Here is a 72,089-nt window from a genome sequence, read left to right on the forward strand (position 1 = left end):
CATCCTCTGGTCCTGGAGGCTGAATGTTAGCTGGTACATGACAGTAGCATTTCATCCTCTGGCCCTGAGAGCTGAATGTTAGCTGGTAGAGGACAGTAGCATTTCCTCCTCTGGTCCTGAGAGCTGAATGTTAGCTGGTACATGACAGTAGCATTTCATCCTCTGGTCCTGAGAGCTGAATGTTAGCTGGTACAGGACAGTAGCATTTCATTCTCTGGTCCTGGAGGCTGAATGTTAGCTGGAAGAGGACAGTAGAATTTCCTCCTCTGGTCCTGAGAGCTGAATGTTAGCTGGTACATGACAGTAGCATTTCATCCTCTGGCCCTGAGAGCTGAATATTAGCTGGTAGAGGACAGTAGCATTTCATCCTCTGGTCCTGAAGGCTGAATGTTAGCTGGTACATGACAGTAGCATTTCATCCTCTGGTCCTGAGAGCTGAATGTTAGCTGGTAGAGGACAGTAGCATTTCATCCTCTGGTCCTGGAGGCTGAATGTTAGCTGGTACATGACAGTAGCATTTCATCCTCTGGTCCTGAGAGCTGAATGTTAGCTGGTACATGACAGTAGCATTTCATCCTCTGGCCCTGAGAGCTGAATGTTAGCTGGTAGAGGACAGTAGCATTTCCTCCTCTGGTCCTGAGAGCTGAATGTTAGCTGGTACATGACAGTAGCATTTCATCCTCTGGTCCTGAGAGCTGAATGTTAGCTGGTAGAGGACAGTAGCATTTCATCCTGTGGCCCTGAGAACTGAATGTTAGCTGGTACAGGACAGTAGAATTTCATCCTCTGACCCTGAGAGCTGAATGTTAGCTGGTACAGGACAGTAGCATTTCATCCTCTGGTCCTGAGAGCTGAATGTTAGCAGGTAGAGGACAGCAGTATTTCATCCTCTGGCCCTGAGAGCTGAATGTTAGCTGGTAGAGGACAGTAGCATTTCCTCCTCTGGTCCTGAGAGCTGAATGTTAGCTGGTACAGGACAGTAGCATTTCATCCTCTGGTCATGAGAGCTGAATGTTAGCTGGTACAGGACAGTAGCATTTCATTCTCTGGTCCTGGAGGCTGAATGTTAGCAGGTAGAGGACAGCAGTATTTCATCCTCTGGCCCTGAGAGCTGAATGTTAGCTGGTAGAGGACAGTAGCATTTCCTCCTCTGGTCCTGAGAGCTGAATGTTAGCTGGTACAGGACAGTAGCATTTCATCATCTGGTCCTGAGAGCTGAATGTTAGCTGGTACAGGACAGTAGCATTTCATTCTCTGGTCCTGGAGGCTGAATGTTAGCTGGTAGAGGACAGTAGCATTTCCTCCTCTGGTCCTGAGAGCTGAATGTTAGCTCGTACATGACAGTAGCATTTCATCCTCTGGCCCTGAGAGCTGAATATTAGCTGGTAGAGGACAGTAGCATTTCATCCTCTGGTCCTGGAGGCTGAATGTTAGCTGGTACATGACAGTAGCATTTCATCCTCTGGTCCTGAGAGCTGAATGTTAGCTGGTACATGACAGTAGCATTTCATCCTCTGGCCCTGAGAGCTGAATGTTAGCTGGTAGAAGACAGTAGCATTTCCTCCTCTGGTCCTGAGAGCTGAATGTTAGCTGGTACATGACAGTAGCATTTCATCCTCTGGTCCTGAGAGCTGAATGTTAGCTGGTACATGACAGTAGCATTTCATCCTCTGGCCCTGAGAGCTGAATGTTAGCTGGTAGAGGACAGTAGCATTTCATCCTGTGGCCCTGAGAACTGAATGTTAGCTGGTACAGGACAGTAGAATTTCATCCTCTGGCCCTGAGAGCTGAATGTTAGCTGGTACAGGACAGTAGCATTTCATCCTCTGGTCCTGAGAGCTGAATGTTAGCAGGTAGAGGACAGCAGTATTTCATCCTCTGGCCCTGAGAGCTGAATGTTAGCTGGTAGAGGACAGTAGCATTTCCTCCTCTGGTCCTGAGAGCTGAATGTTAGCTGGTACAGGACAGTAGCATTTCATCCTCTGGTCCTGAGAGCTGAATGTTAGCTGGTACAGGACAGTAGCATTTCATCCTCTGGCCCTGAGAGCTGAATGTTAGCTGGTAGAGGACAGTAGCATTTCCTCCTCTGGTCCTGAGAGCTGAATGTTAGCTGGTACATGACAGTAGCATTTCATCCTCTGGTCCTGAGAGCTGAATGTTAGCTGGTACAGGACAGTAGCATTTCATTCTCTGGTCCTGGAGGCTGAATGTTAGCTGGAAGAGGACAGTAGAATTTCCTCCTCTGGTCCTGAGAGCTGAATGTTAGCTGGTACATGACAGTAGCATTTCATCCTCTGGCCCTGAGAGCTGAATATTAGCTGGTAGAGGACAGTAGCATTTCATCCTCTGGTCCTGAAGGCTGAATGTTAGCTGGTACATGACAGTAGCATTTCATCCTCTGGTCCTGAGAGCTGAATGTTAGCTGGTACATGACAGTAGCATTTCATCCTCTGGTCCTGAGAGCTGAATGTTAGCTGGTACAGGGTAGTAGCATTTCATCCTCTGGCCCTGGGAGCTGAATGTTAGCTGGTACATGACAGTAGCATTTCATCCTCTGGCCCTGAGAGCTGAATGTTAGCTGGTACATGACAGTAGCATTTCATCCTCTGGTCCTGAGAGCTGAATGTTAGCTGGTACAGGACAGTAGCATTTCATCATCTGGTCCTGAGAGCTGAATGTTAGCTGGTACAGGACAGTAGCATTTCATTCTCTGGTCCTGGAGGCTGAATGTTAGCTGGTAGAGGACAGTAGCATTTCCTCCTCTGGTCCTGAGAGCTGAATGTTAGCTCGTACATGACAGTAGCATTTCATCCTCTGGCCCTGAGAGCTGAATATTAGCTGGTAGAGGACAGTAGCATTTCATCCTCTGGTCCTGGAGGCTGAATGTTAGCTGGTACATGACAGTAGCATTTCATCCTCTGGTCCTGAGAGCTGAATGTTAGCTGGTACATGACAGTAGCATTTCATCCTCTGGCCCTGAGAGCTGAATGTTAGCTGGTAGAGGACAGTAGCATTTCCTCCTCTGGTCCTGAGAGCTGAATGTTAGCTGGTACATGACAGTAGCATTTCATCCTCTGGTCCTGAGAGCTGAATGTTAGCTGGTAGAGGACAGTAGCATTTCATCCTGTGGTCCTGAGAACTGAATGTTAGCTGGTACAGGACAGTAGAATTTCATCCTCTGACCCTGAGAGCTGAATGTTAGCTGGTACAGGACAGTAGCATTTCATCCTCTGGTCCTGAGAGCTGAATGTTAGCAGGTAGAGGACAGCAGTATTTCATCCTCTGGCCCTGAGAGCTGAATGTTAGCTGGTAGAGGACAGTAGCATTTCCTCCTCTGGTCCTGAGAGCTGAATGTTAGCTGGTACAGGACAGTAGCATTTCATCCTCTGGCCCTGAGAGCTGAATGTTAGCTGGTACATTACAGTAGCATTTCATCCTCTGGCCCTGAGAGCTGAATGTTAGCTGGTACAGGACAGTAGCATTTCATCCTCTGGTCCTGAGAGCTGAATGTTAGCTGGTAGAGGACAGTAGCATTTCATCCTCTGGTCCTGAGAGCTGAATGTTAGCAGGTAGAGGACAGCAGTATTTCATCCTCTGGCCCTGAGAGCTGAATGTTAGCTGGTAGAGGACAGTAGCATTTCCTCCTCTGGTCCTGAGAGCTGAATGTTAGCTGGTACAGGACAGTAGCATTTCATCATCTGGTCCTGAGAGCTGAATGTTAGCTGGTACAGGACAGTAGCATTTCATTCTCTGGTCCTGGAGGCTGAATGTTAGCTGGTAGAGGACAGTAGCATTTCCTCCTCTGGTCCTGAGAGCTGAATGTTAGCTCGTACATGACAGTAGCATTTCATCCTCTGGCCCTGAGAGCTGAATATTAGCTGGTAGAGGACAGTAGCATTTCATCCTCTGGTCCTGGAGGCTGAATGTTAGCTGGTACATGACAGTAGCATTTCATCCTCTGGTCCTGAGAGCTGAATGTTAGCTGGTACATGACAGTAGCATTTCATCCTCTGGCCCTGAGAGCTGAATGTTAGCTGGTAGAGGACAGTAGCATTTCCTCCTCTGGTCCTGAGAGCTGAATGTTAGCTGGTACATGACAGTAGCATTTCATCCTCTGGTCCTGAGAGCTGAATGTTAGCTGGTACATGACAGTAGCATTTCATCCTCTGGCCCTGAGAGCTGAATGTTAGCTGGTAGAGGACAGTAGCATTTCATCCTGTGGCCCTGAGAACTGAATGTTAGCTGGTACAGGACAGTAGAATTTCATCCTCTGGCCCTGAGAGCTGAATGTTAGCTGGTACAGGACAGTAGCATTTCATCCTCTGGTCCTGAGAGCTGAATGTTAGCAGGTAGAGGACAGCAGTATTTCATCCTCTGGCCCTGAGAGCTGAATGTTAGCTGGTAGAGGACAGTAGCATTTCCTCCTCTGGTCCTGAGAGCTGAATGTTAGCTGGTACAGGACAGTAGCATTTCATCCTCTGGTCCTGAGAGCTGAATGTTAGCTGGTACAGGACAGTAGCATTTCATTCTCTGGTCCTGGAGGCTGAATGTTAGCAGGTAGAGGACAGCAGTATTTCATCCTCTGGCCCTGAGAGCTGAATGTTAGCTGGTAGAGGACAGTAGCATTTCCTCCTCTGGTCCTGAGAGCTGAATGTTAGCTGGTACAGGACAGTAGCATTTCATCATCTGGTCCTGAGAGCTGAATGTTAGCTGGTACAGGACAGTAGCATTTCATTCTCTGGTCCTGGAGGCTGAATGTTAGCTGGTAGAGGACAGTAGCATTTCCTCCTCTGGTCCTGAGAGCTGAATGTTAGCTCGTACATGACAGTAGCATTTCATCCTCTGGCCCTGAGAGCTGAATATTAGCTGGTAGAGGACAGTAGCATTTCATCCTCTGGTCCTGGAGGCTGAATGTTAGCTGGTACATGACAGTAGCATTTCATCCTCTGGTCCTGAGAGCTGAATGTTAGCTGGTACATGACAGTAACATTTCATCCTCTGGCCCTGAGAGCTGAATGTTAGCTGGTAGAGGACAGTAGCATTTCCTCCTCTGGTCCTGAGAGCTGAATGTTAGCTGGTACATGACAGTAGCATTTCATCCTCTGGTCCTGAGAGCTGAATGTTAGCTGGTACAGGACAGTAGCATTTCATTCTCTGGTCCTGGAGGCTGAATGTTAGCTGGAAGAGGACAGTAGAATTTCCTCCTCTGGTCCTGAGAGCTGAATGTTAGCTGGTACATGACAGTAGCATTTCATCCTCTGGCCCTGAGAGCTGAATATTAGCTGGTAGAGGACAGTAGCATTTCATCCTCTGGTCCTGAAGGCTGAATGTTAGCTGGTACATGACAGTAGCATTTCATCCTCTGGTCCTGAGAGCTGAATGTTAGCTGGTAGAGGACAGTAGCATTTCATCCTCTGGTCCTGGAGGCTGAATGTTAGCTGGTACATGACAGTAGCATTTCATCCTCTGGTCCTGAGAGCTGAATGTTAGCTGGTACATGACAGTAGCATTTCATCCTCTGGCCCTGAGAGCTGAATGTTAGCTGGTAGAGGACAGTAGCATTTCCTCCTCTGGTCCTGGAGAGCTGAATGTTAGCTGGTACATGACAGTAGCATTTCATCCTCTGGTCCTGAGAGCTGAATGTTAGCTGGTAGAGGACAGTAGCATTTCATCCTGTGGCCCTGAGAACTGAATGTTAGCTGGTACAGGACAGTAGAATTTCATCCTCTGACCCTGAGAGCTGAATGTTAGCTGGTACAGGACAGTAGCATTTCATCCTCTGGTCCTGGAGAGCTGAATGTTAGCAGGTAGAGGACAGCAGTATTTCATCCTCTGGCCCTGAGAGCTGAATGTTAGCTGGTAGAGGACAGTAGCATTTCCTCCTCTGGTCCTGAGAGCTGAATGTTAGCTGGTACAGGACAGTAGCATTTCATCCTCTGGTCATGAGAGCTGAATGTTAGCTGGTACAGGACAGTAGCATTTCATTCTCTGGTCCTGGAGGCTGAATGTTAGCAGGTAGAGGACAGCAGTATTTCATCCTCTGGCCCTGAGAGCTGAATGTTAGCTGGTAGAGGACAGTAGCATTTCCTCCTCTGGTCCTGAGAGCTGAATGTTAGCTGGTACAGGACAGTAGCATTTCATCATCTGGTCCTGAGAGCTGAATGTTAGCTGGTACAGGACAGTAGCATTTCATTCTCTGGTCCTGGAGGCTGAATGTTAGCTGGTAGAGGACAGTAGCATTTCCTCCTCTGGTCCTGAGAGCTGAATGTTAGCTCGTACATGACAGTAGCATTTCATCCTCTGGCCCTGAGAGCTGAATATTAGCTGGTAGAGGACAGTAGCATTTCATCCTCTGGTCCTGGAGGCTGAATGTTAGCTGGTACATGACAGTAGCATTTCATCCTCTGGTCCTGAGAGCTGAATGTTAGCTGGTACATGACAGTAGCATTTCATCCTCTGGCCCTGAGAGCTGAATGTTAGCTGGTAGAGGACAGTAGCATTTCCTCCTCTGGTCCTGAGAGCTGAATGTTAGCTGGTACATGACAGTAGCATTTCATCCTCTGGTCCTGAGAGCTGAATGTTAGCTGGTACATGACAGTAGCATTTCATCCTCTGGCCCTGAGAGCTGAATGTTAGCTGGTAGAGGACAGTAGCATTTCATCCTGTGGCCCTGAGAACTGAATGTTAGCTGGTACAGGACAGTAGAATTTCATCCTCTGGCCCTGAGAGCTGAATGTTAGCTGGTACAGGACAGTAGCATTTCATCCTCTGGTCCTGAGAGCTGAATGTTAGCTGGTACAGGACAGTAGCATTTCATTCTCTGGTCCTGGAGGCTGAATGTTAGCAGGTAGAGGACAGTAGCATTTCCTCCTCTGGTCCTGAGAGCTGAATGTTAGCTGGTACAGGACAGTAGCATTTCATCATCTGGTCCTGAGAGCTGAATGTTAGCTGGTACAGGACAGTAGCATTTCATTCTCTGGTCCTGGAGGCTGAATGTTAGCTGGTAGAGGACAGTAGCATTTCCTCCTCTGGTCCTGAGAGCTGAATGTTAGCTGGTACAGGACAGTAGCATTTCATCATCTGGTCCTGAGAGCTGAATGTTAGCTGGTACAGGACAGTAGCATTTCATTCTCTGGTCCTGGAGGCTGAATGTTAGCTGGTAGAGGACAGTAGCATTTCCTCCTCTGGTCCTGAGAGCTGAATGTTAGCTCGTACATGACAGTAGCATTTCATCCTCTGGCCCTGAGAGCTGAATATTAGCTGGTAGAGGACAGTAGCATTTCATCCTCTGGTCCTGGAGGCTGAATGTTAGCTGGTACATGACAGTAGCATTTCATCCTCTGGTCCTGAGAGCTGAATGTTAGCTGGTACATGACAGTAGCATTTCATCCTCTGGCCCTGAGAGCTGAATGTTAGCTGGTAGAGGACAGTAGCATTTCCTCCTCTGGTCCTGAGAGCTGAATGTTAGCTGGTACATGACAGTAGCATTTCATTCTCTGGTCCTGGAGGCTGAATGTTAGCTGGAAGAGGACAGTAGAATTTCCTCCTCTGGTCCTGAGAGCTGAATGTTAGCTGGTACATGACAGTAGCATTTCATCCTCTGGCCCTGAGAGCTGAATATTAGCTGGTAGAGGACAGTAGCATTTCATCCTCTGGTCCTGAAGGCTGAATGTTAGCTGGTACATGACAGTAGCATTTCATCCTCTGGTCCTGAGAGCTGAATGTTAGCTGGTACATGACAGTAGCATTTCATCCTCTGGTCCTGAGAGCTGAATGTTAGCTGGTACAGGGTAGTAGCATTTCATCCTCTGGCCCTGGGAGCTGAATGTTAGCTGGTACATGACAGTAGCATTTCATCCTCTGGCCCTGAGAGCTGAATGTTAGCTGGTACATGACAGTAGCATTTCATCCTCTGGTCCTGAGAGCTGAATGTTAGCTGGTACAGGACAGTAGCATTTCATCATCTGGTCCTGAGAGCTGAATGTTAGCTGGTACAGGACAGTAGCATTTCATTCTCTGGTCCTGGAGGCTGAATGTTAGCTGGTAGAGGACAGTAGCATTTCCTCCTCTGGTCCTGAGAGCTGAATGTTAGCTCGTACATGACAGTAGCATTTCATCCTCTGGCCCTGAGAGCTGAATATTAGCTGGTAGAGGACAGTAGCATTTCATCCTCTGGTCCTGGAGGCTGAATGTTAGCTGGTACATGACAGTAGCATTTCATCCTCTGGTCCTGAGAGCTGAATGTTAGCTGGTACATGACAGTAGCATTTCATCCTCTGGCCCTGAGAGCTGAATGTTAGCTGGTAGAGGACAGTAGCATTTCCTCCTCTGGTCCTGAGAGCTGAATGTTAGCTGGTACATGACAGTAGCATTTCATCCTCTGGTCCTGAGAGCTGAATGTTAGCTGGTACATGACAGTAGCATTTCATCCTCTGGCCCTGAGAGCTGAATGTTAGCTGGTAGAGGACAGTAGCATTTCATCCTGTGGCCCTGAGAACTGAATGTTAGCTGGTACAGGACAGTAGAATTTCATCCTCTGGCCCTGAGAGCTGAATGTTAGCTGGTACAGGACAGTAGCATTTCATCCTCTGGTCCTGAGAGCTGAATGTTAGCAGGTAGAGGACAGCAGTATTTCATCCTCTGGCCCTGAGAGCTGAATGTTAGCTGGTAGAGGACAGTAGCATTTCCTCCTCTGGTCCTGAGAGCTGAATGTTAGCTGGTACAGGACAGTAGCATTTCATTCTCTGGTCCTGGAGGCTGAATGTTAGCAGGTAGAGGACAGCAGTATTTCATCCTCTGGCCCTGAGAGCTGAATGTTAGCTGGTAGAGGACAGTAGCATTTCCTCCTCTGGTCCTGAGAGCTGAATGTTAGCTGGTACAGGACAGTAGCATTTCATCATCTGGTCCTGAGAGCTGAATGTTAGCTGGTACAGGACAGTAGCATTTCATTCTCTGGTCCTGGAGGCTGAATGTTAGCTGGTAGAGGACAGTAGCATTTCCTCCTCTGGTCCTGAGAGCTGAATGTTAGCTCGTACATGACAGTAGCATTTCATCCTCTGGCCCTGAGAGCTGAATGTTAGCTGGTAGAGGACAGTAGCATTTCCTCCTCTGGTCCTGAGAGCTGAATGTTAGCTGGTACATGACAGTAGCATTTCATCCTCTGGCCCTGAGAGCTGAATGTTAGCTGGTACAGGACAGTAGCATTTCATCCTCTGGCCCTGAGAGCTGAATGTTAGCTGGTAGAGGACAGTAGCATTTCATCCTGTGGCCCTGAGAACTGAATGTTAGCTGGTACAGGACAGTAGAATTTCATCCTCTGGCCCTGAGAGCTGAATGTTAGCTGGTACAGGACAGTAGCATTTCATCCTCTGGTCCTGAGAGCTGAATGTTAGCAGGTAGAGGACAGCAGTATTTCATCCTCTGGCCCTGAGAGCTGAATGTTAGCTGGTAGAGGACAGTAGCATTTCCTCCTCTGGTCCTGAGAGCTGAATGTTAGCTGGTACAGGACAGTAGCATTTCATCCTCTGGTCCTGAGAGCTGAATGTTAGCTGGTACAGGACAGTAGCATTTCATCCTCTGGTCCTGAGAGCTGAATGTTAGCTGGTACATGACAGTAGCATTTCATCCTCTGGCCCTGAGAGCTGAATGTTAGCTGGTAGAGGACAGTAGCATTTCCTCCTCTGGTCCTGAGAGCTGAATGTTAGCTGGTACATGACAGTAGCATTTCATCCTCTGGTCCTGAGAGCTGAATGTTAGCTGGTACAGGACAGTAGCATTTCATTCTCTGGTCCTGGAGGCTGAATGTTAGCTGGAAGAGGACAGTAGAATTTCCTCCTCTGGTCCTGAGAGCTGAATGTTAGCTGGTACATGACAGTAGCATTTCATCCTCTGGCCCTGAGAGCTGAATATTAGCTGGTAGAGGACAGTAGCATTTCATCCTCTGGTCCTGAAGGCTGAATGTTAGCTGGTACATGACAGTAGCATTTCATCCTCTGGTCCTGAGAGCTGAATGTTAGCTGGTACATGACAGTAGCATTTCATCCTCTGGTCCTGAGAGCTGAATGTTAGCTGGTACAGGGTAGTAGCATTTCATCCTCTGGCCCTGGGAGCTGAATGTTAGCTGGTACATGACAGTAGCATTTCATCCTCTGGCCCTGAGAGCTGAATGTTAGCTGGTACATGACAGTAGCATTTCATCCTCTGGTCCTGAGAGCTGAATGTTAGCTGGTACAGGACAGTAGCATTTCATCATCTGGTCCTGAGAGCTGAATGTTAGCTGGTACAGGACAGTAGCATTTCATTCTCTGGTCCTGGAGGCTGAATGTTAGCTGGTAGAGGACAGTAGCATTTCCTCCTCTGGTCCTGAGAGCTGAATGTTAGCTCGTACATGACAGTAGCATTTCATCCTCTGGCCCTGAGAGCTGAATATTAGCTGGTAGAGGACAGTAGCATTTCATCCTCTGGTCCTGGAGGCTGAATGTTAGCTGGTACATGACAGTAGCATTTCATCCTCTGGTCCTGAGAGCTGAATGTTAGCTGGTACATGACAGTAGCATTTCATCCTCTGGCCCTGAGAGCTGAATGTTAGCTGGTAGAGGACAGTAGCATTTCCTCCTCTGGTCCTGAGAGCTGAATGTTAGCTGGTACATGACAGTAGCATTTCATCCTCTGGTCCTGGAGGCTGAATGTTAGCTGGTACATGACAGTAGCATTTCATCCTCTGGTCCTGAGAGCTGAATGTTAGCTGGTACATGACAGTAGCATTTCATCCTCTGGCCCTGAGAGCTGAATGTTAGCTGGTAGTGGACAGTAGCATTTCCTCCTCTGGTCCTGAGAGCTGAATGTTAGCTGGTACATGACAGTAGCATTTCATCCTCTGGTCCTGAGAGCTGAATGTTAGCTGGTACATGACAGTAGCATTTCATCCTCTGGCCCTGAGAGCTGAATGTTAGCTGGTAGAGGACAGTAGCATTTCATCCTGTGGCCCTGAGAACTGAATGTTAGCTGGTACAGGACAGTAGAATTTCATCCTCTGGCCCTGAGAGCTGAATGTTAGCTGGTACAGGACAGTAGCATTTCATCCTCTGGTCCTGAGAGCTGAATGTTAGCAGGTAGAGGACAGCAGTATTTCATCCTCTGGCCCTGAGAGCTGAATGTTAGCTGGTAGAGGACAGTAGCATTTCCTCCTCTGGTCCTGAGAGCTGAATGTTAGCTGGTACAGGACAGTAGCATTTCATCCTCTGGTCCTGAGAGCTGAATGTTAGCTGGTACAGGACAGTAGCATTTCATTCTCTGGTCCTGGAGGCTGAATGTTAGCAGGTAGAGGACAGCAGTATTTCATCCTCTGGCCCCGAGAGCTGAATGTTAGCTGGTAGAGGACAGTAGCATTTCCTCCTCTGGTCCTGAGAGCTGAATGTTAGCTGGTACAGGACAGTAGCATTTCATCATCTGGTCCTGAGAGCTGAATGTTAGCTGGTACAGGACAGTAGCATTTCATTCTCTGGTCCTGGAGGCTGAATGTTAGCTGGTAGAGGACAGTAGCATTTCCTCCTCTGGTCCTGAGAGCTGAATGTTAGCTCGTACATGACAGTAGCATTTCATCCTCTGGCCCTGAGAGCTGAATATTAGCTGGTAGAGGACAGTAGCATTTCATCCTCTGGTCCTGGAGGCTGAATGTTAGCTGGTACATGACAGTAGCATTTCATCCTCTGGTCCTGAGAGCTGAATGTTAGCTGGTACATGACAGTAGCATTTCATCCTCTGGCCCTGAGAGCTGAATGTTAGCTGGTAGAGGACAGTAGCATTTCCTCCTCTGGTCCTGAGAGCTGAATGTTAGCTGGTACATGACAGTAGCATTTCATCCTCTGGTCCTGAGAGCTGAATGTTAGCTGGTACAGGACAGTAGCATTTCATTCTCTGGTCCTGGAGGCTGAATGTTAGCTGGAAGAGGACAGTAGAATTTCCTCCTCTGGTCCTGAGAGCTGAATGTTAGCTGGTACATGACAGTAGCATTTCATCCTCTGGCCCTGAGAGCTGAATATTAGCTGGTAGAGGACAGTAGCATTTCATCCTCTGGTCCTGAAGGCTGAATGTTAGCTGGTACATGACAGTAGCATTTCATCCTCTGGTCCTGAGAGCTGAATGTTAGCTGGTACATGACAGTAGCATTTCATCCTCTGGTCCTGAGAGCTGAATGTTAGCTGGTACAGGGTAGTAGCATTTCATCCTCTGGCCCTGGGAGCTGAATGTTAGCTGGTACATGACACTAGCATTTCATCCTCTGGCCCTGAGAGCTGAATGTTAGCTGGTACATGACAGTAGCATTTCATCCTCTGGTCCTGAGAGCTGAATGTTAGCTGGTACATGACAGTAGCATTTCATCCTCTGGCCCTGAGAGCTGAATGTTAGCTGGTACATGACAGTAGCATTTCATCCTCTGGCACTGAGAGCTGAATGTTAGCTGGTAGAAGACAGTAGCATTTCATCCTCTGGCCCTGAGAGCTGAATGTTAGCTGGTAGAGGACAGTAGCATTTCATCCTGTGGCCCTGAGAGCTGAATGTTAGCTGGTACAGGGCAGTAGCATTTCATCCTCTGGCCCTGAGAGCTGAATGTTAGCTGGTACAGGACAGTAGCATTTCATCCTCTGGTCCTGAGAGCTGAATGTTAGCAGGTAGAGGACAGCAGTATTTCATCCTCTGGCCCTGAGAGCTGAATGTTAGCTGGTAGAGGACAGTAGCATTTCCTCCTCTGGTCCTGAGAGCTGAATGTTAGCTGGTACAGGACAGTAGCATTTCATCCTCTGGTCCTGAGAGCTGAATGTTAGCTGGTACAGGACAGTAGCATTTCATTCTCTGGTCCTGGAGGCTGAATGTTAGCAGGTAGAGGACAGCAGTATTTCATCCTCTGGCCCTGAGAGCTGAATGTTAGCTGGTAGAGGACAGTAGCATTTCCTCCTCTGGTCCTGAGAGCTGAATGTTAGCTGGTACAGGACAGTAGCATTTCATCATCTGGTCCTGAGAGCTGAATGTTAGCTGGTACAGGACAGTAGCATTTCATTCTCTGGTCCTGGAGGCTGAATGTTAGCTGGTAGAGGACAGTAGCATTTCCTCCTCTGGTCCTGAGAGCTGAATGTTAGCTCGTACATGACAGTAGCATTTCATCCTCTGGCCCTGAGAGCTGAATGTTAGCTGGTAGAGGACAGTAGCATTTCCTCCTCTGGTCCTGAGAGCTGAATGTTAGCTGGTACATGACAGTAGCATTTCATCCTCTGGCCCTGAGAGCTGAATGTTAGCTGGTAGAGGACAGTAGCATTTCATCCTGTGGCCCTGAGAACTGAATGTTAGCTGGTACAGGACAGTAGAATTTCATCCTCTGGCCCTGAGAGCTGAATGTTAGCTGGTACAGGACAGTAGCATTTCATCCTCTGGTCCTGAGAGCTGAATGTTAGCAGGTAGAGGACAGCAGTATTTCATCCTCTGGCCCTGAGAGCTGAATGTTAGCTGGTAGAGGACAGTAGCATTTCCTCCTCTGGTCCTGAGAGCTGAATGTTAGCTGGTACAGGACAGTAGCATTTCATCCTCTGGTCCTGAGAGCTGAATGTTAGCTGGTACAGGACAGTAGCATTTCATCCTCTGGTCCTGAGAGCTGAATGTTAGCTGGTACAGGACAGTAGCATTTCATCCTCTGGTCCTGAGAGCTGAATGTTAGCTGGTACATGACAGTAGCATTTCATCCTCTGGCCCTGAGAGCTGAATGTTAGCTGGTAGAGGACAGTAGCATTTCCTCCTCTGGTCCTGAGAGCTGAATGTTAGCTGGTACATGACAGTAGCATTTCATCCTCTGGTCCTGAGAGCTGAATGTTAGCTGGTACAGGACAGTAGCATTTCATTCTCTGGTCCTGGAGGCTGAATGTTAGCTGGAAGAGGACAGTAGAATTTCCTCCTCTGGTCCTGAGAGCTGAATGTTAGCTGGTACATGACAGTAGCATTTCATCCTCTGGCCCTGAGAGCTGAATATTAGCTGGTAGAGGACAGTAGCATTTCATCCTCTGGTCCTGAAGGCTGAATGTTAGCTGGTACATGACAGTAGCATTTCATCCTCTGGTCCTGAGAGCTGAATGTTAGCTGGTACATGACAGTAGCATTTCATCCTCTGGTCCTGAGAGCTGAATGTTAGCTGGTACAGGGTAGTAGCATTTCATCCTCTGGCCCTGGGAGCTGAATGTTAGCTGGTACATGACAGTAGCATTTCATCCTCTGGCCCTGAGAGCTGAATGTTAGCTGGTACATGACAGTAGCATTTCATCCTCTGGTCCTGAGAGCTGAATGTTAGCTGGTACAGGACAGTAGCATTTCATCATCTGGTCCTGAGAGCTGAATGTTAGCTGGTACAGGACAGTAGCATTTCATTCTCTGGTCCTGGAGGCTGAATGTTAGCTGGTAGAGGACAGTAGCATTTCCTCCTCTGGTCCTGAGAGCTGAATGTTAGCTCGTACATGACAGTAGCATTTCATCCTCTGGCCCTGAGAGCTGAATATTAGCTGGTAGAGGACAGTAGCATTTCATCCTCTCTGGTCCTGGAGGCTGAATGTTAGCTGGTACATGACAGTAGCATTTCATCCTCTGGTCCTGAGAGCTGAATGTTAGCTGGTACATGACAGTAGCATTTCATCCTCTGGCCCTGAGAGCTGAATGTTAGCTGGTAGAGGACAGTAGCATTTCCTCCTCTGGTCCTGAGAGCTGAATGTTAGCTGGTACATGACAGTAGCATTTCATCCTCTGGTCCTGGAGGCTGAATGTTAGCTGGTACATGACAGTAGCATTTCATCCTCTGGTCCTGAGAGCTGAATGTTAGCTGGTACATGACAGTAGCATTTCATCCTCTGGCCCTGAGAGCTGAATGTTAGCTGGTAGAGGACAGTAGCATTTCCTCCTCTGGTCCTGAGAGCTGAATGTTAGCTGGTACATGACAGTAGCATTTCATCCTCTGGTCCTGAGAGCTGAATGTTAGCTGGTACATGACAGTAGCATTTCATCCTCTGGCCCTGAGAGCTGAATGTTAGCTGGTAGAGGACAGTAGCATTTCATCCTGTGGCCCTGAGAACTGAATGTTAGCTGGTACAGGACAGTAGAATTTCATCCTCTGGCCCTGAGAGCTGAATGTTAGCTGGTACAGGACAGTAGCATTTCATCCTCTGGTCCTGAGAGCTGAATGTTAGCAGGTAGAGGACAGCAGTATTTCATCCTCTGGCCCTGAGAGCTGAATGTTAGCTGGTAGAGGACAGTAGCATTTCCTCCTCTGGTCCTGAGAGCTGAATGTTAGCTGGTACAGGACAGTAGCATTTCATCCTCTGGTCCTGAGAGCTGAATGTTAGCTGGTACAGGACAGTAGCATTTCATCCTCTGGTCCTGAGAGCTGAATGTTAGCTGGTACAGGACAGTAGCATTTCATCCTCTGGTCCTGAGAGCTGAATGTTAGCTGGTACATGACAGTAGCATTTCATCCTCTGGCCCTGAGAGCTGAATGTTAGCTGGTAGAGGACAGTAGCATTTCCTCCTCTGGTCCTGAGAGCTGAATGTTAGCTGGTACATGACAGTAGCATTTCATCCTCTGGTCCTGAGAGCTGAATGTTAGCTGGTACAGGACAGTAGCATTTCATTCTCTGGTCCTGGAGGCTGAATGTTAGCTGGAAGAGGACAGTAGAATTTCCTCCTCTGGTCCTGAGAGCTGAATGTTAGCTGGTACATGACAGTAGCATTTCATCCTCTGGCCCTGAGAGCTGAATATTAGCTGGTAGAGGACAGTAGCATTTCATCCTCTGGTCCTGAAGGCTGAATGTTAGCTGGTACATGACAGTAGCATTTCATCCTCTGGTCCTGAGAGCTGAATGTTAGCTGGTACATGACAGTAGCATTTCATCCTCTGGTCCTGAGAGCTGAATGTTAGCTGGTACAGGGTAGTAGCATTTCATCCTCTGGCCCTGGGAGCTGAATGTTAGCTGGTACATGACAGTAGCATTTCATCCTCTGGCCCTGAGAGCTGAATGTTAGCTGGTACATGACAGTAGCATTTCATCCTCTGGTCCTGAGAGCTGAATGTTAGCTGGTACAGGACAGTAGCATTTCATCATCTGGTCCTGAGAGCTGAATGTTAGCTGGTACAGGACAGTAGCATTTCATTCTCTGGTCCTGGAGGCTGAATGTTAGCTGGTAGAGGACAGTAGCATTTCCTCCTCTGGTCCTGAGAGCTGAATGTTAGCTCGTACATGACAGTAGCATTTCATCCTCTGGCCCTGAGAGCTGAATATTAGCTGGTAGAGGACAGTAGCATTTCATCCTCTGGTCCTGGAGGCTGAATGTTAGCTGGTACATGACAGTAGCATTTCATCCTCTGGTCCTGAGAGCTGAATGTTAGCTGGTACATGACAGTAGCATTTCATCCTCTGGCCCTGAGAGCTGAATGTTAGCTGGTAGAGGACAGTAGCATTTCCTCCTCTGGTCCTGAGAGCTGAATGTTAGCTGGTACATGACAGTAGCATTTCATCCTCTGGTCCTGGAGGCTGAATGTTAGCTGGTACATGACAGTAGCATTTCATCCTCTGGTCCTGAGAGCTGAATGTTAGCTGGTACATGACAGTAGCATTTCATCCTCTGGCCCTGAGAGCTGAATGTTAGCTGGTAGAGGACAGTAGCATTTCCTCCTCTGGTCCTGAGAGCTGAATGTTAGCTGGTACATGACAGTAGCATTTCATCCTCTGGTCCTGAGAGCTGAATGTTAGCTGGTACATGACAGTAGCATTTCATCCTCTGGCCCTGAGAGCTGAATGTTAGCTGGTAGAGGACAGTAGCATTTCATCCTGTGGCCCTGAGAACTGAATGTTAGCTGGTACAGGACAGTAGAATTTCATCCTCTGGCCCTGAGAGCTGAATGTTAGCTGGTACAGGACAGTAGCATTTCATCCTCTGGTCCTGAGAGCTGAATGTTAGCAGGTAGAGGACAGCAGTATTTCATCCTCTGGCCCTGAGAGCTGAATGTTAGCTGGTAGAGGACAGTAGCATTTCCTCCTCTGGTCCTGAGAGCTGAATGTTAGCTGGTACAGGACAGTAGCATTTCATCCTCTGGTCCTGAGAGCTGAATGTTAGCTGGTACAGGACAGTAGCATTTCATTCTCTGGTCCTGGAGGCTGAATGTTAGCAGGTAGAGGACAGCAGTATTTCATCCTCTGGCCCTGAGAGCTGAATGTTAGCTGGTAGAGGACAGTAGCATTTCCTCCTCTGGTCCTGAGAGCTGAATGTTAGCTGGTACAGGACAGTAGCATTTCATCATCTGGTCCTGATAGCTGAATGTTAGCTGGTACAGGACAGTAGCATTTCATTCTCTGGTCCTGGAGGCTGAATGTTAGCTGGTAGAGGACAGTAGCATTTCCTCCTCTGGTCCTGAGAGCTGAATGTTAGCTCGTACATGACAGTAGCATTTCATCCTCTGGCCCTGAGAGCTGAATATTAGCTGGTAGAGGACAGTAGCATTTCATCCTCTGGTCCTGGAGGCTGAATGTTAGCTGGTACATGACAGTAGCATTTCATCCTCTGGTCCTGAGAGCTGAATGTTAGCTGGTACATGACAGTAGCATTTCATCCTCTGGCCCTGAGAGCTGAATGTTAGCTGGTAGAGGACAGTAGCATTTCCTCCTCTGGTCCTGAGAGCTGAATGTTAGCTGGTACATGACAGTAGCATTTCATCCTCTGGTCCTGAGAGCTGAATGTTAGCTGGTACAGGACAGTAGCATTTCATCATCTGGTCCTGAGAGCTGAATGTTAGCTGGTACAGGACAGTAGCATTTCATTCTCTGGTCCTGGAGGCTGAATGTTAGCTGGTAGAGGACAGTAGCATTTCCTCCTCTGGTCCTGAGAGCTGAATGTTAGCTCGTACATGACAGTAGCATTTCATCCTCTGGCCCTGAGAGCTGAATGTTAGCTGGTAGAGGACAGTAGCATTTCCTCCTCTGGTCCTGAGAGCTGAATGTTAGCTGGTACATGACAGTAGCATTTCATCCTCTGGCCCTGAGAGCTGAATGTTAGCTGGTAGAGGACAGTAGCATTTCATCCTGTGGCCCTGAGAACTGAATGTTAGCTGGTACAGGACAGTAGAATTTCATCCTCTGGCCCTGAGAGCTGAATGTTAGCTGGTACAGGACAGTAGCATTTCATCCTCTGGTCCTGAGAGCTGAATGTTAGCAGGTAGAGGACAGCAGTATTTCATCCTCTGGCCCTGAGAGCTGAATGTTAGCTGGTAGAGGACAGTAGCATTTCCTCCTCTGGTCCTGAGAGCTGAATGTTAGCTGGTACAGGACAGTAGCATTTCATCCTCTGGTCCTGAGAGCTGAATGTTAGCTGGTACAGGACAGTAGCATTTCATCCTCTGGTCCTGAGAGCTGAATGTTAGCTGGTACAGGACAGTAGCATTTCATCCTCTGGTCCTGAGAGCTGAATGTTAGCTGGTACATGACAGTAGCATTTCATCCTCTGGCCCTGAGAGCTGAATGTTAGCTGGTAGAGGACAGTAGCATTTCCTCCTCTGGTCCTGAGAGCTGAATGTTAGCTGGTACATGACAGTAGCATTTCATCCTCTGGTCCTGAGAGCTGAATGTTAGCTGGTACAGGACAGTAGCATTTCATTCTCTGGTCCTGGAGGCTGAATGTTAGCTGGAAGAGGACAGTAGAATTTCCTCCTCTGGTCCTGAGAGCTGAATGTTAGCTGGTACATGACAGTAGCATTTCATCCTCTGGCCCTGAGAGCTGAATATTAGCTGGTAGAGGACAGTAGCATTTCATCCTCTGGTCCTGAAGGCTGAATGTTAGCTGGTACATGACAGTAGCATTTCATCCTCTGGTCCTGAGAGCTGAATGTTAGCTGGTACATGACAGTAGCATTTCATCCTCTGGTCCTGAGAGCTGAATGTTAGCTGGTACAGGGTAGTAGCATTTCATCCTCTGGCCCTGGGAGCTGAATGTTAGCTGGTACATGACAGTAGCATTTCATCCTCTGGCCCTGAGAGCTGAATGTTAGCTGGTACATGACAGTAGCATTTCATCCTCTGGTCCTGAGAGCTGAATGTTAGCTGGTACAGGACAGTAGCATTTCATCATCTGGTCCTGAGAGCTGAATGTTAGCTGGTACAGGACAGTAGCATTTCATTCTCTGGTCCTGGAGGCTGAATGTTAGCTGGTAGAGGACAGTAGCATTTCCTCCTCTGGTCCTGAGAGCTGAATGTTAGCTCGTACATGACAGTAGCATTTCATCCTCTGGCCCTGAGAGCTGAATATTAGCTGGTAGAGGACAGTAGCATTTCATCCTCTGGTCCTGGAGGCTGAATGTTAGCTGGTACATGACAGTAGCATTTCATCCTCTGGTCCTGAGAGCTGAATGTTAGCTGGTACATGACAGTAGCATTTCATCCTCTGGCCCTGAGAGCTGAATGTTAGCTGGTAGAGGACAGTAGCATTTCCTCCTCTGGTCCTGAGAGCTGAATGTTAGCTGGTACATGACAGTAGCATTTCATCCTCTGGTCCTGGAGGCTGAATGTTAGCTGGTACATGACAGTAGCATTTCATCCTCTGGTCCTGAGAGCTGAATGTTAGCTGGTACATGACAGTAGCATTTCATCCTCTGGCCCTGAGAGCTGAATGTTAGCTGGTAGAGGACAGTAGCATTTCCTCCTCTGGTCCTGAGAGCTGAATGTTAGCTGGTACATGACAGTAGCATTTCATCCTCTGGTCCTGAGAGCTGAATGTTAGCTGGTACATGACAGTAGCATTTCATCCTCTGGCCCTGAGAGCTGAATGTTAGCTGGTAGAGGACAGTAGCATTTCATCCTGTGGCCCTGAGAACTGAATGTTAGCTGGTACAGGACAGTAGAATTTCATCCTCTGGCCCTGAGAGCTGAATGTTAGCTGGTACAGGACAGTAGCATTTCATCCTCTGGTCCTGAGAGCTGAATGTTAGCAGGTAGAGGACAGCAGTATTTCATCCTCTGGCCCTGAGAGCTGAATGTTAGCTGGTAGAGGACAGTAGCATTTCCTCCTCTGGTCCTGAGAGCTGAATGTTAGCTGGTACAGGACAGTAGCATTTCATCCTCTGGTCCTGAGAGCTGAATGTTAGCTGGTACAGGACAGTAGCATTTCATTCTCTGGTCCTGGAGGCTGAATGTTAGCAGGTAGAGGACAGCAGTATTTCATCCTCTGGCCCTGAGAGCTGAATGTTAGCTGGTAGAGGACAGTAGCATTTCCTCCTCTGGTCCTGAGAGCTGAATGTTAGCTGGTACAGGACAGTAGCATTTCATCATCTGGTCCTGATAGCTGAATGTTAGCTGGTACAGGACAGTAGCATTTCATTCTCTGGTCCTGGAGGCTGAATGTTAGCTGGTAGAGGACAGTAGCATTTCCTCCTCTGGTCCTGAGAGCTGAATGTTAGCTGGTACATGACAGTAGCATTTCATCCTCTGGCCCTGAGAGCTGAATATTAGCTGGTAGAGGACAGTAGCATTTCATCCTCTGGTCCTGGAGGCTGAATGTTAGCTGGTACATGACAGTAGCATTTCATCCTCTGGTCCTGAGAGCTGAATGTTAGCTGGTACATGACAGTAGCATTTCATCCTCTGGCCCTGAGAGCTGAATGTTAGCTGGTAGAGGACAGTAGCATTTCCTCCTCTGGTCCTGAGAGCTGAATGTTAGCTGGTACATGACAGTAGCATTTCATCCTCTGGTCCTGAGAGCTGAATGTTAGCTGGTACAGGACAGTAGCATTTCATTCTCTGGTCCTGGAGGCTGAATGTTAGCTGGAAGAGGACAGTAGAATTTCCTCCTCTGGTCCTGAGAGCTGAATGTTAGCTGGTACATGACAGTAGCATTTCATCCTCTGGCCCTGAGAGCTGAATATTAGCTGGTAGAGGACAGTAGCATTTCATCCTCTGGTCCTGAAGGCTGAATGTTAGCTGGTACATGACAGTAGCATTTCATCCTCTGGTCCTGAGAGCTGAATGTTAGCTGGTACATGACAGTAGCATTTCATCCTCTGGTCCTGAGAGCTGAATGTTAGCTGGTACAGGGTAGTAGCATTTCATCCTCTGGCCCTGGGAGCTGAATGTTAGCTGGTACATGACACTAGCATTTCATCCTCTGGCCCTGAGAGCTGAATGTTAGCTGGTACATGACAGTAGCATTTCATCCTCTGGTCCTGAGAGCTGAATGTTAGCTGGTACATGACAGTAGCATTTCATCCTCTGGCCCTGAGAGCTGAATGTTAGCTGGTACATGACAGTAGCATTTCATCCTCTGGCACTGAGAGCTGAATGTTAGCTGGTAGAAGACAGTAGCATTTCATCCTCTGGCCCTGAGAGCTGAATGTTAGCTGGTAGAGGACAGTAGCATTTCATCCTCTGGCCCTGAGAGCTGAATGTTAGCTGGTACAGGGCAGTAGCATTTCATCCTCTGGTCCTGAGAGCTGAATGTTAGCTGGTACAGGACAGTAGTATTTCATCCTCTGGTCCTGGAGGCTGAATGTTAGCTGGTAGAGGGTAGTAGCATTTCATCCTCTGGCCCTGGGAGCTGAATGTTAGCTGGTACATGACAGTAGCATTTCATCCTCTGGCCCTGAGAGCTGAATGTTAGCTGGTACAGGACAGTAGTATTTCATCCTCTGGTCCTGGAGGCTGAATGTTAGCTGGTAGAGGGTAGTAGCATTTCCTCCTCTGGTCCTGAGAGCTGAATGTTAGCTGGTACATGACAGTAGAATTTCCTGCACAGCAAATGGTGTGCTATTTGTTTAAAGAAGCACAGCCCAAAATGAAGTAGGTAGCTGAAATGAAAATAACAGACGGTTAATTTGAGAACATTTGCACCCTCTGTAATACTCCTAACATAACGATAACCCTATTGTTTGTTTTTGTACCTGGAATTATGTGTGAAATTAATTGGTCGACATAGCATCTTTTAGGTTGTGAGATTTGATTGGATGATGAGTATTTGAAGAAGTAGGCTTACGTAATCTGTGAGCCATTGTTGAACATCAGAAACAAGGAAAAAGGAATTGGTTGTATTTGATACAAGTTTTATTAAAAAGTATGGATTTCAGCCACACAAAGAAAAGAGTGCCGTTACACAGTACCATCATATACAGTACATGGAAAGCATATTGACTGATAGTGGGCCTACATTTATGTATCTGGTGCTTCACTCTGATGGATGTCATAAAGACAACTCCATTGACATTATATTATCTACGTTGGAGTTAAATTCTTAGCTATAATACTCCCTGATATCTAAGTCCTGTGTACCGAAACATCAGTTCACTCAGTTCAGTAATTCAATAAATACCTGGGAGTGCTATTGAGTGTGTTACTTTCATTATTTTATCAATGCTATCTCATTATAACCAGTCCAGCCACCTTTGCTCATACTGACTGTATCAATAAGGTGCAGGTTCATGCTCTACAACATTCGGAGAGTACGACCCTGCCTTACACAGGAAGCGGCACAGGTCCTAATCCAGGCACTTGTCATCTCCCGTCTGGATTACTGCAACTCGCTGTTGGCTGGGCTCCCTGCCTGTGCCATTAAACCCCTACAATTCATCCAGAATGCCGCAGCCCGTCTGGTGTTCAACCTTCCCAAGTTCTCTCACGTCACCCCCCTCCTCCGCACACTCCACTGGCTTCCAGTTGAAGCTCGCATCCGTTACAAGACCATGGTGCTTGCCTATGGAGCAGTGAGGGGAACGGCACCTCCGTACCTTCAGGCTCTGATCAGTCCCTACACCCAAACGAGGGCATTGCGTTCATCCACCTCTGGCCTGCTGGCTCCCCTTCCTCTGCGGAAGCATAGTTCCCGCTCAGCCCAGTCAAAACTGTTCGCTGCTCTGGCACCCCAATGGTGGAACAAGCTCCCTCACGACGCCAGGACAGCGGAGTCACTCACCACCTTCCGGAGACATTTGAAACCCCACCTCTTTAAGGAATACCTGGGATAGGATAAAGTAATCCTTCTACACCCCCCCCACCCCCCCAAAAAAAATAATTAATAATAATAATAAAAAATTTTTTAAATTAATAAATAAATAAAAATGTAAAGTGGTTAACCCACTGGCTATAGGGTGAATGCACCAATTTGTAAGTCGCTCTGGATAAGAGCGTCTGCTAAATGACGTAAATGTAAATGTAAATGTGATCTGGTTTTAAAATTAATATATCTAGTGGAAATTAATGATGATATATATGGAGGTAGTTTTAAAAGAAGTGCTTTATAAATAAACAAGAGAGCATGTTGCTCTCGCCTCACAGATAGAGAGGCCCAACCCACATGTTGATATAGAAAACAGTGATGAGTTTTGTAAATGCTAAATGACGTAAATGTAAATGTAAAATGTAAGTGGTCCCTCTCCATTGTAGCATGTTGAGCTAGCAGGCGCCACCACTAAGCTAGGGCGACTTTACTGAGCTCTGGACAAAAGATTGAGGAAGGGAAAAACTGATAAGACACAACCAGCGAGATGGGTAACTCATACCAATTACAATTACTCTATCATAGACACTGTTCCTCTGAATACTAAACTCTGTTATGTGTGGGGAGGGAAGATCTGTGTCGATAATGTTCATTTGTGACAACTGCATGGTGTCAAAGGGGCTTTGATTGATTGATGCTGTTTGGTTCCATCTTTTTGAATGATATGTGCTGATTATGCATACAGTATGTCTGATGTCTGCATGGATACAGAAAGATTTTAGTTAGAAAGGTATTTTAATGTCCCAGATTTACAATCGTCAACTATATTTAGACACAGTTCTGGGGATAATTATTCAATTATGTCAATTTTTAACAAAACCTTTGAGTTCTTGATCACAAGATCTCAATAGTACTTGAATTTTATGGTTGTAATTATTATGTAGCATCCCAACTATTTCTGGTCCCGTGCTATTCAAAGATATGTGTGGTGTCTTGGTGGCTACACACAGTAGGCTACTGTATTTAACGTCAAGGAATACTATATCACCTCTAGTTTATAATAATTCAAAAAAATGTTACAAATGCTGTCCCCCTTTCTCCCCTTCTCTCTCCCTCTCTCTCCTTCTCCCCCAACTCCCCCCCTTCACTCCCCCCTCTGACTGGGATGTCAACATCTAGGCCCAGTCTCTTGACCCACATTGAGATCCATTACCTTACATAAGACTACTGAGAAACATTGCATAACAAAACCAAAAAAGACATGCCCCAGGCACCCCTCTTGCCCCCTCTCTCACTCTTTCTCCCTCTATCTATTTATCACTCTATATATACCTCTCTCCTTCTCTCTGTGTCTCTCTCTCTCTCTCCTCTCTCTGTGTGTGTCTCTCTCTCCTTCTCTCTCTGTGTCTCTCTCTCCTTCTCTCTCTGTGTCTCTCTCTCTCCTTCTCTCCCTGTGTGTCTCTCTCTCTCCTCTCTCTCTGTCTCTCTCTCCTTCTCTCTCTGTGTCTCTCTCTCCTTCTCTCTCTGTGTCTCTCTCTCTCCTTCTCTCTTTGTGTGTGTCTCTCTCTTCTTTCTCTGTGTGTCTCTCTCTCTCTGCTCTCTGTGTCTCTCTCTCTCCTTCTCTCTCTGTGTGTGTCTCTCTCTCCTTCTCTCTGTGTGTCTCTCTCTCCCTCCCTCTCTGTGTCTCTCTCTCTCTCATTCTCTCTCTGTGTGTGTCTCTCTCTCCTCTCTCTGTGTGTCTCTTTCTCTCCGCTCTCTGTGTCTCTCTCTCTCCTTCTCGCTCTGTGTGTCTCTCTCTCTCCTTCTCTCTCTGTGTGTCTCTCTCTCCTTCTCTCTGTGTGTCTCTCTCTCTCCTTCTCTCTCTGTGTGTCTCTCTCCTTCTCTCTCTGTGTCTCTCTCTCCTTCTCTCTCTGTGTCTCTCTCTCTCCTTCTCTCCCTGTGTGTCTCTCTCTCTCCTTCTCTCTCTCTCTCTGTCTCTCTCTCTCCTTCTCTCTCTGTGTGTCTCTCTCTCCTTCTCTCTCTGTGTGTGTCTCTCTCTCCTTCTCTCTCTGTGTGTCTCTCTCTCTCCTCTCTCTGTGTGTCTCTCTCTCTCCGCTCTCTGTGTCTCTCTATCTCCTTCTCTCTCTGTGTCTCTCTCTCTCCTTCTCTCTCTGTGTGTCTCTCTTTCTCCTTCTCACTCTGTGTGTCTCTCTCTCCTTCTCTCTCTGTGTGTCTCTCTCTCCTTCTCTCTCTGTATCTCTCTCTCGCCTTCTCTCTCTGTATCTCTCTCTCCTTCTCTCTTTGTGTGTCTCTCTCTCCTTCTCTCTGTGTGTTTCTCTCTCCCTCCCTCTCTCACATCTCTTTCTCGCTTTCACTCTTTCTCCCTCTTTCCCTCCCCTTATATTTTATGTCCTCCTTCTCGCTGTCACTAAATGATTTAAACCTAATCAAGGCATACAAAGGTTTCAACAGATGATTAGATGGCTATCTGTTGATGGAATAGGCCTACAGTATATTAGAGAAATATTAGAGAAAGCTTTTCTTATTGCATTATACTTACAGAGCAATTCAAAAGATATATCAGAACAATATTAAGAATCAGAAAAGGTCATTGAGTTTGTGCCCTTAGGCATTTGCATAACTAACACTAATCAAATCAAATCAAATTGTATTGGTCACATACACGTGTTTAGCAGATGTTATTGCGGGTGTAGCAAAATGCTTGTGCTTCTAGCTCCGACAGTGCAGTAATATCTAACAAGTAATATCTAACAATTTCACAACATATACCCAATACACACAAATCTAAGTAAGGAATGACTTAAGAATATATACATATATGGATGAGCGATGTCAGAGCGGCATGGACTAAGATACAGTAGAATAGTATAGAATACAGTATATACATATGAGATGAGTAATGCAAGATATGTAAACATTATTAAACTGACTAAGATACTAAGGGACTATCTAACTGGAAGGAAGGAAGGAAGGAAGGAAGGAAGGAAGGAAGGAAGGAAGGAAGGAAGGAAGGAAGGAAGGAAGGAAGGAAGGAAGGAAGGAAGGAAGGAAGGAAGGAAGGAAGGAAGAAGCTGAACAGGACTGTCGACACAGCACACACAGCTCAAGCCCTGGGTTGCGTTCAGTAGGTCCAAAGTGAGAGAGACCTCTCCGGGGCTAAAGAGGAGAGGAGATTAGATGAGATGAGACCTTATAGATTCCTATAAGAGATAATTAGCCCTGTCCTTCTAGACATACTTTACAGTAAAACTGACACAATCAAAGTAAATCAAGGGTGGATAAGGACACGTGACAGTATACAGCCATCATGGTCTAGCTACATTGAGAGAGGTAGGGGTGTTGGTGGGCATAGAGGGGCCCGCAGGAGGGGGCTGGGCATTGGAGAGGACAGACACAGACACACCACTCACTAAGTGGGAGAACACACATACACATCACACCAGGGCACGATTACCGAATGGGCACGCAGGGCACGTGCCCCGGGGCCCCCGACCTCATGGGGCCCCCAACCAAAATTATTATCAGCATATGATAGCAAAATGTGTAGAATAGCAGGAAATTAGCTTTAAAGGCTATTCCATGCGAGAAATTGCCAAGAACCTAAAGATCACGTACAATGCTGTGTACTACTCCCTTCACAGAACAGCGCAAACTGGCTCTAACCAACATCAACAGTGAAGAGGCGACTCCGGGATGCTGACCTAGGCAGAGTTGCAAAGAAAAAGCCATATCTCAGACTGGCCAATAAAAAGAAAATTGATTAAGATGGGCAGTCTGAGATATGGCTTTTTCTTTGCAACTCTGCCTAGAAGGTCAGCATCACGGAGTCGCCTCTTCACTGTTGACGTTGAGACTGGTGTTTTGCAGGTACTATTTAATGAAGCTGCCAGTTGAGGACCTGTGAGGCGTCTGTTTCTCAAACTAGACACTCTAATGTATTTGTCCTCTTGCTCAGTTGTGCACCGGGGCCTCCCACTCCTCTTTCTATTCTGGTTAGAGCCAGTTTGCGCTGTTCTGTGAAGGGAGTAGTACACAGCGTTGTACGAGATCTCAGTGTCTTGGCAATTTCTCGCATGGAATAGCCTTCATTTCTCAGAACAAGAATAGACTGATGAGTTTCAGAAGAAAGTGATTTGTTTCTGGCCATTTTGAGCCTGTAATCGAACCCACAATTGCTGATGCTCCAGATACTCAACTAGTCTCAAGAAGGCCAGTTTTATTGCTTCTTTAATCAGCACAACAGTTTTCAGCTGTGCTAACATAATTGCAAAAGGGTTTTCTAATAATCAATTAGCCTTTTCAAATGATAAACTTGGATTAGCAAACAGGACTGATGGTTGCTGATAATGGGCCTCTGTACGCCTATGTAGATATTCCATAAAAAATCTGCCGTTTCCGACGGCCTCCCGAGGTCTAAGGCACTGCATCGCAGTGCTAGCTGTGCCACTAGAGATTCTGGTTCGAGTCCAGGCTCTGTCGCAGCCGGCAGCGACCGGGAGACCAATGGGGCGGCGCACAATTGGCCCAGCATCATCCAGGGTAGGGGAAGGTTTGGCCGGCAGGGATGTTCTTGTCTCATCGCGCACTAGCGACTCCTGTGGCGGGCCGGGCGCAGTGTACACTGACTCGGTCGCCAGGTGTACGGTGTTTCCTCCGACACATTGGTGCAGCTGACTTCCGGGTTAAGCGGGCACTGTGTCAAGAAGCAGTGCGGCTCGGTTGGGTTGTGTTTCTGAGGACGCACGACTCTCAACCTTCGCCTCTCCTGTGTCTGTACGGGAGTTGCAGCGATGGGACAAGACTGTAACTACCAATTGGATACCACGAAATTGGGGAGAAAAGGGGGTAAAATACCACAAAGAAAAAAAAATCAACTGTTTCCAGCTACAACAGCCATTAACAATGTCTACACTGTATTTCTGATCAATTTGATGTTATTTTAATGGACAAAAATATTGCTTTTCTATCGAAAACAAGGACATTTCTAAGTGACCCCAAACTTTTGAACGGTAGTGTATATATATATATATATATATATATATACAGTGGGGCAAAAAAGTATTTAGTCAGCCACCAATTGTGCAAGTTCTCCCACTTAAAAAGATGAGAGAGGCCTGTAATTTTCATCATAGGTACACGTCAACTATGACAGACAAATTGAGAAAAGAAAATCCAGAAAATCACATTGTAGGATTTTTAATGAATTTATTTGCAAATTATGGTGGAAAATAAGTATTTGGTCACCTACAAACAAGCAAGATTTCTGGCTCTCACAGACCTGTAACTTCTTCTTTAAGAGGCTCCTCTGTCCTCCACTCGTTACCTGTATTAATGGCACCTGTTTGAACTTGTTATCAGTATAAAAGACACCTGTCCACAACCTCAAACAGTCACACTCCAAACTCCACTATGGCCAATACCAAAGAGCTGTCAAAGGACACCAGAAACAAAAGTGTAGACCTGCACCAGGCTGGGAAGACTGAATCTGCAATAGGTAAGCAGCTTGGTTTGAAGAAATCAACTGTGGGAGCAATTATTAGGAAATGGAAGACATACAAGACCACTGATAATCTCCCTCGATCTGGGGGCTCCACGCAAGATCTCACCCCGTGGGGGTCAAAATGATCACAAGAACGGTGAGCAAAAATCCCAGAACCACACGGGGGGACCTAGTGAATGACCTGCAGAGAGCTGGGACCAAAGTACAAAGCCTACCATCAGTAACACACTACGCCGCCAGGGACTCAAATCCTGCAGTGCTAGACGTGTCCCCCTGCTTAAGCCAGTACATGTCCAGGCCCGTCTGAAGTTTGCTAGAGTGCATCCAGAAGAGGATTGGGAGAATGTCATATGGTCAGATGAAACCAAAATATAACTTTTTGGTAAAAACTCAACTCGTTGTGTTTGGAGGACAAAGAATGCTGAGTTGCATCCAAAGAACACCATACCTACTGTGAAGCATGGGAGTGAAAACATCATACTTTGGGGCTGTTTTTCTGCAAAGGGACCAGGACGACTGATCCGTGTAAAGGAAAGAATGAATGGGGCCATGTATCGTGAGATTTTGAGTGAAAACCTCCTTCCATCAGCAAGGGCATTGAAGATGAAACGTGGCTGGGTCTTTCAGCATGACAATGATCCCAAACACACCGCCCGGGCAACGAAGGAGTGGCTTCGTAAGAAGCATTTCAAGGTCCTGGAGTCTCCAGATCTCAACCCCATAGAAAATCTTTGGAGGGGAGTTGAAAGTCCGTGTTGCCCAGCGACAGCCCCAAAACATCACTGCTCTAGAGGAGATCTGCATGGAGGAATGGGCCAAAATACCAGCAACAGTGTGTGAAAACCTTGTGAAGACTTACAGAAAACGTTTGACCTGTGTCATTGCCAACAAAGGGTATATAACAAAGTATTGAGAAACTTTTGTTATTGACCAAATACTTATTTTCCACCATAATTTGCAAATAAATTCATTAAAAATCCTACAATGTGATTTTCTGGATTTTTTTCCCTCATTTTGTCTGTCATAGTTGACGTGTACCTATGATGAAAATTACAGGCCTCTCTCATCTTTTTAAGTGGGAGAACTTGCACAATTGGTGGCTGACTAAATACTTTTTTTCCCCACTGTATATACTGAACAAAAAATATAAATGCAACATGTAAAGTGTTGGTCCCATGTTTCATGAGCTGAAATAAAAGATCCCAGAATTGTTCCGTACGCACGAAAACTTATTTATCTCAAATTTCGTTCACAAATTTTGAATCAGAGGCAGAAGCTTAAGCCCATCTGCCATCCCCATCCACAATGCCCTAGCAAAACCGAAACCTACTTGAGTGTAACAGCGCTCACTGTTGCTCCTAGTGGCTGGTTTCCACATCATCTCCCGATGTCCTAAGACATGGATGGACGTCAAATACTGACTTGTACTGTATCATGGGTGACCTGGCTGGGTATGAGAGCCCTACCGTTGAACGTCTAAAGGGCCAGCTAAGTGTTTATTAAGGCTTGAAGGTGAGTTGCCAAGAGGTGTTCCTTCAGTCTTTAAGGATCAGACTGAAAGTATCACATACCCAAGCATCAACAAAATCAGAGAGCTATTTCAGTAAATCACATGCTTTCAATCGTGTCTGATTACCATTTAATTGTGATTTTTTTTTGTCATAGATCTACACAAAATACTCCATAATGTCAAAGTGATAAGAAAATTCTACACATTTTTATTCAATAACTAAAATGTATTTGTTGCATACAGGGCCCCCGGCCCTTTTTTTTTAGGAACTCAGTCGGGGTCTAAACTTACTGTTGAGGGTTACAATAGTACACTGAACACAAATATAAACACAACATTCAACAATTTCAAAGATTTTACTGAGTTTTTTTTTTTTGTATCTTTATTTTAACAGGGAAAAACAGACTGAGATCTCTTTTACGGCTGTGCCCTGTGTAAACATGTTGACATGTACAGTTTTAGACATACAGAAAATAACATTTCAAACATACAAAACAAAAACACAATTCAACAGAAACAATCACAGACAACATCATATTGATCCTCCATAACATTTTTTAAATGGGCAAGGGACACCAGAGTGTCTAACTTAAGTTCGATCTGCAGTTTGTTCCATAAATAAGGTGCAAAGGACCTGAAGGCAGTCCTACCCAACTCTGTAGAGACCACAGGAGTCTCTAATGTAATCCATGCCTCTCTAACCTGGTGGTCCCTGCACGCACCACCCACGTGGAGTTCCAGGTCTCCGGCAGCCTCTGGAACTGCCGTTCTGCAGCCAACAAGGCAGAGTTCATCTCAGCCTATGTTACCCTCCAGTCCCTCGACTTCTTGGCGCTGACGGAAACATGGATTACCACTGAAAACACTGCTACTCCTACTGCTCTCTCCTCGTCTGACCATGTGTGCTCGCATACCCCGAGAGCATCTGGTCAGCGGGGTGGTGGCACAGGAATCCTCATCTCTCCCAAGTGGACATTCTCTCTTTTTCCCCTGACCCATTTGTCTATCTCCTCATTTGAATTCCATGCTGTCACAGTCACTAGCCCATTCAAGCTTAACATCCTTGTCATTTATCGCCCTCCAGGTTCCCTTGGAGAGTTCATCAATGAGCTTGACGCCTTGATAAGTTCCTTTCCTGAGGATGGCTCACCCCTCACAGTTCTGGGTGACTTCAACCTCCCTACGTCTACCTTTGACTCATTTCTCTCTGCCTCCTTCTATCCACTCACATTTACATTTACGTCATTTAGCAGACGCTCTTATCCAGAGCGACTTACAGTTAGTGAATACATATATATTTTTTATACTGGCCCCCCGTGGGAAACGAACCCACAACCCTGGCGGTGCAAACGCCATGCTCTATCAACTGAGCTACATCCCTGCCGGCCATTCCCTCCCCTACCCTGGACGACGCTGGGCCAATTGTGCGCCGCCCATGAGTCTCCCGGTCGCGGCCGGCTGCGACAGAGCCTGGATTCGAACCAGGATCTCTAGTGGCACAGTTAGCACTGCGACGCAGTGTCTTAGACCACTGCGCCACTCAGGAGACTTCACTCTCCTCTTTTGACCTCACCCTCTCACCATCCCCCCCTACTCACAAGGCAGGCAATACGCTTGACCTCATCTTTACTAGATGCTGTTCTTCCACTAATCTCACTGCAACTCCCCCCCATGTCTCCGACCACTACTTTGTATCCTTTTCTCTCTCGCTCTCCTCCAACACTACTCACTCTGCCCCTACTCAGATGGTAATGCGCCGTCGCAACTTTCGCTCTCTCTCTCCCGCTACTCTCTCCTCTTCCATCCTATCATCTCTTCCCTCTGCTCAATCCTTCAACCCTCCTCTCCTCCCTTTCTGCATCCTTTGACTCTCTATGTCCCCTATCCTCCCGGCCGGCTCGGTCCTCCCCTCCTGCTCCGTGGCTTGACGACTCATTGCGAGCTCACAGAACAGGGCTCCGGGCAACTGAGCGGAAATGGAGGAAAACTAGACTCCCTGCGGACCTGGCATCTTTTCACTCCCTCCTCTCTACATTTTCTTCATCTGTTTCTGCTGCTAAAGCCACTTTCTACCACTCTAAATTCCAAGCATCTGCCTCTAACCCTAGGAAGCTCTTTGCCACCTTCTCCTCCCTGCTGAATCCCCCCCCCCTCCCTCTCTGTGGATGACTTCGTCAACCATTTTGAAAAGAAGGTTTGAAGACATCCGATTCTCATTTGTTAAGTCAAATGACACTGCTGGTCCTGCTCATACTGCCCTACCCTATGCTTTGACTTCTTTCTTCCCTCTCTCTCCAGATGAAATCTTGCGACTTGTGACGGCCGGCCGCCCAACAACCTGCCCGCTTGACCCTATCCCCTCCTCTCTTCTCCAGACCCTCTCCGGTGACCTTCTCCCTTACCTCACCTCGCTCATCAACTCATCCTTAACCGCTGGCTATGTCCCTTCCATCTTCAAGAGAGCGAGAGTTGCACCCCTTCTCAAAAAACCAACACTCGATCCCTCTGATGTCAACAACTACAGACCAGTATCCCTTCTTTCTTTTCTCTCCAAAACTCTTGAGCGTGCTGTCTTTAGCCAACTCTCTTGCTATCTCTCTCAGAATGACCTTCTTGATCCAAACCAGTCAGGTTTCAAGACTGGTCATTCAACTGAGACTGCTCTTCTCTGTGTCACGGAGGCTCTCCACACTGCTAAAGCTAACTCTCTCTCCTCTGCTCTTGTCCTTCTAGACCTGTCTGCTGCCTTTGATACTGTGAACCATCAGATCCTCCTCTCCACCCTCTCCGAGTTGGGCATCTCCGGCGCGGCTCACTCTTGGATTGCGTCCTACCTGACCGGTCGCTCCTACCAAGTGGCGTGGCGAGAATCTGTCTCCGCACCATGTGCTCTCACCACTGGTGTCCCCCAGGGCTCAGTTCTAGGCCCTCTCCTATTCTCGCTATACACCAAGTCACTTGGCTCTGTCATATCCTCACATGGCCTCTCCTATCATTGCTACGCAGACGACACACAACTAATCTTCTCCTTTCCCCCTTCTGATAACCAGGTTGTGAATCGCATCTCTGCATGTCTGGCAGACATATCAGTGTGGATGACGGATCACCACCTCAAGCTGAACCTCGGCAAGACGGCGCTGCTCTTCCTCCTGGGGAAGGACTGCCCGTTCCATGATCTCGCCATCACGGTTGACAACTCCGTTGTGTCCTCCTCCCAGAGTGCGAAGAGCCTTGGCGTGACCCTGGACAACACCCTGTCGTTCTCCGCTAACATCAAGGGAGTGACCCGATCCTGTAGGTTCATGCTCTACAACATTCGGAGAATACGACCCTGCCTTACACAGGAAGCGGCACAGGTCCTAATCCAGGCACTTGTCATCTCCGTCTGGATTACTGCAACTCGCTGTTGGCTGGGCTCCGTGCCTGTGCCATTAAACCCCTACAACTCATCCAGAATGCCGCAGCCTGTCTGGTGTTCAACCTTCTCAAGTTCTCTCACGTCACCCCGCTCCTCCGCACACTCCACTGGCTTCCAGTTGAAGCTCGCATCTGCTACAAGACCATGGTGCTTGCCTACGGAGCTGTGAGGGGAACCTTCAGGCTCTGATCAGTCCCTACACCCAAACGAGGGCATTGCGTTCATCCACCTCTGGCCTGCTGGCCCCCCTACTTCTGCGGAAGCACAGTTCCCGCTCAGCCCAGTCAAAACTGTTCGCTGCTCTGGCACCCCAATGGTGGAACAAGCTCCCTCACGATGCCAGGACAGCGGAGTCACTCACCACCTTCCGGAGACACTTGAAACCCCACCTCTTTAAGGAATACCTGGGATAGGATAAAGTAATCCTTCTACCCACTGGCTATAAGGTGAATGCACCAATTTGTAAGTCGCTCTGGATAAGAGCGTCTGCTAAATGACGTAAATGTAAATGTAAATGTGATCTGGTTTTAAAATTAATATATCTAGTGGAAATTAATGATGATATATATGGAGGTAGTTTTAAAAGAAGTGCTTTATAAATAAACAAGAGAGCATGTTGCTCTCGCCTCACAGATAGAGAGGCCCAACCCACATGTTGATATAGAAAACAGTGATGAGTTTTGTAACTATCACCCGTGATAAACCTGAGTGCACAATTGTAAATAGCATCCAGTGGTTTTAATGTGTTTGCCGATGCATGCATATAGATAATATCACCATAATCTAAAACAGACATAAAAGTAGCCTGCACAGACAAGCCCTGTTTCTGTAAAGGAACCCTATCTTGAATTTGAGCTTTTTTCCCAATTCAGTAACATGTTTTTTAAAAGAAAGCCTATCATCTAACCATACCCCTAAGTATTTATATGCAGAGACCTGTTTGATTTGAGTACCATCCAAGCTAGTGATTACAAAAGTGTTTCTAATTGAGAGTTTAGACCTAGAAATAAACATAACATTTGTTTTCTTAGCGTTTAAAACAAGTTTAAGCTGAGTTACAGTTCATATAAGGAAATCAGTCAATTGAAATCAATTCATTAGGCCCTAATCTATGGATTTCACATGACTGGGAACACAGATATGCATCTGTTGGTCACAAATACCTTTTTAAAAAAGGTAGGGGCGTGGATCAGAAAACCAGTCAGTATCTGGTGTGACCACCATTTGCAGCGCGACACAGCTCCTTCTTATAGAGTTGATTGTGGCCTGTGGAAAATTGTCCCACTGCTCTTCAATGGCTGTGCAAAGTTTCTGGATATTGGCAGCAACTGGAACATTCTGTTGTACGCATCGATCCAGAGCATCCCAAACATGTTCAATGGGTGACATGTCTGGTGAGTATGCAGGCCATGGAAGAACTGGGGCATTTTCAGCTTCCAGGCATAGTGTACAGATCCTTGCGACATGGGGCCGTGCATTATCATGCTGAAACATGAGGTGATGGTGGCAGATGAATAGCACGACAATGGGCATCAGGATCTTGTCATAGTATTGATGTGCATTCAAATTTCCATCGATAAAATACAATTGTGTTCGTTGTCCATAGCTTATGCCTGCCCATTCCATAACTCCACCGCCACCATGGGGCACTCTGTTCACAACGTTGACATCAGCAAACCACTCGCCCACACAACGCCATCTGCCCGGTACATTTGAAACCAGGATTCATCCGTAAAGAGCACACTTCTCCAGCATGCCAGTGGCCATCGAAGGTGAGCATTTGCCCACTGAAGTCGGTTAGGATGCCGAACTGCAGTCAGGTCAAGACCCTAGTGAGGACAACGAGCACGCAGATGAGCTTCCCTGAGACGTTTTCTGTCAGCCTGTGAATAAATTATTTGGTTGTGCAAACCCACAGTTTCATCAGCTGTCTATATCAGTCTAGTAAAGGCCCAGTGCACTACTTTCGTGAGAAAGAAAAAATTAACTAAATGTATTTGAGAATTTACCAGCATTTGTAACTTGAGTCTGATAATTATCTGTACAAAACAGTTTATCTGATAATACTTGTGGAATATAAAAATACTTTCTTGAAATACTTTGCAAATGCAGCTTATTTCTATGTGAAAACTGAAATGGTCTACTCTTCCTGGGGTCCAGTAAAATTAAGGCAGTTATACATTTTAAAAAACATGACATTAGAATTACATATTGCAGAGAAAGGGACAGGGCAACAACTCTTTCAATTCCAGCTATTGAATCCTGCAAGATAATGTTCTTAATTATAAAACCACTTTTTTGCCAAATTGGAGATGCTGAAAAAATGTTTTTGCCCACACGCTAATTCTACAAAAATATTTTTCAGGGGGTGCTGCAGCACCCTCAGCACCCCTACTTCCCGCGGCTATGCTCTGGTGGACCTTCCTGCAGTCAGCATGACAATTGCACACTCCCTCAAAACTTGAGACATATGTGGCATTGTGTTGTGTGACAAAACTGCACATTTTAGAATGGCCTTTTATTGTCCCCAGCACAAGGTGTACCTGTGTAATGATCATGCTGTTTAATCAGCTTCTTGATATGCCACACCTGTCAGGTGGATGGAATATCTTGACAAAAGAGAAATGCTCACTAACAGGGATATAAACAATGTGATAGAAATAAGCTTTTTGTGCATAGGGAACATTTCTATGCAATTCGAAATTTGGTTGTGCAACAATTTTTTGATTGGTAAATTAGTCTAGCCAGTTATCTAAACTTGTAGTACCGACCAGCACGCAGGGCAAGTACACAGGGGCCCTGTCCTCCAGGGGGCCCCCATTGATTTGTTAGTCACTCTCACTCAGCTATCACTAACATGGCATGAGTCATGGCAAAATGAGTAGAATTGCTGGAAATTAGCTTTAAACCTGCAAATATTTCTCTCCACCCCATGGCAAAATGGGTAGAATTGCATGATTTTTTAAATACAATTGCCAAATTTTCACCCCGCCCCATGGCAAAATGTGTAACGGTAGCTAACGCACTTGTGTACATCGCGCTGTTCCGTACATTTGACCTTATTTTAGCGCCCCAAAAACGTAATACATCCAGGTCAACTGTAATAGAATACCATTGTAAAGCACAATTTCTCGCCTTTCCAGCAAAATCAATGACGAGACCTTCATGCTGCCCGTCTCTGCATGATTGAAGAAAGTAACGGAGCTCCGCCGGGTCTTTTTTTAAATGGCGGGTGGGGAAGCGAAAGCTACGGCGTCATAGTGAAAGGCGGAGATATGTCGTGTGGGGAACCGGCTTTTTTCACACGATTTGTCCAAATTATCACCTCTAAAATGTAAATAAAACTATAAAGAGTTTATATAATGTCTCATTACATACCTATTTGAAGGGTTGTGTCAAATTTGAATAGGGTTTTTAGGGCGGCACTGAATTTATCTTCACAATTAAACTGTGGGTGTCACGGTTTTTGAGAGTCATGACGGCTCGCAGTGATTATGCGAAAAATTAACAATTGATTGAATTAACTATTGATGAACTCACGAGAAATTAACTTTACACTCACCATTGATCATTTCTTGTTTTTAATCTGCGAGAGAAGCGCTACACCTGGTGGAAAGAGGCTGTACGGCACAGAATGAGTTGAATAATGCATGCCGTACGTTAAATCATGACATGTCACACTTTAACGTAGAGCGTCAGCGGGGTCAGTATTTTCAACTTTTCTCCATACTATTGGTCCATTACCATGTCAATCAATGCTGAATCGAAACTTAGTTCACACCCCAGATTTTGATGCTAACACAGTCGCTACAGTCCCATTAGTTTTCATTGCAGCCTCGTTTGAATGCTGCGGTTGCCCACATATGTACGCAACGGCATTAGCTACCGTTAGAACTGCAGCACTTGCTTTAAAACTGCAAAAATGTATCTCTGCCAATGGAAAAATTAGTAGAATTGCATGAAATGTTTTATAACATTTGTTACAAATCTTGCTTAGGGCCCCAAAAAGGCTAGAGTTGGCCCTGGTTGCAAAGTATTCACCCCCTTTGTTTAGGCCAGCATAAATATGTTCAGGAGTAAAGTTAGGATTAACAGATCGCATAATAAGTTACATGGACTCACTCTGTGTGAAATAATAGGGGTTGACTTAATTTTGGAATAATTACCCATTCCTCTTTCCCCCATACGTACAACGTCTGTAAGGTCCCTCAGTCAAATATTGAATTTCAAGCATTGATTCAACTACAAAGACCAGGGAGCTTTTCAAAAGCCTCATAAAGAAGGCCAGTGATTGGTAGATGGGTAATAATAACAAATCAGACATTGAATATCTCTTTAAGCATGGTCAAGTTAATAATTATGGAAAGGGTGACCTTTGCTAATATTTACAATTGGTAAGTCCAATTTGTAGCTCTTAAATTAAGGACCATGGTTGATGACCCACTGCCTTAAAGGGATACTTCGGGATTTTGGTAATGACTCTACTAGGGCTGACCCAATTTAGTCGACTGGTCGATTGTTTGGTCGATAGGCTGTTGGTCGACCAAGATTTCTTTAGGCGAGCAGTAGCAAAAACATAATAATGTAATCATGGCGTACAAGACACCTGTCTGATTCGCGCCTGTCTGAGTGGACTGATCCATTGTGGAGGCCGTGGGGATGGCACAGTCCATCAGTCTAAGACATTGTATATGGTTATATTATGTAAGAACAATGGTGCAACACAAATAAAAATAATATTATTTTATAACAAATGCGCTTTCTCCCGCGTTGGATAGTGGTCGCTGTTTGCAGTTTGGAAATGCATCGGTGCGCTGTTGAATTGTACATAATAGCAAAGTTAGCCAGCATATTGGTGTTGAGAACAATGCGGTGGAGGCAGCAGGGGAGCTAGGAGACGAGAAAACAGCCCTTGTCTTAATTGTCCAAGAAAAGTGAGGTCAGAAGAAACCCCAACTTAATAATAGGCAAATATAGGCAAATATTGTACAATCCAGGTGTGCAAAGCTCTAAGAGACTTACCCAAGAAGACTCAGAGCTGTAATTGCTGCCAAAAGTGTTTCTAACATGTATTGACTCAGAGTGGTGAATACTTACTGTTTCTAATCAAGGTATATTAATATTTTATTTGTAATTAATCTTGGGGGAAAAAATAGATTTTTTCTTTCACTGACATTACTGAGTATTTTGTGTAGATCGTTGACAAAACATGACAATCAAATCCATTTTAATCACACTTTGAAACACAATAAAATGTGAAGAAATCCAAGGGGGTGAATACTTGCCATAACAACCTGTGGGTCACTTCCACAATTATTTGTTTGTGTAACCCACAAAATGGTATCACTATGGAAGCCCATTCCCGGCAGCATTTAAATAAATAAAAATATGGTATCTCGAAATTTACATTTATGTATCTCGAGATTTGGAGATAGTATCTAAAAAAAATGATAGTATCGACATAAAAAAAAGAATGTGGCAGGAATGAGCTTCCATAATGTCTGATATAACCCTCCTCATGGCCATGTACTGTGGATCCCTGACCCAATTCAAATAGATCATACTGGGGGTTTATCTGGTACTCAGGGATGTCAGTGGGTGCCCGGACATTAATGAATGAGCTGAAATGGGAAATATGATTAGATTGATGCATTGATTGACAGAGTGGACTTAAAAAATACACACTGAGCAATTAACTTGTATTTCAACTGTTATAGACAAAAATATCTGGATTATTTTTCTACCTGAATCCTTCATAAATGAGAAGTCTCTTTGCACACTTTTTGAACAGAAGGCACACTTTATTGACCCCTTGAATTTGCACAGAATTTATTTTAAAATGTATTTTGCACAAATATATTTACACAAAGGTAATGTCAAAGTTAGTCATGTATATTTTGTATACGTTTAAATGTTTTCTTCACCTATCAGATAATTTTTGGCATAAGGTTAGCAGTGTGGATAAGGTTAGGGTTGAAATCAGATTTTAAGAAGAGAAAATGTAGAAATAGGCGGGGTTTAGCCATTTGTAGCTGTGGTAACTAGTGACGACCCACTGTATGCCATGTGATCAGAGAGAGAGAGAGAGAGAGAGAGACTTGAAATTAAAGTATCTATATTATACTTTGTACATCAGTCGTACGTATTTGACAGGCACTGTCGACCTAATGCCGTGGTTGTCATGATTCGTTCGTTTCGTTTGTAAAGTTTTCTGGGCTTGCTAGCCAGTTTTCAAGCTAACTAGGTCGGCAATCTCGGCAACATTGTAGCCTGCTGTTATCACTTCAACAATCTTCAACCCCCCGCTGGAGATCTGCGACTGTTGCCAGTAGTTTTTGGACACTTCTGTCAAGAAAGAACCATGAATGGAGGAGGCTGCCACATGAGTGGCGGAGGAGGTGACAGTCGCGTGGGCGAATCTGGATCGCGACCAACTATCACGCTGGAGGACTTGGATACCTTCAACGAGGATGACTTCGATTCAGACCTCCGCAGCAGCAACGGAGGGCCAGATGAGGAAAACAATGCTATGGAGGAAGAGGGTCAGGATCGCCTGTTAAACTACTGGCAGGACATTGGCAGAGGACATCATGTTGAAGTGCCCCAGGGTAAGAGGGGGAAAGTTGTTGATCTAGGGTCGAAATGCAAGCATGCACACGTTGTCTTGCACATGAAACTTTTTAATCACGACTTGCTCCCCTCGCAGACAGACAAACTCCTGTTTTATTCGAACGACAACTTAAACCACTATCCTTGACAGCGTGGTGTGTAGGTGGGGAAAAACGCCATAAGTGAGGTCTGTATTTACATGTAAACCATTTAGATTTTAAATAATTTCTGGCCCATTATGGCAGAAGATGACTTGGACCAGCAACACAAGATAAACACAACTTCTCATCAAGCCTACTAAATACTAATTTGTACTGGCACATGTTATTATGTGGTATAATGGAGTGTGAACTCACATTGTCGTTATGGGAAATGTAGGTTAATTGCACAGGTCTGAACTTTGTTCACAACACTAGGGAAAAGGGACAACTCACCCTTTCAGAATCAGCTTTCGAAGGAAAAAATAGACCACATCAAAGTAAATGGTTGGCTGTGAGAGAACTCGTGACTGATAAACTAGCCTGCGCTATTCAACCTGTTGTAGGATGGAGGAGAATATAACACCTACACGTTGATAAGGCTAACACCTCTAGATGTTATTTTGTGGAATAGACCTAGGCCTACAGGCTAGGTAGTTTATCTAAACATTTTAGATATGCAAGCCTATTTGCCCTTTCAGTCACAAAATGGAGGTTATAATCAGATTTATGAGTGAGTTTGTTTGTAGCCACATCTCGGAGTTAAGCAGCTGAATGGGCCTAGATTGTTTTGGTTCTAGTGCAGATGGGTACAACATGGGTATCATAGCCTAGCTGTTTTCCTCCTGTACAGAAAGTAGGTCATGGGCCACATAAGGAAAACAAACAAAAGCTTTAATAGTTTAGGCTAGTTGATCAGAGAGAGAATGGTGCTTGATTAGACTACCTCAAAGTTAATTTGTGTGTCATATTTGGTCACAGGCCAGGGTTCTACAGCAGGGGTGTCAAACTCATTTTAGTTCAGGGGCCACATGGAGGAAAATCTATTCCCAAGTGGGCCGGACCGGAAAAATCATGGTGTGTATATATAACTTAAAAACAACAACTTTAGATTGTTTTCTTTGTTTTAATACGATCAACATACAACATAAAGCTGGAGCCTGAGGACAGTGTGTCCAAAATAGTACAAGCACAACATCACTATTAATCATAAAACACGTCAAGTTTATTTGAAAATTCTAAAGAAAAAGAACACAAACACACAATGCCTCAGTGATTAACAGAACTGTTTCACAGATCACAGAACTATATCAGGGGGTCATTTCTCAAGCAGAAATGTAGATAAAAAGAATGAAATCCTGTTCCCCAAACAAGTGCAAGAACCACAGAGTCAAGAATAGGTTAAATATACAAATAAAATAAAATCAATTAAAAACACATCAACATAAAAACATATAAACATAAAGCTGGAGCCTGAGGACAGTGTCCAAAAGCACAACATCACTATTAATCATAAAACACCTCAAGTTATTTGAAAGTTCTGAGGACAAAGAACAAACAAACACACAATGCCTCAGTGATTCACAGAAGTATATCACAGATCACAGAAATATATCAGGGTGTCTCATGTAGCACTTTAAGTGGGGTTGCATAGTTTATTTGACTCCTGATACCTGGCATCTTTTAGCTTTCACCAGCGCATCAATATCAGGCGTCACATCCTGAGTGGCAGCCAACTTCAGGATGTGATTCAAGTGCTTGTGCGTGAGCCTTGAGCGCAGCTTTGTTTTATTTATGCTCATTACAGAGAGAACTTGCTCACAAAGATATGTGGTTCCAAACATGCACAACAGTTTTGCAGCGAGGGCTGTCAAGTTGGGGTAACCTGGCAAGAGATTCTGATTAAATGTGTCCAAGCCAGCTGCGGCAAATTTGCCCTTCAAATCCGAGTCACACTGCAAGTCTATTATTTCAAGTTGGATGCTGACGGGCAGATCAGAGGGATTCACGGTGAATGGCGAGCAAAAAACGTTGAAGTCTTTCTCCAGTTCACCAAAAATCTGAAAGCGTTGCTCAAACTCCCGTAACAGTCCCGTTATTTTATCTTTGATCCGCTTCATGTCTGCCACATGTTGGGTCGCGCACACATTTTTCAGACAGGGGAAGTGAGCTGCATCACCACCGGCAAGTTGCGTCTCCCACAATGACAGCTTCAACTTGAAAGAACGTATGCTGTCATAATACTGCGTGACAACTTTGTTGCGCCCTTGCAGCTGTTTGTTCAAGTTATTCAGGTGCTCTGTAACATCCACCATAAATGCAAGGTCCTGCATCCATTCTTTGGAATGGAATTCTAACACTGTTCAATTTCTTCTCGTAAATCAAAGAAACGCCTCAGCACCTCGGCTTAACCATCTTACCTCAGTGTGGTATGGCAGGCCATAGATGTGGTCTTTCTCTCTGAGAAGGCTGTCAAACTGACAGTGATTCAGGCTTCTGGATCGGATGAAATTAACAGTTTGGATGACCACCTTCATGACGTTATCCATCTTTAATGACTTGCAACACAAAGCCTCCTGGTGCAAAATACAGTGAAAAGTCAAAAAATCACGTCCTCCATTTGCAGATTGCACTTTCTCTCTGAACTTTGTCACAACGCCTGCTTTTTTCCCGATCATTGAGGGCGCACCATCTGTAGCCAGGCTGACAGCGCGGGACCATTCCACTCCGACCCTGTCCAGCGCGCCGACGAGTGCGGTAAAAATATCAGCTGCTGTCGTTGTATCTGTCATCGGCACCAACTCCACGAACTCCTCGGTGACGGTCAATGTGTCATCAACTCCGCGGATGAAAATGGCCAGTTGTGCAACATCTGTAATGTCCGTGCTTTCATCAATTGCAACCGAAAACGCAATAAATGACTTCATCATGCATGTGAAGTCATTTACTGGCTGTCCAAATCCACTGAAAGATCGGAAATCCTGTCTGCAACTGTGTTTCTTGTCAGGCTGATATTTACAAAAGCCTGACGCTTTTCAGGGCACACAATCTCAGCTGCCTTCATCATGCATGTTTTTACAAATTCACCCTCAATAAATGGTTTTGAAGCCACTGCGATTTCATTAGCAATGAGGTAGCTAGCTTTCACTGCAGCGTCACTGATGTCTCGGCTGTGAGTAAACACAGACTTGACCTACTTGCTCTGCCCCGGTATAAACAGTTTGCTTGCTTAACACAATTGCTATTGCGCCATCCAGTGGACGCAATTGGAACAGCAGTTTATTTTATTGAAAAATTGCAGCGCATTTTTATACTTTACAAAATCATCTCGCGGGCCGGATTAAACCCGTTTGCGGGCCTGATCCGGCCCGCGGGCCGGACGTTTGACACCCCTGTTCTACAGTGTACAATGACCCCAAAGTTAATTTGTGTCCTACTTGAGCGTACAGTGGATTCTGCAGTGTTGTGCAGTGCACAGGCCACCCAAAATGGTGGCAAACCTGTCCATCTGAAACAGCCCCACGTTAGCTAAATGTTCCTATGATGCGCTTCCTTAGGGCTCTCATTGCTTTCTAAACTTCAGTCACTCGTCTAAGATCACTCACTGAGAAGATACTTTGTAGAAATGTAACACTCAATACACTTCTATTAGCCTAGTCAAAATCTATTTTGAGATCGTCTACTTGTTTTCAAACTGATTTTTCTATTATGTTATAAGATTATTCTCATCAAAACTGTTTCCTTTACACAGAACCCCAGTGTACTACAGCACAGCAGTATAATTATTATTGTGCTGTATGCCATCTGAGGAAGAGAAACCGATCACCGTCTTGTGTGGTCGTTTTTTCTTGTAGGTGGCATCACGTGACATCAGGCTCTAACCCCTCTGTCCCTTTCCTTCCAGACATGGCCCAGCCCATCCAACAGCTCACCTCAGACACAAAGAACACAACGGACAGGGAGAAAGTCCCCTTCACACTGGTCACATGCAAAGATAATGTAAGCTAATCTAGCCCCCTGTGTACTCATTCATTGCTCCCTCTGTCCCCATCACCCAGTAGGGAAAGATTGACTGGCCGACAGGCAGTTGCTTTATCTAGCCTATCTTATATTCTCAGCTTGATTTAATGGAGTTTGAGTAAACAGGGGAGAATTGAAAGTAAGATTATTGATGCTAGCCTTTGAGCATTTTCTGTAATTTGAGTTAGATAAGAAGATAGATATATGAATATCTACCACTCTTTATATAGCTCGCTCTATCTCTATTGCTTTCTTTATCGATCAATTCCAGGGATTGACATTAAGGTCTGAAAGGCAATTGCCCATCAGGCAAGTCAGAAGTATTTTTTTTGGTTGCCCGAAGATTATGAACACTTGCCTGAAAGTGTAAATTAGCTATTTACATGCACAAATGCCATATACTGTATTGCCTGCCTTTCACCTACACATAGGGGAGGAACCAGAAAGATCAGCTCTGGAATTCTTAGTATTTTGGTTGTTGTCAGTAAAGAAAAATCGCAGAGCAGGCTCAACTTGCCCGACTGGCAAAAATGCCATACATTTGTTGTCTTTCATTTTAAAAAATGGGGAGGAACCAGAGAGATCAGCTTTAGGCTATTGGAATTCTTTGCAGTTGGGTTGTTTAAAACAAAAATTAAAGGCCCATATATATTTCCACACTATAAGGTTGGAATAATACTGTGAAAATGATGACAATGCCCTTTTTGTAAGAGCTGTTTGAAAAGACCATCTGAAATGTCAGCCTGTTTTGGTGGGATGGAGTTTCGGCCTCCCTGGTGACATCACCAGGTGTTAAATTAGTTAAACCAAAAATAAAGAGTTCCAAACTTCTCTGCCAATAACACGTTTTCAGTTTTCCCCTCCCTACTAAGACAACTCCCAGACAGTCCTAGCAAAATTCTTGCTTGAGAAATTGCTCTTTGCTAAGAAGTTTTTCTTTTTGACCATTTTAATTGAAAACAATCACAGTAAGGTACTTAATTGTTACCCAGAAATTATTTGATATTTTTAAAAAAAACGGGTGCATTGGACCTTTAAATCACCTGCCCAATGGGGCAACCTCAGAACAGGCTCAACTAGCACGACTGCTCAGTTCACTTGACCCAGGAAAAAGGGCAACCCTTAGTCTATCTGTAATTTCTCTCTTTCTCTCCCGCTCTCTCTCCATTTCTCTCTCTCATTCTTTCTCTGTTCCTGTCCCTCTCCCTGTTCCTCCCGCTCTGTCCCTCTCTCTCAACGACCCTCTAACTATGAGTCCATTTATCCGTCGTTCTGCCCTATGCATTGTCCTGTGCAGTGTGGGAATGTACAGTATGAGAAGAGAGTCTACAAGAAGGCCAGCTGGGCATGTATCACTGTGCGAGAGGACACATACGAGCAGAGCATCTGTGCCGGCTTCATGAAGCTCATGCGATATATCTGCCAGCAGAATACCACAGGTGAGTGAGAGTAGCAGAGAAGGATCCATGTAGTTCATTTAGTTGTGTAGGCCACATATAGTGCCTTGCAAAAGTATTCTTCACATTTTATTGTTACAAAGTGGGATTTAATTGTCATATTTTTGGTCAGAAATATACACTAAATACTCTGTCAAAGTGGAAGAAAATAAAATATTTTTAAAGATTTAATAAAAAAGTAAATAAATTATAGTCATTGCATAAGTATTCAGCCCCTTTGTTTAGGCAAGCCTAAATTAGTTCAGGAGTAAAATGTGGCTTAACAAATCACACATAAAATTACATGGACTCAATGTGAAATAATAGGGGTTGACATGATTTTTAAATGACTAACCCTTCCTGTGTTCCATACATACATCTGTAAGGTCCCTCAGTCAAGTATTGAATTTCAAGCACAGATTCAACTACAAAGACCAGGGAGATTTTCGAAAGCCTCATAAAATAAAGGGTTGGTAGTAGATGGGTAACAATAACAAATCATGAATTGAATATCTCTTTAAGTATGGTCTAGTTAATAATGATGCTCTATATTTAAGCAATAAGGCCCGAGGGGGTGTGGTATATGGCCAATATACTACGGCTAAGGGCTGTTCTTAAGCACGACGCAGTGCGGAGTGCCTGGACACAGCCCTCAGCCGTGGTATATTGGCCATATATCACAAACTCCCGAGGTGCCTTATTGCTATTATAAACTGGTTACCAATGTAATTGGAGCAGTAAAAAATAAATGTTTTGTCATACCCGTGGTATACGGTCTGATATACCACGGATATCAGCCAATCAGCATTCAGGGCTCGAACCACCCAGTTTATAATATGTATTAAAACACCCAGACATCTCAAGATACAGTCGTCCTTCTGAACTGAGCTGCAGGACAGGAAGGAAACTGCTCAGGGATGTTACCATGAGGCCATTGGTGATTTTAAAACAGTTACAGAGTTAAATGGCTGTGATGGAAGAACCTGAGGATGGATCAACAACATTGTAGTGACTCCACAATAATTACCTAAATGACAGTGAAAAGAACAACACAAATATCCAAAACAAGCATCTTGTATGCAACAAGGCACTAAAGTAATACTGCAAAAAAACATGCCAAAGGAATACACTTTTTGGCCTAAATGCAAAGCCCTATGTTTGGGGCAAACGCATCACTGAGTAACTGCTTCCTTATTTTCAACCATGGTGGTGGCTGCATCATGGTATGGGTATGCTTGACATCAGCAAATACTGGGGAGTTTTTCAGGATAAGAATGAATGGGATAGGGCTAAGCAAAGTCAAAATCGTAGCGCGAAACCTGCTTCAGTCTGCTTTACACCAGACACTGGGAGGGGAAATCACCTTTCAGCAGGACAATAACCTGTAACACAAGGTGAAATCTACGCTAGAGTTGCTTACCAAGAGGACAGTGAATGTTCCTAAGTGGCCAGGTTATAGTTTTGACTTAAATCTGCTTGAAATACTATGGCAAGACTTGAACATTGCTCTCTAGCCATGATCCCCAACATCTTGACAGAGCTTGAAGAATTTTGAAAAGAATAATAGGCAAATATTGCACAATCCAGGAGTGCAAAACTCTTAGAGAGGTGTTTCTATCATGTATGGACTCAGGGAGCTGAATACTTAGGCAACGACTATATTTTATTTGTATGAATCTTTTTAAAATGATCCAATTTTTCTTCCACTGACAGACTATTTTGTTGTAAAAAAATATATATATATCTATATTTTTTTACTTAAATCAATTTTAATTCTACTTTGTAACACAATAAAATGTGAAGTCCAAGGGGGGTGAATACTTATGCATCAGTTGCCATAACAACCTGTGGGTCACTTACCCTCCTTTTTCCTTGCTCTCGTTGTTGTTATTATTATTATTATTGTGATGATCATTATAATAATAAGTAATGTCATTATCATTAGTAGGCTTACAATAGCAGCCTTGTATAACCACAATCGAGCTGTAGGCCTAAGAGCGCACCCTGTTTAGTCTTAATACCGTAACTGACTTTGGCCTAGATTTCAATACTTACAGTGCATTCGGAAAGGAGTCAGACCTCTTGACTTTTTCACATTTTGCTACGTTACAGCCTTATTCTAAAATTGATATTTTTTAGAAACAATTCTAAAAACCTGTTTTTGCATTGTCATTATGGGGTGTTGTGTTTCGATTGATGAGGGGGAAAAAATCAATTTAATCTATTTTAGAATAAGGCTGTAACATAACAAAATGTAGAATAAGTCAAAAGGACTGAATACTTTCCGAATGCGCTACTGTATCAATCAATCATTTTATTTGTTCATGTCATCACACAGCGTAGAAGTCATTCATGATTTGAAATGCAATGAAGCATTTTAAAATAAAATAACAAAGCGACCTTGAATAATAAAATGTTCCATTTCGGAAATTGCATTCACGAATTAATGCGACTGTTTTTAGTCTTTGCTGTAATAAAGGCTGTACAAGAAAACGTTACAACAGACTGGTACGCTTATAATTAATTTTGTGTTTACATTGTTTACACCTGTTTGGCACACATAATATGCACGTAGCGCTTGCTCCTTACCTTATTTTTCTTGATCTCCAGTATTTTCCACAACTAGTCAAATTTATTCCACACATCTGACTTCCCCTTTACCTCCCGAGCAACCAGTAACATTCCCCCGTTTCGAGTTTATTTGTCACGTCCTCTGCATCCATTTTGCTGTCATGTGTTACCGTGTTCAGAATTTGTTATAACCAGTTTGTTGACGTGATTATGATATGCTGTAGGTCAGGCCCTATTGGTCACGTTGCATACATGTGTTACGTAAAGAGAGCAAGGGTTGTGGAAATAGGGAATGTTTTTCCAAAAAATATGAGGGATTTCGATAACACAACTTTTCAGTCAGAAATGGCTGTAATTATGTTGCAGCTTCAGCAACATGGACAGCGCGATACACACTGTTGATGTTCTGTGGTGGTCGCTGCAGCAGGGAGGAGAGCAAGACAACGGGTGCTAGTCACAGTCACTCGCTGTTTTTTTTTTAACCACAGCACAGCAAACCTGAGCCAGGCCCAGCAAAATCAAATAAATTGCGGTCGGACTCCCTCTAGTCATTTGTGTGTCTTTAATTATTTCATCAAACAGTTCGCTTAAAGCATCAGACAAGCTCAGTGCATATAGTTGATTTGATTAAAACACATAGGATGTGTCTATTTATTGACCAATCGATTGGTCGAAAGAACAGACGACTCTGGTCAACCAATATTTTTTGGGGTTGGGGACAGCCCTAATTCCCCAGAGTTAGATTAACACGTGGATACCATTTTTATGTCTTTGTGTCCAGTAAGAAGGAAGTTGGAGGTTGTTTTGCGGCCAGTACTAACTAGCGTTAGCACAATGACTGGAAGTCTATGGGTAACGCTAGTTAGCAATTGCGCTAGTTAGCAACTTCCTTCAAACTGCACGTAGAGACATAAAAATGGTATCCACAAGTTAATCTGACTCTGAGGAAAATGCCCAAATCCCGAAGGATCCCTTTTAACCTCTGTTTGGATCCTCCTCCCTCCCTCTGTGTGTGCCAGGTAACTACCTGGGTATGACCCTTCCCATTGTGACAGTGGTGAGGACTGATGACTCCCGCTCCAGCCTGTCCAGAGATGTGACAGTGGCCTACTACCTACCGTCCCAGCACCAGGACCACCCCCCCATGCCCTTTGACCCTGACATCACCATGGAGACATGGCCTGCCACCGTGGTCTACAGCAGGTGAGGAGGGGTCCTGTCCTATTTCGCTAAGGAGACATGAGAGCTATGTAGACATTTGCATTATTATAAATTGTTGTTTTTTTACTTTATTGTTAGCATTATTAATGTTAGTGTTATTTATTAGATTTGTACTTTATTAGACATACACTAAATACAAAAGTATGTGGACACCCCTTCAAATTAGTGTATTTGGCTATTTCAGCCCACCCGTTGCTGACAGGTGTATAAAATCGAGCACACAGCCATGCAATCTCCATAGATAAACATTGGCAGTAGAATGGCCTTACTGAAGAGCTCAGTGACTTTCAACGTGGTACCGTCATAAGATGCCACCTTTCCAACAAGTCAGTTCGTAAAATGTCTGCCCTGCTAGAGCTGCCCCGGTCAACTGTAACTGCTGTTATTGTGAAGTGGAAACGTCTAGGAGCAACAATGTCTCATCCGCAAAGTGGTAGGCCACACAAGCTCACAGAACAGGACCGCCTAGTGCTGAAGCACGTAGTGCGTAAAAATCGTCTGTCCTCGGTTGCAACACTCACTACCGAGTTCCAAATGCCTCTGGAATTAACGTCAGCACAATAACTGTTTGTCAGGAGCTTCATGAAATGGGTTTTCATGGCCGAACAGCCGCACACAAGCCTAGCGTCGGCTGGAGTGGTGTAAAGCTCGCCGCCATTGGACTCTGGAGCAGTGGAAACGCGTTCTCTGACGTGAAGAATCACGCTTCACCAGCTGGCAGTCGGACTGACGAATCTGGTTTTGGCGGATGACAGGAGAACGCTACCTGCCCGAATGCATAGTGCCAACTGTAAAGTTTGGTGGAGGAGGAATAAGGGTCTGGAGCTGTTTTTCATGGTTCAGGCTAGGCCCCTTAATTCCAGTGAAGGGAAATCTTAACACTATAGCATACAATGACATTCTAGACAATTCTGTGCTTCCAACTTTATGGCAACCGTTTGGGGAAGGCCCTTTCCTGCACAAAGCGAGGTCCATACAGAAATGGTTTGTCAAGATAGGTGTGGAAGAACTTGACTGGCCTGCACAGAGCCCTGACCTCAACCCCATCAAACACCTTTGGGATTAATTGGAACGCCGACTGCAAGCCAGGCCTAATTGGCTAACATCAGTGCCCAACCTCACTAATGCTGTTGTAGCTGAATGGAAGCAAGTCCCCGCAGCAATGTTCCAACATCTAGTGGAAAGCCTTCCCAGAAGAGTGGAGGCTGTTATAGCAGCAAAGGGGGGACCAACTCCATATTAATGCCCATGATTTTGGAATGAGATGTTCAACTAGCACGTGTCCACATGCATTTGGTTACATAGTGTACACTGAGTCTACAACACATTAAGAACACCTTCCCAATATTGAGTTGCAGAACAGCCTCAATTCGTTGGGGCATGGACTCTACAAGGTGTCGAAAGCATTCCACAGGGATGCTGGCCCATGTTGACTCCAATGCTTCCTACCGGTGTGTTAAGTTGGCTGGATGTCCTTTGGGTGGTGGACCATTCTTGATACACATGGAAAACTGTTGAGCATGGGAAACTGTTGAGCATGAAAAACCCAGCAGCGTTGCAGTTGACACAAACCAGTGCGTCTGACACCTACTACCATACCCCATTCAAAGGCTATTTTGTCTTGCCCATTCACCCTCTGAATGGCACACATACACAATCCATGTCTCAATTGTCTCGAGGTTTAAGAATCATTCTTTAACCTGTCTCCTCCCCTTAATCTACACTGATTTTTTTAAAAGTGGATTTAACAAGTGACATCAATAAGGGATCACAGCTTTCACCTGGATTCACCTGATCAGTTTGTCATGGAAAGAGCAGGTGTCCTTAATGTTTTGTACACTCAGTGTATATTTACAAAATAAGTGTTTCTATTATAATACATGGATACACATTATTGCAATTTGATGATGTAATGATTTATAATAACTTTGCATTAACAGTGTAACCTTACAGAGATGGATGAATCTCTCCCCCTGCCAGGTCGTTCAGCGGGCCCACTACTGAGACCTCTATCCTAGGGGAGATCCATGCCCTGGGCGAGGTGCTGGACTCTCCAGAGCTGTGTGTGAGCGAGTCCTTCATCGTTGCCGGCTATACCAGCCCCGCAGCCGCACACCGACACAACGAAGTCTGGTTCCTGGAACGCTGCTAAATTGGCAATGTAACAAAACAACAACAAAAAAAAAGAGTGTTAAACACTCTCATGGCAATAAATTGTATTACAGCGAACCAAATTGAAAGCCTCAACCAAACCAAAAGTAGCAGAATTTCATAAAATTGGGTTTAAAGTTTACAGATTACATCAAGGAAACGAGTACACAAGTATGCTTCATTTTTAAATGTATTTTAATAGGGCCATGGTCTCAGGCAGATAATAATATTATAATAATATATGCCATTTAGCAGACGCTTTTATCCATGACCCTTGGCGTTGCAAGTACCATGCTCTACCGACTGAGCTACACAGAACCACAATATGTGTCCCTCCAAATATCTACAGCTTTCTCTTCACATCAGTACGTCAATTTACTTTACTTTATTAAATGTAGTTTTACAGGGACAGTGCACATTAAGTGCCCGTTTTTATCAAGCCGGCTAATTTTAAACTGCAGTCCCTGGGAAGGTTATTAAAAACAATTAAGATGACAAGCAGACAATGAGAGTACAACAGGACAAGGAAACGTATGACAAGCAGACAGACAGAGCTTGTAGTATCATTAAGACAAGACCTGCCTCCAAGGTATTTCACAAGAGTTTCCCAGCTCAGGAGCTCATGGTTTCTAAGGATGTTGCATGTCAAGCTCTATTATCAGTGGGTGTTAATCAGCTTGGTGCCAGTCTGTTTCTTTGTGTCGGCCATGTTGTTGGGCAAGGCAACAGTTTTCAGTTGTTAGATGCATGTGGAGGAGAGCACAGTACATTTTGGAAAGATGTATTAACTCAGCACGTCATAGTCACTTTACCATTGCCATTTTTATCAACTTATAATTATGAGAAATCATAGGATAGATAGAGAGATATACAGTACCAGTCAAAAGTTTGGACACCTACTCATTCAAGGGTTTTTCTTTATTTGTACTATTTTCTACATTGTAGAATAATAGTGAAGACATCAAAACTATAAAAGAACACATGGAATCATGTAGGAACCAAAGAATAAATATATTTTCTATTTGAGATTCTTCAAATAGCCCCCCTTTGCCTTGACAGCTTTGCACACTCTTGGCATTCTCTCAACCAACTTCACCTGGAATGCTTTTCCAACAGTCTTGAAGGAGTTCCCACATATGCTGCTTTTCCTTCACTCTACCGTCCGACTCATCCCAAACCATCTCAATTGGGTTGAGGTCGGGGGATTGTGGAGGTCGGGGGATTGTGGAGGCCAGGTCATCTGATGCAGCACTCCATCACACTCCTTCTTGGTAAAATAGCCCTTACACAGCCTGGAGGTGTGTTGGGTCATTGTCCTGTTGAAAATAAAATGATAGTCCCACTAAGCCCAAACCAGATGGGATGGCGTATCGCTGTGGTAGCCATGCTGGTTAAGTGTGCCTTGAATTCTAAAGAAATCAGTGTCACCAGAAAAGCACCCCCACACCATAACACCTCCTCATCCATGCTTTACGGTGGGAACTACACATGCGGAGATCATCCCTTCACCCACACCGCGTCTTACAAAGCCACGGTGGTTGGAACCAAATATCTCCAATTTGGACTCCAGACCAAAGGACACATTTCAACCGGTCTAATGTCCATTGCTCATGTTTCTTGGTCCAAGCAGGTCTCTTCTTCTTATTGGTGTCCTTTAGTAGTGGTTTCTGCAGCAATTCGACCATGAAGGCCGGATTCACACAGTCCCCTCTGAACAGTTGATGTTGCATTTATTTGGGCTGAAATTTCTGAGGCTGGTAACTCTAATGAACTTATCCTCTGCAGCAGAGGTAACTCTGGGTCTTCCATTCCTGTGGCGGTCCTCATGAGAGCCAGTTTCATCATAGCGCTTGATGGTTTTTGCGACTGCACTTGAAGAAACGTTCAAAGTTCTTGAAATGTTCCGTATTGACCGATCTTCATGTCTGAAAGTAATGATGGACTGTCGTTTCTCTTTGCTTATTTGAGCTGTTCTTGCCATAATATGGACATGGTCTTTTACCAAATAGGGCTATCTTCTGTATACCCCCCCCCTACCTTGTCACAACACAACTGATTGGCTCAAACGCATTAAGAAGCAAAGAAATTCCACAAATTAACTTTTAAGAAGGCACACCTGTTAATTGAAATGCATTCCAGGTGACTACCTCATGAAGCTGGTTGAGAGAATGCCAAGAGTGTGCAAAGCTGTCATCAAGGCAAAGGGTGGCTATTTTGAAGAATCTCAAATATAAAATATATTTTGATTTGTTTAACACTTTTTTGGTTACTACATGATTCCATATGTGTTATTTCATAGTTTTGATGTCTTCATTATTATTCTAAAATGTAAAAAAAAATAGTAAAAATAAAGAAAAACCCTTGAATGAGTAGGTGTGTCCAAACCTTTGACTGGTAGTGTATATCTGGTTTATTATTCAACAATGAATTATTATTTTCACTCTACCGTACGAACTGACAGTGAAGTGACACAAAGACTTATACATCTGATTTGATGAATTTAAAATATGTGTGTTTTATGGATTTGAGATGTTATGTTTATTCAGGTTGAATTGTTGTCACTGGAGACCTGTACGGGCAGGATTTTAGAACATCATGAGGTTCTATGTAATGGTTTTATCTGGTACAAAACGAACCCTCTGTGGTTTGGGGTGTAGTTCTCAATGCAGTTATGTGGATGTTGGTGAAAGATAAATCTATATTATATGCTATAATAAATGGAATAACTGGGTAGCCATACGAAGACTAACAGAAGTAGATAGCCTTGTATTTGTCGCTTGGTTGTTGACCGTAGATTTGATTGAACTCTGTTTTAAAGAAGTCTTTACTTTTACATTTTATTCATTATATCCCTGGTTGTCATAATAGTTTTATTGCCTTAAACCAGTGCTTGACTTTGGCAGGAGCTCACCGTAGCTGAGTACCGGCACCTCAAATGTTCTGCTTCTTGAGCTCCTGATCCTAATAATAATAATAATAGAATATTATAGAATATTAGCTCCAAAGTCTTGTGGAGCTCTTGCACCTACATTTAAACAGTACCGGCACCCAAAATGAGTACCGGCAACTATTCCAGTCCAAGTCAAGATCTGCCTTAAACAGTCTGTAGTTCTCAACCTACTGTAAGCGTTCATTTGGCCAAGTCCTGTGCATTTTAATGTGTGAATCTTCTAACAGGAGGAACATGAGGTTTCCTGAGTTTCCTGTCAAAACGTCACAGATGTGTACCTGTACTGCTTTCCTCATTAGATTGTGTTCCAATGTGTAGTTTAAATGCAATCATAACATGATCTGACAATATGATTTATCATCCCCCCCTCCACAGATACACAGCTAGCAGTCAGTTGTTATGGTTTTACTCTGATGCTATAAATTTAGTTGTCATTCCTATTTTCCTAGTATTTTATATTTTCATCAGTAGAGACACGCTATATCATTTGGGCCTAAACCAGGTGTTTATAACCTCAAGTAATGTGTTCTGTTATACATGTTTCTTGACTATTTAAGCTACAAGCTGTAGTAGGAGCCAATGTAACATGCAAAAAAGTTGTCTATCTGTGCCTCTTTTTTCACTGAAAACAATGAGTTATGCACTGCAATACAGTATTGGTCTTCACAAAGTTCGCTGCTTCAGTGTTATGAGATATTTTTGTCAGATGTTACATTTACATTTTAGTAATTTAGCAGACGCTCTTATCCAGAGCGACTTACAGTTAGTGCATAAAAAATTTTTCATACTGGCACCCCGTGGGAATCGAACCCACAACCCTGCCGTTGCAAGCGCCATGCTCTACCAACTGAGCTACACGGGGCCTATGGTTACTATGGTATACTGAAGTATAATTACAAGCATTCCATAAGTGTCAAAGGCTTTTTTTGACAATTTACATTAAGTTAATGCAAAGAGTCAATTATTGCAGTGTTGACCCTTCTTTTTCAAGACCTCTGCAATCCGCCCTGGCATGCTGTCAATTAACTTCTGGGCCACATCCTGACTGATGGCAGCCCATTCTTGCATAATAAATGCTTGGAGTTTGTCAGAAGTTGTGGGTTTTTGTTTGTCCACCCGCCTCTTGAGGATCGACCACAAGTTCTCAATGGGATTAAGGTCTGGGGAGTTTCCTGGCCATGGACCCAAAATGTCAATGTTTTGTTCCCCGAGCCACTTAGTTATCTCTTTTGCCTTATGGCAAGGTGCTCCATCATGCTGGAAAAGGCATTGGTCGTCACCAAACTGTTCTTGGATGGTTGGGAGAAGTTGCTCTCGGAGGATGTGTTGGTACCATTCTTTATTCATGACTGTGTTCTTAGGGAAAATTGTGAGTGAGCCCACTCCCTTGGCTGAGAAGCAACCCCACACATGAATGGTCTCAGGATGCTTTACTCTTGGCATGACACAGGACTGATGGTAGCGCTCACCTTGTCTTCTCTGGACAAGCTTTTTTCCGGATGCCCCAAACAATCGGAAAGGGGATTCATCAGAGAAAATGACTTTACCCCAGTCCTCAGCAGTCCAATCCCTGTACCTTTTGCAGAATATCAGTCTGTCCCTGATGTTTTTCCTGGAGAGAAGTGGCTTCTTTGCTGCCCTTCTTGACACCAGGCCATCCTCCAAAAGTCTTCGCCTCACTGTGCGTGCAGATGCAATCACACCTGCCTGCTGCCATTCCTGAGCAAGCTCTGCAATGGTGCTGCCCCGATCCCGCAGCTGAATCAACTTTAGGAGACGGTCCTGGCGCTTGCTGGACTTTCTTGGGCGCCCTGATGCCTTCTTCACAACAATTGAACCTCTCTCCTTAAAGTTTTTGATGATCCGATAAATGGTTGATTTAGGTGCAATCTTACTAGCAGCAATATCCTTGCCTGTGAAGCCCTTTTTGTGCAAAGCAATGATGACGGCACGTGTTTCCTTGCAGGTAACCATGGTTAACAGAGGAAGAACGATTATTTCAAGCATCACCCTCCTTTTAAAGCTTCCAGTCTGTTATTCTAACTCAATCAGCATGACAGAGTGATCTCCAGCCTTGTCCTCGTCAACACTCTCACCTGTGTTAATGAGAGAATCACTGACATGATGGCAGCTGGTCCTTTTGTGGCAGGGCTGAAATGCAGTGGAAATGTTTTTTGGGGATTAAGTTCATTTTCATGGCAAAGAGGGACTTTGCAATTAATTGCAATTCATCTGGTCACTCTTCATGACATTCTGGAGTATATGCAAATTGCCATAATCAAAACTGAGGCAGCAGACTTTGTGAAAATTAGTATTTGTGTCATTCTCAAAACTTTTGACCACGACTGTGCAGAGGATCTACACCCGAATGTTGCAAATATTTTTGAACGGGATTCACTGATTATAAAAACTAAGGTGTGCTTCCATCAAATACACAATGGGGCTGAGGAAAACAGTGATGTCTAAGAGGGGATCTGGTGAGACTGAAGAGAAGAGGGGGATGAGCACACACATCAATGGTCACTGAAAAGGTGCTACATGGTCACTCCAACGTCTGCATTGGCAGTGCAGCATTTACAGTGATACGGCCTCTGCAGAAGTCAGGGCATTCATACTTTTTGCGCTTTGCAGAGCAGCGCGGAGCTGTTGTGAAGGAAGTGAGTTTGTGTTTATACAGGACCTCCTGCCCTCATCTACTGTCAACCAATCATGTCAGTGCGACGCTATACGGAGCCCTCCGCATTAAAATATTTGAGAGGCGCACAGCAATGCAGTACGGAACAAAATTTGGCCTGTGGGTGCCTCCGGAGGCTCCGCAATTGCATCACACCAGCCATACGGTGCCTCCGACCACATTTTCAGATCAAGCATAAATTGGCTCTTAGGGCGTACAAAGAGAACACATAACATATGCCTTTTCAAACACAAACACTGCATGCACTAAGAGAGGGGCGGCATAAGTCTCTTTCCTGCCTTTGTGTTTTTGGTGCCAAAAGTCGTCTAGCGGACCAGTGGTCTTGCTTGACAGATTTCCCATCATTAGTAGCTCCAGTGAGGGAAAATGTATTTGATCCCCTGCTGATTTTGTACATTTGCCCACTGACAAATAAATTATCAGTCTATAATTTTAATGGTAGGTTTATTTGAACAGTGGGAGACAGAATAACAACAAAAAAATCCAGAAAAATGCATGTCAAAAATGTTATAAATGTATTTGCATTTTAATGAGGGAAATAAGTATTTGACCCCTCTGCAAAACATGACTTAGTACTTGGTGGCAAAACCCTTGTTGGCAATCACAGAGGTCAGACGTTTCTTGTAGTTGGCCACCAGGTTTGCACACATCTCAGGAGGGATTTTGTCCCACTCCTCATTGCAGATCTTCTCCAAGTCATTAAGGTTTCGAGGCTGACGTTTGGCAACTCGAACCTTCAGCTTCCTCCGCAGATTTTCTATGGAATTAAGGTCTGGAGACTGGCTAGGCCACTTCTTCTTGAGCCACTCCTTTGTTGCCTTGGCCGTGTGTTTTGGGTCATTGTCGTGCTGGAATACCCATCCACGACCCATTTTCAATGCCCTGGCTGAGGGAAGGAGGTTCTCACCCAAGATTTGACGGTACATGGCCCCGTCCATCGTCCATTTGATGCGGTGAAGTTGTCCTGTCCCCTTAGCAGAAAAACACCCCCAAAGCATAATATTTCCACCTCCATGTTTGACGGTGGGGATGGTGTTCTTGGTGTCATAGGCAGCATTCCTCCTCCTCCAAACACGGCGAGTTGAGTTGATGCCAAAGAGCTCAATTCTGGTCTCATCTGAACACAACACTTTCATCCAGTTCTCCTCTGAATCATTCAGATGTTCATTGGCAAATTTCAGACGGGCATGTATATGTGCTTTCTTGAGCAGGGGGACCTGCAGCGTAGTGTGTTACCAATTGTTTTCTTGGTGTCTATGGTCCTAGCTGCCTTGAGATCATTGACAAGATCATCCCGTGTAGTTCTGGGCTGATTCCTCACCGTTCTCATGATCATTGCAACTCCACGAGGTGAGATCTTGCATGGAGCCCCAGGCCGAGGGAGATTGACAGTTCTTTTGTGTTTCTTCCATTTGCGAATAATCGCACCAACTGTTGTCATCTTCTCACCAAGCTGCTTGGCGATGGTCTTGTAGCCCATTCCAGCCTGTAGGTCTACAATCTTGTCCCTGACATCCTTTGAGAGCTCTTTGGTCTTGGCCATGGTGGAGAGTTTGGAATCTGATTGATTGCTTCTGTGGACAGGTGTCTTTTTATACAGGTAACAAACTGAGATTAGGAGCACTCCCTTTAAGAGTGTGCTCCTAATCTCAGCTCGTTACCTGTATAAAAGACACCTGGGAGCCAGAAATCTTTCTGATTGAGAGGGGGTCAAATACTTATTTCTCTCATTAAAATGCAAATCAATTTATAACGTTTTTGACATGCGTTTTCCTGGATTTTTTTGTTGTTATTCTGTCTCTCACTGTTCAAATAAACCTACCATTAAAATTATAGACTGATCATTTCTTTGTCAGTGGGCAAACGTACAAAATCAGCAGGGGTTCAAATACTTTTTTCCCTCACTGTACTTGAGACAGACTGAGCAGACAACGTAAGTTATGTACATAACTATGGATCTATGAAACCGAAGGATAACCGTCACAAGTAAGTGTTACAGTCCTTACAGTAAATGATGCCTTGCGTCAGTCAATCATCGAGACTATATATCAAAAAAGTAATGCCCTATGACCTAGAGGTGGGATTTACCTCCTCTATAAAAGGAGAGGTGAAGTTCACCTCATCCCTTTGCCTTGAATGCTGGAAACAGGTTCCCGAGTGAAAAAAAAAGACAGTGACAGTCATCCTCGGGTCTGATAGATCCATATGTATGTACATAAATTACGATCTATTCGACCTCACTCAGACCGTGACTGATAAGTGTTATAGTCCTTACCGTGGATGATTGTGTCAACCAGGTCGCGAGGAACAGAGGATTCCCCATCTCCAACACCTCAGCAGCGAGCAAGATGGTGGATCGCAGCAGAGCGAGGGTTGCCACGTTTACTCTGTAATACGTAGTAAATGTGCATGGCGAGGACCATTCGGCAGCCGCACAAATGTCAGATTAAGTAGCACCTTTCAGGGCTGCCCAAGATGTGGCCACTGTCCTGGTGGAATCGGCCACCACGCCTCCTGGCGCTAGTTGACCCTGACCTGTGTAGGCCTGGGAGATGGTATCCACCATCCAATGGGGGAGCCGCTTTTTAGAGACCGGCAGGCCAAGCTTCTTTCCATCGTAACACACAAACAGTTGGGTGCGTTTCAGAGATTGCATCTTGGACACGTATGCCCGTAGCGCTCTGACCAGGCACAGGGAAAGCAAGTTTTCGTCCTCGCCAGATAGGGCATTCCATCCTCTGCTTGCACTATCTCCACCACCTGGTTAATTTGCTGAGGGGAAAGCACTTTAGGTAGGAAGGACAGGTTCCGCAACAGGGACACACCCAATGTCCTCAGCCTTCTATCTCAAACAGTCCACACTTACGGAGAGGGCATGTAGCTCGCTCACGCTTAATGGCGAAGAGAGCCAGGAGAAAAGCTGTTTTTAGGGAGAGAGATTTCAAGTCAGACTGAACTACCGGCTCATATGGAGGCCTAGCCAGGGCCCCTGGGACCAAGGACATCTCCCAAGAAGGGGCATGCAGAACGCGGCCCTGGTGTATCCGCCGGACACCCTTCAGAAACTGTGACACAAAGGGGTGACTGCCCAGCTTGTGGCCATCCACCATGTCATGAGAAGCTGAAATGGAGGCCTGTCTTGCCGATGTCCAGATGGGACTGGAGGAAACAGAGGACAAGAGGAACAGGACAGGTAACTGGGTCTAGCTGTCTAGCGTCACACCTAGAGGAGAATAGGCTCCATCTGAGAGCATAAAGCGAGTGACTGGATGGGGCTCTCGCATTTCTTAGAGTTTCATGAACAGCCACGACTAGCTCCTGAGAGATGGACTCGTTATTGGCCATACCCACAGTTGAAGGGAAGCGGGGTTGGGGTGCCAAATCAGGCCGTCCACCTGGGACAGGAGGTATGACCTGGTTGGAAGAGGCCAGGGCGAACCCCCACACCAGCTGAAGGAGCTCCGAGAACTAAGGTCTGCCTGGCCATCTCAGCGCTACTAGTAGGATCCTGTGGTGTCCATGCTTTATCTTATGAAGAACCTGTGAGATCAGAGACAATGGGGGAAAAGCGTACAATAACCCTTCAGGCCACTCTTGAGACAGAGCATCCAGGCCAAGAGTGCCCCCTAGACCACTCAGAGAGCATGGAGTCACGCGGTACATATAAAATCAAGGAGGAACTGAATGGAAAAATAGACCAAACGACTATAAATAGTGTGGTTAGGCTCATGAGGGACCTAACTAAATTAGCCCACTGACAGGAAAGTCAGACCTCTCTTAAATTAAAATGGCCCTACCTTCAGCAAAATATATTTTACCTAAACCCTCCCTGAACGATTAAAAAAAACAAAACAAGTGACCTTCCCTCCCTTATACCCCAAATAATAATTAAAACATAAAGTGGATAGCAGAAAACATATATTAGATATGCAGTTTTAGAAACTGCTCTTGGTTCTGTAAGTATTATATGGCAACGCAGGAATTGGGTTGTGGGTTCGCAGACCACCGTGGACAAGAGTAGGGGTGGAGAGATCCCTTTTATAGTAAAAGCATTGCATTAATCTATCATTGTATTTGCAGGTCCGAGAAAAAAGTGTCATGCAATTCTACGTAATTTTACATATTAGAAGAATATTTGTTAATACCACACAAATTACCGAAATTACAGGCTATGAATGGACAGAGAGATAGGCCTATGTGTTCATCTTATCATATTTCTCCAATGCCAAATCTGTATGTCTTGTTAGCAACGAAACTGTCCATGTCTGCAAATAATTAAATCCTAGATGTCATTAGGAATCTGAGCATGGTACTTTCAAACGTTAGGCCTACCTTTCCACCCCAGACAGAGTAGGCCTGCCTACTCAGAGAAATGTAAGCTTTAAAGCTACAATATGTAACTTTTTGGGCGACCCAACCAAATTCACATATAAATGTGAGTTATAGGTCTGTCATTCTCATTGAAAGCAATTCTAAGAAGCGGTAGATCTGTTATATGTGCGCTATTTCTATGCTTCCTTTCGTTTTTGCGTCTTTTACTTTCGGTTTTGTACACCAGCTTCAAACAGCTGAAAATACAATATTTCTGGTTATGGAAAATATATTTCACAGGGGTTTAGATGGTACAATAATTCTCTACACAATGACTGCTTGTTATGTCACATAAACTGAAATTAGGCAAACTATTAGAATTTTTGCAACCAGGAAATGGCGTCGCGATTTCTGCATAGTGCACCTTTAACTGTTGGCTACTCTTCTTCCATGGCTTAACCTAATGAGGGGAGGTCCAGTGGCGACCCGTCATTCAGGGCAAATAATAATAATAATTGGCTGTTTTGCATGTTATTTTGGCATTAATACGTGTCACATATCAGTTTGCAAACAATGTAAAAATATATATATTTTAAAAAAGTTAATAAAGCCGCATACAAACATGATCTCTTTTTTGCTTTCTTGAGTAAGTCAGCTCCAAAAGGCAGGTGTTTCAGCCTAGCTCAGTGCTTTCTGTGGTGTTGGGGCAGCCAGCGGAAAATACGGAGCGTAGGAGTTGGTAATGTTCTCTAGTTGCACCGTGATTGGCTCACTGTTCTGTCACTCATGGGGACACTACGTCACTGCAAAATCTACGGGGAGAGCTTGGAAATTCAAGCCCCTTGGGTGCTGCCATAGAGTTACATTAGAAGTGCCCATCCAAGAAGGCTTAAGGTCACTGGCCACAGATAAAATGACGTCAAATCACGTTATATCTACTGTAGCTTTGATTGGACTGATCATGTCAACATCATACTTTCAAAATCGTAGCTAGCAAGCTAGACAAGCAGTCATCATCATGAATCACGTCGTCAATCTACTGGGAAATCCTTTTCAGTCCTTGTCATACGAAGAGAAATTATAGATAAAACGTATCGGTGCTCATCAGCCATAAACATTACACAACAAGTTGGAAATTGCAAATTCAACAATGAGTGGTTTGGAAGGAATCAGTGGCTAACTGCACACGCTGCAAAGCAATCACTAGCCTGCTATTCAGTGGAGTGGGTGTGTGGTCCAATTCTGGGTTTAAGGGTCTTTTTCCAAGCTTAAAAGGATAAACATTCAACACCACCATGTTCTGAATTCTATCGCTGTACATTTCAAAAGTGCTGAACAAATAGTTAAATTGACTACGTCCGTCCTAGCTCGCTCATTAATGTCTTATTCGAAATTACGGAAGAAACTAAACAATGATATCCCCATATGCATCGGAGTCACTTCTTTCCTGGGGATTTTACAACTTGTTTCTAGCATAAAGCATCGCGGACCAAAGCGCTGTTATTGATCACTTTATATCAGTGGTCACCAACCGGTTGATCACGATCCACTAGTCGATCTCCAAGGCATTCCTAGTCAATCACCAAACATTTATGTAACAAACCCAACGATAAAGTCTTGCGTTCCTATTTTTGTATTCCTTTCGCGATGTTGGTGGCAGTTGCACTTGATACAGCAGCCCTGGCGCCGGGAAGGCAATCTGTTCTCATTTTGAACAATTTCATGTTTCTGAAGGTAGACCCAGAGAGCAAATCAAGTGCACCTAAAGGCCTGCTGTTGGCCAATCAGATAGCTCAGATCACCATGTCTGCATAGTTTCTTCGAGCCATAGACCGCAAAAAGAAACCTTGAGTGGAGGGACGGTGAGTTGAGAGGCAGTCTCACCGCTGCTCCCTCCTTCCCTCAGACTGACCATCAGATGCAGGCCATCAGTCCAGTAAAAAAAATATATATATACATTATTATTATTTTCACTGAACTGGGCCTCACAAGTAATGCAACAAATGATCTATTACCAGTGTGATCATATACCATTATTTATTTTTGTAAATATAATTTCAAAATGGTCTGAGAAGAACAACATTGTCAGGGCAATTCAAGCATAGCCAATATGCAGTGATAATGTATTGGGCCTATAGCCTACTGCACAAACCTCATTGCTACAGAACAGTTTCTAATTGGTTAATGTTGCAAAGGCTTACGTTTTTAAGTAATGTTTATTTTTTTTATCTGAGCGGTAGATCTAGACTTGCATTTTGACTCAAAGTGATCTTGACTCAGAAAAGGTTGGAGACCACTGCTTTATATAATCAGATCTATTGATTGATCTTCATTTTGATTGATCTTCAAGTCTTAAGCTAACAGGGGCTAGGCTGTGCTTTCTGCCATTTTTTTCACAAAAAGTAGGTCTATGGAATACCCTCTCATACCCCCTCAATTCGAGTCTTGGTTTTAACTTAACAGCCCTTCACTGACACAGAGTTAAGCTATTTAAAAAGTGCAGGGTGGGTGGATGAATTGGCCAACAAATCTATGGATATAGCAGCCTATAGCCTAATTTCGTCTGTCAAACAGGTAGGCCTACCTCTTATTTCTTAAATAGGAAGAAATAGGCTCCAACACAAAGCCCTCTTGTTGTTAGTAAAGCCTAATTAAAATGAGGACAGTAGAAAGGAATCTTGCCTACTCAAATTTACCTACGTTCAGCACCATGAGCTGTCCATTTCTGATTGATTGTGCCGCGGCTGCTGCTTCAAGTGTCAGCATCACAATGTAAGTTACTTGAATCTGGCTTATTGTGAGGTCAATAACTCTGATAAATAGGCCTACATCATGGGCAAGAAACATATTGTGTTTTAATAAAATCTATTATAGTAGTAACAAACTATCAAAGTTGACCTCTGGTCCTCCCCCTCATCTTCGCAATCTCCTTCTCAAACTGAACAAAACATAGCCTAGTCCACACGCAAGACTAGGCCTAATCAAAAATTATTTTCGGAAGAAGTCTTTGACTCTCCTCCTAAACTGCCACAGTAAGCCTACACAGCAGAGCCATTGGTTAGGCAGCACACTAAAACGTTTTTGATCAGCAAGAGCAGAGCAGGCCGGGGTTCAGGGTTGGAATACATATTGCAGTGTGTAATGGAGCCTAGTTTTATTTACACCATCCCAGCAGCTACACTACATGACCAAAAGTATGTGGACACCTGCTCGTCCAACATCTCATTCCAAAATCATGGGCATTAATATGGAGTTGGTCCCCCCTTTGCTGCTATGACAGCCTCCACTCTTCTGGGAAGGTTTTCCACTATATGTTGAAACATTGCTGCAGGTACTTGCTTCCATTCAGCCACAAGAGCATTAGTGAGGTCGGGCACTCATGTTGCGCGATTAGGCCTGGCTCGCAGTCGGCGTTCCAATTCATCCCAAAGGTGTTCGATGAGTTAAGGTCAGGGCTCTGTGCAGGCCAGTCAAGTTCTTCCACACCGATCTCGACAAAACATTTCTGTATGGACCTCGCTTTGTGCACGGGGCATAGTCTTGCTGAAACAGGAAAGGGCCTTCCACAAACTGTTGCCACAAAGTTGGAAGCACCGAATAATCTAGAATGTCATTGTATGCTGTACCGTTAAGATTTCCCTTCACTGGAATCAAAGGGGCCTAGCCCGAACCATGAAAAACAGCCCCAGACCATTATTCCTCCTCCACCAAACTTTACAGTTGTCACTATGCATTGGGGCAGGTAGCATTCTCCTGGCATCCGCCAAACCCAAATTAGTCAGATGGTGAAGCATGATTCATCACTCCAGAGAATGCATTTCCACTGCTCCAGAGTCCAATGGCAGCGAGTTTTACACCACTCCAGGCGACCCTTGGCATTGCGTATGGTGATCTTAGACTTATGTGCGGCTGCTCGGCCATGGAAACCCATTTCATGAAGCTCCCGACGAACAGTTCTTGTGCGGATGTTGCTTCCAGAGGCAGTTTGGAACTAGGTAGTGAGTGTTGCAACGGAGGACAGACGATATTTACGCTCTTCAGCACTCGGCGGTCCCGTTCTGTGAGCTTGTGTGGCCTACCACTTCGCGGCTGAGCAGTTGTTGCTCCTAGACATTTCCACTTCACAATAACAGCACTTACCGGGGCAGCTCTAGCAGGGCAGAAATTTGACGAACTGACTTGTTGGAAAGGTGGCATCCTATGATCGGTGAAAGTCACTGAGCTCTTCAGTAAGGCCATTCTACTGCCAATGTTTGTGTATGGAGATTGCATGGCTGTGTGCTCGATTTTATACATCTGTCAGCAACGGGTGTGGCTGAAATAGCCGAATCCACTAATTTGAAGGGGTGTCCACATACTTTTCCATATATAGTGTATCTTAGAAATATAACTTTGCTCTGTGCTTCTCTGAGCATGCACTTCGTAGCCTATAGCCCAGGGGTCTCCAACAGGTTGATCGCAAGCTACCAGTAGCTCGCAGCCCACATATGAGCAGCTCGCCAAACAATTCAGAAAGTACATGCAATTCTTCATGTTTTCCACCGCTAACTGTGATAAAGAAATCTCACCAGTATCAGACACTATAAGCTCCCAGCTACTATCTAATCAACGCGACACTGACATTATCCCACCCCTGGTTAGCGACTATTGGCTTAAAAAGCCAAACCTAACTCAATATTTGCCAATTCATTTCCAGCAATATTGCCCCTGTCTGTCTGTGTGGTGCGCACATTTGTCTATGACTCCGTGTATAGCCAGTAGATGTGATAACCGTCTTGTGGGTTGAAAACCTTCTAAATTAAATGTTAACTGCAAAGTAGGATTACCTGGTAGAAGTATATCATGAGTAAGTGTATCATTTGTATCTACTATTTGTTATTTGCAAACTTTACTATGAAATGAGCAGCAGCAGTACAGAACCATCGCTAGACCGGCGTGGTGAGAGAACTCGATCCGTTGGAATACGGCGATAGTAGCGCTTATTTCAGAGAGCGCTCTGTAAACCACAATATAAATCCGCCATGGTTCTGTGTAGCCTAGTTATGCTAATATTTTTAGATTATTTAGTCTTTGACTTAATCAGTCAATTATCTTTGAGTAGCAAACAGGAAAACAACAACGTTGCATACCGGAGAGGGGCATACCCGAGGGGGGTATCGTTTACTAAACAACTATTGATTTAGAACCACGAAGAGTTACCACAAGTCGCAAAGGAAACAGGAGCTGCCTCCACTATTCCAGCACCATTTCAACTTAAACATTTCAACATCATCAAATCACCTATGCTTAATCTAATACAGTGACAACTAAACTGTACCAAAAACAATTTAGTCCAATCAACATGCTGCTGGCTTCCCTTGCATTCAATGCTACGGGCAGCAACAATGTCATACTCTTTTGGACCAGACAGCATCAGATAGATGGCCTACACGTAAAGAGACAGAGGGGCGCTGTTTTGCTCGCTCGGATGCTTTCGCCTGTGAGATACATTCAGCCTCTTGCGAATTGAAGGAGAATTATGAAACACAGACAGACGAAAGATACATTATAATTGACACAAGTTGTTGCAGTAGTAGCTAAGACAATGGATCCAGAGCTGTATAGGTTCATTATGGACTTTCAAGTAACAGGCAGGTAGCAGGTAGAAGGGGTCTAGGTGGGATTGGGCCAGGCACGTCCAGGTGTCAGGCCAGGGTGTCCTCAGCCACGGTCCAAGAGCCTCAGGCCCTCTGGAAGGGGAGACAGAGAAAGATAAAAGATTAGGAGGGTTAGTGAGAGCATGACTAAGACCATAGTACACCACATGCACTGGGGGTAGAGAACAACCAATAGTGTTGCTGTGGACACTGGATAATCTGACTAACACACACACACCTGTTTGACCTCACTGTGATACTGTAAGCCTACTTATGTTACTTTTCTGAGTCAATTCAGGTAGCATTCAATGTCCTGTGTTTGTGCAAACCAATGCAGCCAGCATTGTAAATAAAGAGATGTGCAGAAAGATGATCAGCTTCTGTGTGTGTGGATCCTTTCCCCTTAATGTGTTTTTCATGTCAGCCAGGCTAATCTTTTCAAAGAAACACCATTTATTGAAATCTATAGTTGAGTAAAATAAGGAGTCTATTGCTTCAGTCCTTGTTTCGTTTTCACATCTAGTGATGTGGAAAATTGTCACTATACTTTATAAAAATCTAAGTTCTTCCAGAGTTTTTGTAGAATCAAGATTGACTTTATTTACAATTCAACAAAGCCAGGCTAGTCTGCAGAGTAGCCCCCTTCTCTCTTTCTGCCCCCATCTATATAGTCCCATTCACACACATCCTAGCTTAAAATCCCTCCCTCTTCAGTTTCCCGCTCTCTATCGCTCCGCCCACTTCCTTTGTCTATAATGGTGGCTAAATTCGACTGTCATTCAGTTTAGAAACAATATTATTACAATCAATCACGCCCTTGTCATGCAAAAACACTCATGTTCAGTTTAAACTCTGTTCAACCCCGGCTCTCCCGGGCTTGACCTGAAGACTGATTGTTGGACATGACAGGTTCACACTTAATCTTTCAAACATACACAAACCCCACCCCATCATGCTGTAATCAATCAAGAAGATAGCCAAAAAGAGACCAAGGTTTAGCCTGAACTCTGTTCAACCCTGGCGCCGCTCTTTCCACTTTGTTTGAGGAGAGAGGCAAAAGGCCAGTCTGGTTTCAGTCTCTGATAAGGTAGGACAGCCATGGATTTAGGTAAGCAATTCGACCCTAGGTCAGATTCCCACTTCACACACACACAGTGAAATGACCCAATTAAGTTCTTGCCTAGCAACAGAAATTCGAACTATATGTTCATGATTAACTCAGTTTTATCTCATAGTCCACTAAAAAATCTCCCTCATATCCCCCCATAAGGGACTACTAGTTCCATAACCTTACAAAAGTATATTGTGTTTATGCTATCAATCACAATCTTTGCATTCAAGGTTATACTCACAATGAACAATATCAATATTTCTACTCAAAACAATTCCAGCCTCCTATCACAAAAACATTTAACCAAACCCATAACACATTATTACTACTGCTCATATACTTAATACAACTTGCATATTTACCACAAAAAAAACATGCGACCAGTACTTCCGACCAGTACTACTCCCCCCTTTGGACACATGATTCACATTGTGATTCATGCGTTCAAAAACAAAACAACTGTCATGCATCAGTGTGTAGCGGTAGGACCGAGTCAGGCGCAGGACACAGAACAAGTCAACGACGTACTTTACTTGTCACAAGTAAATAAACATATCTTCCACGCAGGGAAGAAAATACAGGCTCACATGTCAATGACAATGTTGTATCTAAATAATAATGCTAATTATGCTGAGAGAACAAGGAGTCCGCTTACACTGTACTTTGATTATAAAGGTTTATTTACAGTGGGGGAAAAAAGTATTTAGTCAGCCACCAATTGTGCAAGTTCTCCCACTTAAAAAGATGAGAGAGGCCTGTAATTTTCATCATAGGTACACGTCAACTATGACAGACAAAATGAGAAAAACAATTCCAGAAAATCACATTGTAGGATTTTTAATGAATTTATTTGCAAATTATGGTGGAAAATAAGTATTTGGTCAATAACAAACGTTTCTCAATACTTTGTTATATACCCTTTGTTGGCAATGACACAGGTCAAACGTTTACTGTAAGTCTTCACAAGGTTTTCACACACTGTTGCTGGTATTTTGGCCCATTCCTCCATGCAGATCTCCTCTAGAGCAGTGATGTTTTGGGGCTGTCGCTGGGCAACACAGACTTTCAACTCCCTCCAAAGATTTTCTATGGGGTTGAGATCTGGAGACTGGCTAGGCCACTCCAGGACCTTGAAATGCTTCTTACGAAGCCACTCCTTCGTTGCCCGGGCGGTGTGTTTGGGATCATTGTCATGCTGAAAGACCCAGCCACGTTTCATCTTCAATGCCCTTGCTGATGGAAGGAGGTTTTCACTCAAAATCTCACGATACATGGCCCCATTCATTCTTTCCTTTACACGGATCAGTCGTCCTGGTCCCTTTGCAGAAAAAAACAGCCCCAAAGCATGATGTTTCCACCCCCATGCTTCACAGTAGGTATGGTGTTCTTTGGATGCAACTCAGCATTCTTTGTCCTCCAAACATGACGAGTTGAGTTTTTACCAAAAAGTTATATTTTGGTTTCATCTGACCATATGACATTCTCCCATTCCTCTTCTGGATCATCCAAATGCACTCTAGCAAACTTCAGACGGGCCTGGACATGTACTGGCTTAAGCAGGGGGACACGTCTGGCACTGCAGGATTTGAGTCCCTGGCGGCGTAGTGTGTTACTGATGGTAGGCTTTGTTACTTTGGTCCCAGCTCTCTGCAGGTCATTCACTAGGTCCCCCCGTGTGGTTCTGGGATTTTTGCTCACCGTTCTTGTGATCATTTTGACCCCACGGGGTGAGATCTTGCGTGGAGCCCCAGATCGAGGGAGATTATCAGTGGTCTTGTATGTCTTCCATTTCCTAATAATTGCTCCCACAGTTGATTTCTTCAAACCAAGCTGCTTACCTATTGCAGATTCAGTCTTCTCAGCCTGGTGCAGGTCTACAATTTTGTTTCTGGTGTCCTTTGACAGCTCTTTGGTCTTGGCCATAGTGGAGTTTGGAGTGTGACTGTTTGAGGTTGTGGACAGGTGTCTATTATACTGATAACAAGTTCAAACAGGTGCCATTAATACAGGTAACGAGTGGAGGACAGAGGAGTGTCTTAAAGAAGAAGTTACAGGTCTGAGAGCCAGAAATCTTGCTTGTTTGTAGGTGACCAAATACTTATTTTCCACCATAATTTGCAAATAAATTCATTAAAAATCATACAATGTGATTTTCTGGATTTTCTTTTCTCAATTTGTCTGTCATAGTTGACGTGTACCTATGATGAAAATTACAGGCCTCTCTCATCTTTTTAAGAAGGAGAACTTACACAATTGGTGGCTGACTAAATACTATTTTTCCCCACTGTATATCACAAGATTTCAGCGTAAATTGACAGACATCTGCAGGCATCTGGAGAACAACGACCCAAAATAATATGTTGTTCTGTCCTCCTTTGTCTCAACCAAGTATTTATCATTTTTTACATGATATGGGTGGTTTCTCCTAGAGACCAATCCCATGACTCCACACAACAGACTTCCTCTGTTTTATGGGGTGCCCCTATAAAACTGCTCCCCAGATGCTTCCCTAAGCTGAATAAACATCCTCTAAGATACCATTTGCAAACGTTAGCAAAGTCATAAATTCCTTACACACCACATATTTCCCCCCTTCGAGACTAATTAAGTCTCGAAAACAAAAAGAATAGGATTATGACAAATAACAATTTCTCTTATTGAGTATCTTTAACAATCAACCAAAAACACATTTTTCTATGGAGTGTAAATAAATTTCTATGAAATGTGAACAAATCTTTATGGAGTGTGAGAGCGAAAAACCTGTCTGACAGCTTTCTTTCCAAATATCCATCAATCAATCAAGACAGTAAAATTCTCTCACGGCCCCTCTGCCCCAGGCAACCACCTAAGTACTCCAGATCAATTCATACATCTTTATCAATGCATTTGAAACTATGATGCAATTTGACTACACATGAAAGCCTCAGCAAACAAAATACAATTAAAAATGTCTACATTCAGGCTGGTCAACCCATCGGACCCTCCTGTGGATTCTCTCTATCCCTGCCTAGACCCAATATCCCTAAGCATCCACAAAATAAACAAAAACATCTGAGATCCCCACATGTACCCAATAACAGCAAATATCATTCTACAAAAATTAATACAGAAAGAATATGACACAAATTATGTATTACACATGCAAATATGTCTATATATCATTGCAGACACTGGAATGTAGTCCACTACACTTCATCTCCTCAGCAGTGTCGACTTCCAATGCAACGTTGATGATGGAATCTGAACATTTCCACACCTTCCTTGTTCCACTTCCTCCAGTCCATTCATATTGTCCTTTCATATTGTCCATGTTTGAGTATTTGAATCCCCTCTACACATTCCCCCATATGCTTCTGGAAGAAAAGAAAAGACCAAACAGTATCTTTTGCAAAACAACACATTCAAATTAAAACATCAATATCAACTAAAAATTATATATAAAATTATATATAAAATGAATCACATACCATTTCCCCCCTTTGATTCATCACAAAATACTAAAATCACACTAATATTTAAAAACATTTGAAAAATGATCGGATATTCAAAATGGATATCTTTCCATCAATACTCCATCCAGTCCCACTTGTTCATCTTCATCTACATTTAAGTCATTTAGCAGACGCTCTTATCCAGAGCGACTTACAGTTAGCACATACATTATTTTATCGAACCCACAACCCTGACGTTGCAAACGCCATGCTCTACCAACTGAGCTACATCCCCTGCCGGCCATTCCCTCCCCTACCCTGGACGAATTGTGCGCCGCCCCATGGGTCTCCCGGTCGCGGCCGGCTACGACAGAGCCTGGATTCAAACCAGGATTTCTAGTGGCACAGCTAGCACTGCGATGCAGTGCCTTAGACCACTGCGCCACTCGGGAGAGAGATCAGTAACAGTTAACAACGGCATCTGAGTGTTATCTCCAGGCATCACAACTCCAACCCATCTCAATATCATAGCCTTCGCAAAAGTCA

General features: G+C 44.5%; 1 protein-coding gene across 1 annotated transcript; it reads left to right on the forward strand.

Annotated features, from left to right (window-relative positions):
* Window positions 1-39,501: 39,501 nt before the first annotated feature.
* LOC121549243 (heme-binding protein 1-like) lies at window positions 39,502-52,301 on the forward strand. The gene is made up of 5 exons (XM_041861096.2): window positions 39,502-40,031; window positions 43,915-44,009; window positions 45,328-45,469; window positions 49,057-49,240; window positions 51,239-52,301. Exons 1-5 carry the CDS (start codon window positions 39,785-39,787, stop codon window positions 51,408-51,410), a joined length of 840 nt encoding a protein of 279 aa, XP_041717030.1. The 5' UTR covers window positions 39,502-39,784; the 3' UTR covers window positions 51,411-52,301.
* Window positions 52,302-72,089: the final 19,788 nt, after the last annotated feature.

Source organism: Coregonus clupeaformis, chromosome 33 (genome assembly GCF_020615455.1).
Source record: "Coregonus clupeaformis isolate EN_2021a chromosome 33, ASM2061545v1, whole genome shotgun sequence".
NCBI lineage: Eukaryota > Metazoa > Chordata > Actinopteri > Salmoniformes > Salmonidae > Coregonus > Coregonus clupeaformis.

Excerpts from the sequence above, each read along its gene's own strand:
- LOC121549243 (XM_041861096.2), top strand. The coding sequence starts at position 39,785 with ATGAATGGAGGAGGCTGCCACATGAGTGGCGGAGGAGGTGACAGTCGC. Across the intron at positions 44,010-45,327 it reads TGGTCACATGCAAAGATAAT|TGTGGGAATGTACAGTATGA; the intron begins GTAAGCTAATCT and ends TGTCCTGTGCAG. Across the intron at positions 49,241-51,238 it reads GCCACCGTGGTCTACAGCAG|GTCGTTCAGCGGGCCCACTA; the intron begins GTGAGGAGGGGT and ends TCCCCCTGCCAG.